The sequence below is a fragment of the Somniosus microcephalus genome, chromosome 23 (genome assembly GCF_052327205.1).
Source record: "Somniosus microcephalus isolate GS21.2 chromosome 23, FLI_Smic_1.0, whole genome shotgun sequence".
Classification (NCBI taxonomy): Eukaryota; Metazoa; Chordata; class Chondrichthyes; order Squaliformes; family Somniosidae; genus Somniosus; species Somniosus microcephalus.
Window position 1 is genome coordinate 70560790 of NC_141009.1, and position 72089 is coordinate 70632878.

A 72089-nucleotide genomic window follows, 5' to 3' on the forward strand; every position below is an offset into this window, starting at 1 on the left:
AGTCAGACGGGTTGCACCTGAACCAGAACGGGACAAATATCCTTGCGGGGAGGTTTGCTAGCACTGTTGGGGGGGGTTTAAACTAACTTGGCAGGGGGATGGGATACAGAGTGGAGCTATAATAGGCGGTGATGTACAGCCAAATACGGAGGAAAAAACAAGTCAGCTTGGAAGGCAGAGCAAATATGTAACGGCACAAGGGAGTAGGGCAAGGCTGGATGGCATTTATTTTAATGCAAGGAGTCTTGCGAATAAGGTGGATGAACTGAAGGTGTTGATGAACACATTGAAGTATGATATTGTTGCTATTACGGAGACATGGTTGAGAGAGGGGCAAGACTGGCAGCTCAATATTCTGGGGTATAGAATCTTCAGGCGAGACGGGGGGGTAAAAGAGGAGGGGGTGTCGCAATATTAGTTGAGTCAATTACTGCTGTAAGGAGGGATGATATATTAACAGGTTCCTCTAATGAGGCCATATGGGTAGAACTTAAAAACAAAGGGGGCAAGCACTTTGCTGGGAGTGTACTATAGGCCCCCAAACAGTCAGGGGGAGATAGAGGAACAGATATGTAGGCAAATCTCAGAGAAATGTGCAAATAATAGGGTAATAATAGTGGGGGATTTCAACTTCCCCAATATTAACTGGGATAGTCAGAGTGTGAAAGGCTTAGAGGGTGCAGAATTCTTAAAGTGCATCCAGGAGAGCTTTTTGAGCCAGCATGTAGAAAGTCCTACAAGAGAGGGGGCGGTACTGGACCTAATTCTAGGGAATGTGGCCGGGCAAGTGGTAGAAGTGTTAGTAGGTGAGCACTTTGGTGACAGTGACCATAATTCGGTGAGATTTAAGGTAGTCATGGAAAAGGACAGAGATGGACCGGAAATAAAGGTTCTAAATTGGGGGAAGGCCGATTTTAATATGATAAGGCAGGATCTGGCCAAAGTGGACTGGGATCAGCTACTTGCAGGAAAATCCACATCAGAGCAATGGGAGTCTTTCAGAAAGGAAATAGAGTGAGTACAATGGCAACATGTTCCTGTAAAGGTCAAGGGTGGGACCAACAAGCCCAGGGAACGTTGGATGTCAAGGGATATACGAGAATGGATTCGGAAAAAAAGGGGGCTTTTGGCAGATACAAAGGCCTAAAGACAGAGGAAGCCCTAGAGGAGTATAAAAAGTGCAGGGGGATACTTAAAAAAGAAATTAGGAGAGCGAGGAGGGGCCATGAAATAACACTGGCGAGCAAAATAAAGGAAAATCCTAAGGTGTTTTATAAGTATATTAAGGGCAAGAGGATAACTAGGGAAAGAGTAGGGCCCATTAGGGACCAAAGTGGCAATCTGTGTGTGGAGCCAGAAGATGTAGGTGGGGTTTTAAATGAATTTTTTGCATCTGTGTTCACAATGGAGAAGGACGATGTAGACCTAGAAATCGGGCAGGGGGACTGTGATATACTTGAACATATTAGCATCGAGAGGGAGGAGGTACTAGCGGTTTTAGCAGGCATAAAAGTGGATAAATCCCCAGGCCCGGACGAGATGTATCCCAGGCTGCTGTGTGAGGCAAAGGAGGAGATTGCAGGGGCTCTGACACAAATTTTCAGAACCTCTCTGACCACAGGGGATGTGCCAGAGGACTGGAGAACAGCTAACGTAGTACCATTATTCAAGAAGGGTAGTAGGGATAAACCAGGGAATTACAGGCCAGTGAGCCTAACATCAGTGGTAGGGAAATTATTGGAAAAAATTCAGAGGGACAGAATTAGTCTCCACTTGGAGAGGCAAGGATTAATCAGGGATAGTCAGCATGGCTTTGTCAAGGGAAGATCATGTCTGACCAATTTGATTGAATTTTTCAAGGGGATGACTAGGTGTGTGGATGAGGGTAGTGCAGTGGATGTGGTATACATGGATTTCAGTAAGGCTTTCGATAAAGTCCTGCATAGGAGACTGGTCAAGAAGGTAAGAGGCCATGGGATCCAGGGTGCCTTGGCACATTGGATCCAAAACTGGCTTAGTGGCAGAAGGCAGAGGGTGATGGTCAAAGGTTGTTTTTGTGACTGGAAGCCTGTGTCCAGTGGGGTACCGCAGGGATCGGTGCTGGGTCCCTTGCTGCTTGTGGTCTACATTAATGATTTGGATGTGAATGTAAAAGGTATGATCAGTAAGTTCGCAGATGACATGAAAATTGGTGGGGTGGTAAATAGCGAGGAGGGTAGCCTCAGTCTGCAGGACGATATAGATGGGTTGGTCAGATGGGCGGAACAGTGGCAAATGGAATTTAACCCTGAAAAGTGTGAGGTGATGCATTTTGGAGGGACTAACAAGGCAAGGGAATACACAATGAATGGTAAGACCCTAGGAAAGACAGAGGATCAGAGGGACCTTGGTGTGCATGTACATAGATCCCTGAAGGCAGCAGAACAGGTGGACAAGGTGGTTAAAAAGGCATATGGGATACTTGCCTTCATTAGCCGAGGCATAGAATATAAGAGCAGGGAGGTTATGATGAAGCTGTACAAAATGCTGGTTAGGCCACAGCTGGAATACTGTGTGCAGTTCTGGTCACCACACTATAGGAAGGATGTGATTGTATTGGAGAGGGTGCAGAGGAGATTCACCAGGATGTTACCTGGGCTGGAGCGCTTCAGCTATGAAGAAAGACTGGACAGGCTGGGGTTGTTTTCCTTAGAGCAGAGAAGGCTGAGGGGGGACCTGATTGAGGTGTACAAAATTATGAGGGGCATAGATAGGGTGGATAGAAAGGAACTTTTTCCCTTAGTAGAGGGGTCAATAACAAGGGGACATAGATTCAAGGTAAGGGGCAGGAGGTTTAGAGGGGATTTGAGGAAGAACTTTTTCACCCAGAGGGTGGTTGGAATCTGGAACTCACTGCCTGAAAGGGTGGTAGAGGCAGGAACCCTCACAACATTCAAGAAGCATTTGGATGAGCACTTGAAATGGCATAGCATACAAGGCTGCGGACCAAATGCTGGAAAATGGGATTAGATTAGACAGGGCTTGATGGCCAGCGTGGATGCAATGGGCCGAAGGGCCTGTTTCTGTGCTGTATAACTCTATGACTCCATGACTCTATGTAACGAGGGCCCAGGGTTGTAATGAGGGCCCAGAATTGTAACGAGGGCCCAGGATTGTAACACGGCCCAGGATTTTAATGAGAGCCCAGGACTGTAATGAGGGCCCAGGACTGTAATGAGGGCCCAGGACTGTATTGAGGGTCCAGGACTGTAATGAGTCCCAAGGATTCTAACGAGGGCACATGATTGTAACGAGGGCCCAGGATTGTCAGAAGGGCCCAGGATTGTAATGAGGGCCCAGGACTGTAATGAGGGCCCAGGGCTGTAATGATGGCCCAGGATTCTAACAAGGGCCCAGGACTGTAACGAGAGCCCAGGTTTGTAACGAGGGGCCAGGACTGCAATGAGGGCCCAGGATTGTAATGAGGGCCCAGGACTTTAATGAGGGCCCAAGATTGTAACGTGGGCCCAGGACTGTAATGAGGGCCCAGGATTGAAATGCGGGTCCAGATCTGTAATGAGGGCCCAGGATTCTAACAATAGCTCAGGATTGTAACGAGGGCCCAGGATAGTAACGTGGGCCCAGGATTGTAACAAGAGCCCAGGATTGTAAAGAGGGCCCCGGGCTGTAATGAGGGCCCAGGATTGTAACGAGGGCCCAGGATTGTAAAGAGTGCCCAGGACTGTAATGAGGGCTCAGGAATGTAACGAGGGCCCAGGATTGTAACGAGGATGCAGGATTGTAACGAGGATGCAGGATTGTAATGAGGGCCCAGGATTGTAATGAGGGCCCAGGATTGTAATGAGAGCCCTGGCCATAATTAGGGCCCAGGGCTGTAATGAGGGCCCAGGGCTGTAATGAGGACCCAGGATTGTAACGAATGCCCAGGATTGTAATGAGGGCCCAGGATTGTAACAAGGGCCCAGGATTGTAATGAGGGCCCAGGATTGTAATGAGGGCCCAGGATTGGAATGAGTGCCCCAGACTCTAATGAGGGCCCTGGATTGTAATGAGGGCCCAGGATTGTAATGAGGGCCCAGGATTGTAACAAGGGCCCAGGACTGTAACGAGGGCCCAGGACTGTAATGAGAGGCCAGGATTGTAATGAGGGCCCAGGACTTTAATGAGGGCCCAGGACTATAATGAGGGCCCAGGATTGTAACGAGGGCCCAGGATTGTAAAGATGGCCCATGGCTGTAATGAGGGCGAAGGACTGTAATGAGGGCCCAGGGTTGTATTGAGTGCCCAGAATTCTAACAAGGACCCAGGACTGTCACAAGGCCCCAGGATTGTATCGAGGGCCCAGAATAGTAATGAGGGCCCAGGATTGTAACGTGGGCCCAGGATTGTAACAAGGGCCCTGGATTGTAATGAGGGCCCAGGATTGTAACGAGGGCCCAGCATTGTAAAAAGGGCCCAGGATTGTAATGAGGGTTCAGGATTGTAATGAGGCCCCAGGATTATAACAAGGGCCCTGGATTATAATGAGGGCCCAGGATTTTGATGAGGGCCCAGGACTGTAATGAGGGCCCAGCATTGTAACGAGGGCCCAGGACTGTAACGAGGGCCCAGGATTGTAATGAGGGCCCAGGATTGGAATGAGTGCCCCAGACTCTAATGAGGGCCCTGGATTGTAATAAGGGCGCAGGACTGTAATGAGGGCCCAGGATTGTAATGAGGGCCCAGGATTGTAACAAGGGCCCATGACTGTAACGAGGGCCCAGGACTGTAACGAGAGGCCAGGATTGTAATGAGGGCCCAGGACTTTAATGAGGGCCCAGGACTATAATGAGGGCCCAGGATTGTAACGAGGGCCCAGGATTGTAAAGATGGCCCATGGCTGTAATGAGGGCGAAGGACTGTAATGAGGGCCCAGGGTTGTATTGAGTGCCCAGAATTCTAACAAGGACCCAGGACTGTCACAAGGCCCCAGGATTGTATCGAGGGCCCAGAATAGTAATGAGGGCCCAGGATTGTAACGTGGGCCCAGGATTGTAACAAGGGCCCTGGATTGTAATGAGGGCCCAGGATTGTAACGAGGGCCCAGCATTGTAAAAAGGGCCCAGGATTGTAATGAGGGTTCAGGATTGTAATGAGGCCCCAGGATTATAACAAGGGCCCTGGATTATAATGAGGGCCCAGGATTTTGATGAGGGCCCAGGACTGTAATGAGGGCCCAGCATTGTAACGAGGGCCCAGGACTGTAACGAGGGCCCAGGATTGTAACGAGGGCCCAGGGTTGTAATGGGGGCCCAGGATTGTAATGAGGGCCCCGGATTGTAATGAGGGCCCAGGATTGTAACGAGGGCCCACAATTGTAATGAGAGCCCAGGATAGTAACGAGGGCACATGATTGTAATGAGGGCCCACGATTGTAATGAGGGCCCAGGATTGTAATGAGGGCCCAGGATTGTAATGAGGGCCCAGGACTGTAATGAGGGCCCAGGACAGTAATGAGAGTCCAGGATTGTAACAAAGGCCCAGGATTGTAATGAGGGCCCATGGCTGTAATGAGGGCCCAGGATTGTAACAAGGGCCCAGGGTTGTAATGGGGGCCCAGGATTGTAATGAGGGCCCAGGATTGTAACGAATGCCCAGGATTGTAATGAGGGCCCAGGATTGTAATGAGGGCCCAGGATTGTAATGAGGGCCCAGGATTGTAATGAGGGCCCTGGCCATAATGAGGGCCCAGGGCTGTAATGAGGGCCCAGGGCTGTAATGAGGACCCAGGATTGTAACGAATGCCCAGGATTGTAATGAGGGCCCCGGATTGTAACGAGGGCCCAGGATTGTAATGAGGGCCCAGGATTGGAATGAGTGCCCCAGACTCTAATGAGGGCCCTGGATTGTAATAAGGGTGCAGGACTGTAATGAGGGCCCAGGATTGTAATGAGGGCCCAGGAATGTAACGAGGGCCCAGGACTATAACGAGGGCCCAGGACTGTAATGAGAGGCCAGGATTGTAATGAGGGCCCAGGATTTTAATGAGGGCCCAGGACTATGACGAGGGCCCAGGATTGTAATGAGGGCCCAGGATTGTAATGATGGCCCATGGCTGTAATGAGGGCGAAGGACTGTAATGAGGGCCCAGGGTTGTATTGAGTGCCCAGAATTCTAACAAGGACCCAGGACTGTCACAAGGCCCCAGGATTGTATCGAGGGCCCAGAATAGTAATGAGGGCCTAGGATTGTAACATGGGCCCAGGATTGTAACAAGGGCCCTGGATTGTAATGAGGGCCCAGGATTGTAAAAAGGGCCCAGGATTATAATGAGGGTTCAGGATTGTAATGAGGCCCCAGGATTATAACAAGGGCCCTGGATTATAATGAGGGCCCAGGATTTTGATGAGGGCCCAGGACTGTAATGAGGGCCCAGCATTGTAATGAGGGCCCAGGATTGTAATGAGGGCCCAGGACTGTAATGAGTGCCCAGGATTGTAATGAGGGCCCAGGATTGTAATGAGGGCCCAGGATTGTAATGAGGGCCCAGGGCTGTAACGAGGGCCCAGGGTTGTAATGAGGGCCCAGGATTATAATGAGGGCCCAGGATTGTAACACGGCTCAGGATTTTAATGAGAGCCCAGGATTGTAATCAGGGCCCAGGACTGTAATGAGGGCCCAGGACTTTACTGAGGGCCCAGGACTGTAATGAGGCCCAAGGATTGTAATGAGGGCCCATGATTGTAATGAGGGCCCAGGACTGTAATGAGGGCCCAGGATTGTAATGAGGGCCCAGGATTGTAACGAGGGCCTAGGATTGTCACAAGGGCCAAGGATTGCAATGAAGGCCCAGGACTCTATTGAGGGCCCAGGATTGTTATGAGGGCCCAGGACTCTAATGAGGGCCCAGGATTGTAATGATGGCCAGGACCGCAAGGAGGGCCAAGGATTGTAACGAGGACCCACGATTGTAATGAGGGTCCATGATTGTAATGAGGACACAGGATTGTAATGAGGGCCCAGGACTGTAATGATGGCCCAGGATTGTAATGAGGGCCCATTGCTGTAATGTGGGCCCAGGATTGTAACGAGGGCCCAGGGTTGTAATGGGGGCCCAGAACTGTAATGAGGGCCCAGGACTGTAATGAGGGCCCAGGATTGTAACAAGGGCCCAGGATTGTAATGAGGGCTCAGGGCTGTAATGAGGGCCCAGGATTGTAACGAGGGCCCAGGGTTGTAATGAGGGCCCAGGATTGAAATGAGGGCCCAGGGCTGTAATGAGGGCCCAGGACAGTAATGAGGGCCCAGGGCTGTAATGATGGCCCAGGAATGTAACGAGGGCCCAGGATTGTAACGAGGGCCCAGGATTGTAATGAGGGCCCAGGATTGTAACGAGGGCCCTGGATGGTAATCAGGGCCCAGGATTGTAATGAGTGCCCAGGACTGTATTCAGGGCCCAGGATTGTAACGAGGGCCCAGGACTGTAATGAGGGCCCAGTACTGTATTCAGGGCCCGGGATTGTAATGAAGGCCCAGGATTGTAATGAGGACCCAAGATTGTAACGAGGGCCCAGGATTGTAATGAGGGCCCAGGACTGTAATGAGGGCCTAGGATTGTAAGGAGGGTGCAGGGCTGTAATGAGTGTTCAGGAATGTAATGAGGGCCCAGGATTATAACAAGGGCCCTGGATTGTAATGAGGGCCCAGGATTTTAATGAGGACCCAGGACTGTAATGAGGGCCCAGGATTGTAATGAGGGCCCAGGACAGTAATGTGCCCAGGATTGTAATGAGGGCCCAGGATTGTAATGAGGGCCCATGATTGTAATGAGGGCCAAGGGCTGTAACGAGGGCCCAGGGTTGTAATGAGGGCACAGGTTTTGTAATGAGGGCCCAGGATTGTAACACAGACCAGGATTTTAATGAGAGCCCAGGATTGTAATCAGGGCCCAGGACTATATTGAGGGCCCAGGATTGTAATCAGGGCCCAGGACTGTAATGAGGGCCCAGGACTTTACTGAGGGCCCAGGACTGTAATGAGGCCCAAGGACTGTAATGAGGGCCCACGATTGTAATGAGGGCCCAGGACTGTAATGAGGGCCCAGGATTGTAATGAGGGCCCAGGATTGTAACGAGGGCTCAGGATTGTCACAAGGGCCAAGGATTGCAATGAGGGCCCAGGATTGTAATGAGGGCCCAGGACTGTAATGAGGGCCCAGGATTGTAATGATGGCCCAGGACCATAATGAGGGCCAAGGATTGTAACAAGGACCCACGATTGTAATGAGGGCCCATGATTGTAATGAGGACACAGGATTGTAATGAGGGCCCAGGACTGTAATGAGGGCCCAGGATTGTAATGAGGGCCCATAGCTGTAATGAGGGCCCAGGATTGTAACTAGGGCCCAGGGTTGTAATGGGGGCCCAGGAATGTAACGAGGGCCCAGGATTGTAACGAGAGCCCAGGATTGTAATGAGGGCCCAGGAGTGTAATGAGGGCCCAGGGCTGTAAAGAGGGCCCAGGATTGTAATGAGGGCCCAGGGCTGTAATGAGTGCACAGGACTGTAATGAGGGCCCAGGGCTGTAATGAGGGCCCAGGATTGTAACACTGCCCAGGTTTGTAACAAGGGCCCAGGATTGTAACAAGTGCCCAGGACTGTAATGAGGGCCCAGTACTGTATTCAGGGCCTGGGACTGTAATGAGGGCCCAGGATTGTAATGAGGACCCAGGATTGTAATGAGGGCCCGGGATTGTAATGAGGGCCCAGGACTGTAATGAGGGCCCAGGACTGTAATGAGGATCCAGGATTTTAATGAGGGCCCAGGATTGTAACGAGGGCCCAGGGTTGTAATGAGGGCCAAGGACTGTAATGAGGGCCCAGTATTGTAATGAGGGCCCAGGATTATAATGAGGGTCCAGGATTGTAATGAGGGTCCAGGACTTTAATGAAGGCCCAGGATTGTAACATGGCCCAGGATTGTAATGAGGGTTCAGGATTGTAATGAGGGCCCAGGGCTGTAACGAGGGCCCAAGGTTGTAACGAGGGCCCAGGATAGAAACGAAGGCCCAAGATTGTAACACGGCCCAAGATTTTAATGAGAGCCCAGGATTGTAATGAGGGTCCAGGACTGTATTGAGGGCCCAGGACTGTAATGAGGCCCATGATCTTAAGAGGGCCCAGGACTATAATGAGTGCCCAGGACTGTAATGAGGTCGCAGGATTGTCACAAGGGCCCAGGATTGTAACAAGGGCCCATGATTGTAATGAGGGCCCAAGATTGTAATGAGGGCCCAAGATGCAATGAGGGCCCAGGGCTGTAATGAGGGCCCAGGACAGTAATGAGGGTCCAGGATTGTAACAAGGGCCCAGGATTGTAATGAGGGCCCATGGCTGTAATGAGGGCCCAGGATTGTAACGAGGGCCCAGGTTTGTAATGGGGGCCCAGGATTGTAATGAGGGCCCAGGATTGTAATGAGGGCCCAGGATTGTAACGAGGGCCCACAATTGTAATGAGAGCCCAGGATTGTAATGAGGGCCCAGGATTGTAATGAGGGCCCACGATTGTAATGAGGGCCCAGGATTTTAATGATGGCCCATGGCTGTAATGAGGGCGAAGGACTGTAATGAGGGCCCAGGGTTGTATTGAGTGCCCAGAATTCTAACAAGGACCCAGGACTGTCACAAGGCCCCAGGATTGTATCGAGGGCCCAGAATAGTAATGAGGGCCCAGGATTGTAACGTGGGCCCAGGATTGTAACAAGGGCCCTGGATTGTAATGAGGGCCCAGGATTGTAACGAGGGCCCAGCATTGTAAAAAGGGCCCAGGATTGTAATGAGGGTTCAGGATTGTAATGAGGCCCCAGGATTATAACAAGGGCCCTGGATTATAATGAGGACCCAGGACTGTAATGAGGGCCCAGGACTGTAATGAGGGCCCAGGATTGTAACGAGGGCCCAGGATTGTAACAAGGGCCCAGGATTGTAATGAGGGCCCAGGATTGTAATGAGGGCCCAGGATTGTAATGAGGGCCCAGGATTGTAATGAGGGCCCAGGATTGTAATGAGGGCACAGGATTGTAATGAGGGTCCATTGCTGTAATGTGGGCCCAGGATTGTAACGAGGGCCCAGGGTTGTAATGGGGGCCCAGAACTGTAATGAGGGCCCTGGACTGTAATGAGGGCCCAGGATTGTAACAAGGACCCAGGATTGTAATGAGGGCTCAGGATTGTAATGAGGGCCCAGGATTGTAATGAGGGCCCAGGATTGTAATGAGGGCCCAGGGCTGTAATGAGGGCCCAGGGTTGTAACAAGGGCCCAGGGTTGTAATGAGGGCCCAGGATTGTAACACGGCCCAGTATTTTAATGAGAGCCCAGGATTGGAATCAGGGCCCAGGACTGTAATGAGGGCCCAGGACTTTACTGAGGGCCGAGGACTGTAATGAGGCCCAAGGATTGTAATGAGGGCCCAGGACTGTAATGAGGGCCCAGGACTGTAATGAGGGCCCAGGATTGTAATGAGGGCCCAGGATTGTAACGAGGGCCTAGGATTGTCACAAGGGCCAAGGATTGCAATGAAGGCCCAGGACTCTATTGAGGGCCCAGGATTGTTATGAGGGCCCAGGACTCTAATGAGGGCCCAGGATTGTAATGATGGCCCAGGACCGTAAGGAGGGCCAAGGATTGTAACGAGGACCCACAATTGTAATGAGGGCCCATGGTTGTAATGAGGACACAGGATTGTAATGAGGGCCCAGGACTGTAATGATGGCCCAGGATTGTAATGAGGGCCCATTGCTGTAATGTGGGCCCAGGATTGTAACGAGGGCCCAGGGTTGTAATGGGGGCCCAGAACTGTAATGAGGGCCCAGGACTGTAATGAGGGCCCAGGATTGTAACAAGGGCCCAGGATTGTAATGAGGGCTCAGGGCTGTAATGAGGGCCCAGGATTGTAACGAGGGCCCAGGGTTGTAATGAGGGCCCAGGATTGAAATGAGGGCCCAGGGCTGTAATGAGGGCCCAGGACAGTAATGAGGGCCCAGGGCTGTAATGATGGCCCAGGAATGTAATGAGGGCCCAGGATTGTAACGTGGGCCCAGGGTTGTAAAGGGGCCCAGGATTGAAATGAGGGCCCAGGGCTGTAATGAGGGCCCAGGACAGTAATGAGGGCCCAGGGCTGTAATGATGGCCCAGGAATGTAATGAGGGCCCAGGATTGTAACGAGGGCCCAGGGCTGTAAAGAGGGCCCAGCATTGTAACGAGGGCCCAGGGCTGTAATGAGTGCACAGGACTGTAACGAGGGCCCAGGACTGTAATGAGGGCCCAGGATTGTAACGAGGGCACTGGATGGTAATCAGGGCCCAGGATTGTAATGAGTGCCCAGGACTGTATTCAGGGCCCAGGATTGTAACGAAGGCCCAGGACTGTAATGAGGGCCCAGTACTGTATTCAGGGCCCGGGATTGTAATGAAGGCCCAGGATTGTAATGAGGACCCAGGATTGTAACATGGCCCAGGATTGTAATGAGGGTTCAGGATTGTAATGAGGGCCCAGGATTATAACAAGGGCCCTGGATTGTAATGAGGGCCCAGGATTGGAATGAGTACCCCAGATTCTAATGAGGGCCCTGGATTGTAATAAGGGCCCAGGACTGTAACGAGGGCCCAGTATTGTAATGAGGGCCCAGGATTGTAATGAGGGCCCAGGACTGTAATGAGAGGCCAGGATTGTAATGAGGGCCCAGGACTTTAATGAGGGCCCAGGATTGTAATGAGTGCCCAGGATTGTAATGATGGCCCATGGCTGTAATGAGGGCCCAGGACTGTAATGAGGGCCCAGGGCTATATTGAGTGCCCAGAATTCTAACAAGGACCCAGGACTGTCACAAAGCCCCAGGATTGTATCGAGGGCCCAGAATTGTAATGAGGGCCCAGGATTGTAACGTGGGCCCAGGATTGTAACAATGGCCCTGGATTGTAATGAGGGTTCAGGATTGTAATGAGGCCCCAGGATTATAACAAGGGCCCTGGATTGTAATGAGGGCCCAGGATTTTAATGAGGACCCAGGACTGTAATGAGGGCCCATGATTGTAATGAGGGCCCAGGACAGTAATGTGCCCAGGATTGTAATGAGGGCCCAGGATTGTAATGAGGGCCCATGATTGTAACACGGCCCAGGATTTTAATGAGAGCCCAGGATTTTAATCAGGGCCCAGGACTTTACTGAGGGCCCAGGACTGTAATGAGGCCCAAGGACTGTAATGAGGGCCCATGATTGAAACGAGGGCCCAGGACTGTAATGAGGGCCCAGGATTGTAACGAGGGCCCAAGATTGTCACAAGGGCCAAGGATTGCAATGAGGGCCGAGGATTGTAATGATGGCCCAGGACCGTATTGAGGGCCAAGGATTGTAACAAGGACCCACGATTGTAATGAGGGCCCATGATTGGAATGAGGACACAGGATTGTAATGAGGGCCCAGGACTGTAATGAGGGCCCAGGGCTGTAACGAGAGCCCAGGATTGAAATCAGGGCACAGGACTATATTGAGGGCCCAGGATTGTAATCAGGGCCCAGGACTGTAATGAGGGCCCAGGACTTTACTGAGGGCCCAGGACTGTAATGAGGCCCAAGGATTGTAATGAGGGCCCACAATTGTAACGAGGGCCCAGGACTGTAATGAGGGCCCGGGATTGTAATGAGGGCCCAGGATTGTAATGAGGGCCCAGGATTGTCACAAGGGCCAAGGATTGCAATGAGGGCCCAGGATTGTAATGAGGGCCCAGGACTGTAATGAGGGCCCAGGATTGTAATGATGGCCCAGGACCGTAATGAGGGCCAAGGATTGTAACAAGGACCCACGATTGTAATGAGGGCCCATGATTGTAATGAGGACACAGGATTGTAATGAGGGCCCAGGACTGTAATGAGGGCCCAGGATTGTAATGAGGGCCCATGGCTGTAATGAGGGCCCAGGATTGTAACTAGGGCCCAGGGTTGTAATGGGGGCCCAGGATTGTAACGAGGGCCCAGGATTGTAACGAGAGCCCAGGATTGTAATGAGGGCCCAGGAATGTAATGAGGGCCCAGGGCTGTAAAGAGGGCCCAGGATTGTAATGAGGGCCCAGGGCTGTAATGAGTGCACAGGACTGTAATGAGGGCCCAGGGCTGTAATGAGGGCCCAGGATTGTAACACTGCCCAGGTTTGTAACAAGGGCCCAGGATTGTAACAAGTGCCCAGGACTGTAATGAGGGCCCAGTACTGTATTCAGGGCCTGGGATTGTAATGAGGGCCCAGGATTGTAATGAGGACCCAGGTTTGTAATGAGGGCCCGGGATGGTAATGAGGGCCCAGGGCTGTAATGAGGATCCAGGATTGTAATGACGGCCCAGGATTGTAATGAGGGCCCAGGGTTGTAATGAGGGCCAAGGACTGTAATGAGGGCCCAGTATTGTAATGAGGGCCCAGGATTATAATGAGGGTCCAGGATTGTAATGAGGGTCCAGGACTTTAATCAAGGCCCAGGATTGTAACATGGCCCAGGATTGTAATGAGGGTTCAGGATTGTAATGAGGGCCCAGGATTATAACAAGGGCCCTGGATTGTAATGTGGGCCCAGGACTGTAATGAGGGCCCAGGACTGTAATGAGGGCCCAGGATTGTAATGAGGGCCCAGGATTGTAATGAGGGCCCAGGATTGTAATGAGGGCCCAGGGCTGTAACGAGGGCCCAAGGTTGTAACGAGGGCCCAGGATAGTAACGAAGGCCCAAGATTGTAACACGGCCCAGGATTTTAATGAGAGCCCAGGATTTTAATGAGGGTCCAGGACTGTATTGAGGGCCCAGAATTGTAATGAGGGCCCAGGACTGTAATGGGTGCCCTGGACTGTATTGAGGGCCCAGGACTGTCATGAGGCCCATGATTTTAAGAGGGCCCAGGACTATAATGAGTGCCCAGGACTGTAATGAGGGCGCAGGATTGTCACAAGGGCCCAGGATTGTAACCAGGGCCCATGATTGTAATGAGGGCCCAGGATTGCAATGAGGGCCCAGGATGCAATGAGGGCCCAGGACTGTAATGAGGGCCCAGGACAGTAATGAGGGTCCAGGATTGTAACAAGGGCCCAGGATTGTAATGAGGGCCCATGGCTGTAATGAGGGCCCAGGATTGTAACGAGGGCCCAGGGTTGTAATGGGGGCCCAGGATTGTAATGAAGGCCCAGGATTGTAATGAGGGCCCAGGATTGTAACGAGGGCCCACAATTGTAATGAGAGCCCAGGATTGTAATGAGGGCCCAGGATTGTAACGAGGGCCCACGATTGTAATGAGGGCCCAGGATTGTAATGAGGGCCCAGGATTGTAATGAGGGCCCAGGACTGTAATGAGGGCCCAGGACAGTAATGAGAGTCCAGGATTGTAACAAAGGCCCAGGATTGTAATGAGGGCCCATGGCTGTAATGAGGGCCCAGGATTGTAACAAGGGCCCAGGGTTGTAATGGGGGCCCAGGATTGTCATGAGGGCACAGGATTGTAATGAGGGCCCACAATTGTAATGAGGGCCCAGGATTGTAATGAGGGCCCAGGATTGTAACGAGGGCCCACAATTTTAATGAGGGCCCAGGATTGTAATGAGGGCCCAGGATTGTAATATCCCATAGCTGTATTGAGGGCCCAGGATTGTAATGAGGGCCCATGTCTGTAATGAGGGCCCAGGATTTTAACGAGGACCCAGGATTGTAACGAGGGCATAGGATTGTAACGAGGGCCCAGGATTTTAACGAGGGCCCTGGATTGTAACGAGGGCCCAGGATTGTAATGAGGGCCCAGGATTGTAACAAGGGCCCAGGATTGTAATGAGGGCCCAGGATTGTAACGACAGCTCAGGATTGTAATGAGTGCCCAGGATTGTAACGAGGGCCCAGGATTGTAATGAGGGCCCAGGATTGTAATGAGGGCTCTGCTGACCTTTAGCCGATTCACTCGTCACCTATTTTTGTCAGTAGCGCTCAGCCTCATTTAAATATTCAAATACAGTGCGAGGCATTAACCATGAGCACTGTCACTGTGTGGGAGACGCTCCACCCAACTAAACTGTGAACACTCGGGCTCGTCAGCTATAGGAGGCATCATAAAGGGAGCAGGATGGTGTTAAAAAACAATGATGGAGTTTCTAAGATTTTTATGACCCCTTGGCAGGATTTGGCTCCATTCATTAGTCGGTTTTATGAGGTAGACTTCTCATTGTTTTGTTTTGTTCCCCACCAGTACTTTGTCTCATTATTCCACTGATTCTGACAAAGAGGGAGGATTGAGTGTCCTTTGGGCCCTCCGATCCCACTGAAATGAGTTCGTGGAGCGTGTGAGGGGGCTCCCGGGACAGGCACAACCACCCTGAGGCATTTTGGCCACACTCTGTGATCCAAACCTGGACAAGTCAGGGTTAGTCCTACAGTAGAACAGTGACCACACATGTAGGAAACACAGCAGACAATTTGCGCACAGCAAGATCCCACAAACAGCAATGTGATAAAGACCAGATAATCTGTTTGAGTGATGTTGATTCAGGATCAATATTGGCCAGGACACCGGGGAGAACTCCCCTGCTCCTCTTCCGATAGTGCCACGGGATCTCTTACATCCACCTGAGAGAGCAGACGGGGTCTCGGTTTAACGTCTCTTCTGAAAGACGGCACCTCTGACAGTGCAGCACTCCCTCAGTACTGCGCTGGAATGTCAGCCTGAATTATGGGCTCAAGTCCCTGGAGTGGGGCTGTGAAAGGTTGTGGGGAGAGAGCAGTGACATGGAATGAAATTACATGGCTCAAGTTCAAGCGCCAGACCGCTTTGATGGGCCGAATGGCGTAACTCTGTGTGTAATTACTATGATTCTCTGCTGCTGACTATCCCGATCGCTAGCCAGGTGCTCGATGCAACACACTTAGAATCCTAGAATCCTAGAATGATACAGCTGTGGAGGCCACTCAGTCCATCGTGCCTGTGCTGCCTCTCTGAAGGAGCTGTCCGATTCGACCCACTCCCTGCTTTCCCCATAGCCCTGTAAAAAATTTCCCTTCGAGTATTGATCCAATACTTTTTTGAAAGTTATTATTGAACTGCTTCCACCGCCCTTTCAGACAGCACGTTCCAGCTGCAAGGTTTATAAAGGCAAATCCACCAAATCAGCGGAAATTCCCCAATCTCGTGTTATTTCCAGTTTCCTGATGGATCAGCTCTTCTGACCAGGGCCTGATCCCAGTGGACAAACACAGGCAGCTGACTCCAGCTGGGATTCAAGCTCACTGTCGGAATTACATATCCACGGCTGGCTTTAGTCCATTCCGTGGTTGAAGATCTGAAGCTTTTTCTTCCATTGTGCGAAATCCCACCTAAATTATGGATAAAGCAAAGTACGAAGTTCATCGAGGAGGCGAGGGTGGAATCAGCGTTAGCAGCTGCTGGGCGAGTCAGTTCAGACTGGGCCAAGGCCCCACTGGACAGATCTTCAACAGGCCGAAGCTTTCCCTGGTTACCTCCTCCCACCCACTCTATATCGCCCATTGCAAATTGATCCTTTTGCAAACGTACTGAGATAAAGCAATTAAAACAGTCGGGCCACTCCCCTCCCCCATTCACTCCCCCATTCACTACCCTCCCCCATTCACTCCCCTCCCCCACTCCCCTCCCCCACTCCCCTCCCCATTCACTCCCCCATTCACTCCCCTCCCCCACTCCCCTCCCCCATTCACTCCCCCTCCCTCACTCCCCTCCCCATTCACTCCCCTCCCCCATTCACTCCTCCATTCACTCCCCTCATTCACTCCCCCTCCCCCTCTCCCTCCTCTCCCTTTCCTCTCACTCGCCCTCCTCTCCCTCTCCTCTCCTCTCCCTCCCCTCTCCCCCCTCCCCTCTCCCTCCCCTCTCCCCCCTCCCCTCTCCCTCTCCCTCCCCTCTCCTCTGCTCTCCCTCCCCTCTCCTCTGCTCTCCCTCCCCTCTCCTCTCCCTCCCCTCTCCCTCTGCTCTCCCTCCCCTCTCCCCACTCCCTCTCACCCCTCCTTCTCCCCTCCCCGCTGAATGGCCTCCTCTAGTCCCTGTGTAACAGGCTCGAGGGGCTGAATGGCCTCCTCCTGTCCCTATGTCACAGGCTCGAGGGGCTGAATGGCCTCCTCCTGTCCCTATGTCACAGGCTCGAGGGGCTGAATGGCCTCCTCCTGTCCCTATGTAACAGGCTCGAGGGGCTGAATGGCCTCCTCCTGTCCCTATGTCACAGGCTCGAGGGGTTGAATGGGCTCCTGTTACGATGTTCCTATCCTTCAGTCAGTAACTGAGCCCGTTTGTTATCGCTGGGGTCTATTTGAGGCTGTACATGAATGTCTGGAGAGGCTGAGCCCTGATCCCAGTGGACAAGTGTTTAACACACCACACTGCCAGCTCTCATCACCAGCTGGCTAGACCTGCTCACGGAGAGAAGCCGGAGATCAGAGTGTGTGGGAAGCAGTCGTTTCACACCGGCTTTGGTTAAAGTCCGAACCAGCCTGGACCGCTCAGACACTTCACCGAGGAGACGCATTTCACAGCCAATTACCTGATGAGGAATTCCTAACAGAAAAAGAACTCTGAACAGGAGGAGCTGATTTATGTTGGGAGGAAATAACTGGGAACTCACAGAACAGGCTGCTGGGCCACTGCTGGAGTGAAAGTGTGAAAACACTGAGTGCTGAATGAACGCGTCGTGTCACATACAGCTTAAAATGTGTCCGACACATCGTCACTAACACCTTTTAAAGGGGCGGTGTGAGGACTGTTTAAAGGGACAGTGTCACAGAGCGGGGAATGTTTAAAGGGACAGTGTCACAGTGTGGGGAATGTTTAAAGGGACAGTGTCACAGTGTGGGGAATGTTTAAAGGGATAGTGTCACAGAGTGGGGAATCTTTAAAGGGATAGTGTCACAGTGCGGGGAATGTTTAAAGGTACAGTGTCACAGTGCGGGGAATGTTTAAAGGGACAGTGTCACAGTGTGGGGAATGTTTAAAGGGATAGTGTCACAGTGCGGGGAATGTTTAAAGGGACAGTGTCACAGTGTGGGGAATGTTTAAAGGGATAGTGTCACAGTGCGGGGAATGTTTAAAGGGACAGTGTCACAGTGCGGGGAATGTTTAAAGGGACAGTGTCACAGTGCGGGGAATGTTTAAAGGGACAGTGTCACAGTGTGGGGAATGTTTAAAGGGATAGTGTCACAGTGTGGGGAATGTTTAAAGGGATAGTGTCACAGAGCGGGGAATGTTTAAAGGGACAGTGTCACAGTGCGGGGAATGTTTAAAGGGACAGTGTCACAGAGCGGGGAATGTTTAAAGGGATAGTGTCACAGTGCGGGGAATGTTTAAAGGGATAGTGTCACAGTGTGGGGAATGTTTAAAGGGACAGTGTCACAGTGCGGGGAATGTTTAAAGGGATAGTGTCACAGTGTGGGGAATGTTTAAAGGGATAGTGTCACAGTGCGGGGAATGTTTAAAGGGACAGTTTCACAGTGCGGGGAATGTTTAAAGGGACAGTGTCACAGTGCGGGGAATGTTTAAAGGGACAGTGTCACAGAGCGGGGAATGTTTAAAGGGATAGTGTCACAGTGCGGGGAATGTTTAAAGAGATAGTGTCACAGTGCGGGGAATGTTTAAAGGGATAGTGTCACAGAGCGGGGAATGTTTAAAGGGATAGTGTCACATTGTGGGGCATGTTTAAAGGGATAGTGTCACAGTGCGGGGAATGTTTAAAGAGATAGTGTCACAGAGCAGGGAATGTTTAAAGGGATAGTGTCACAGTGCGGGGAATGTTTAAAGGGACAGTGTCACAGTGCGGGGAATGTTTAAAGGGATAGTGTCACAGAGCGGGGAATGTTTAAAGGGACAGTGTCACAGTGCGGGGAATGTTTAAAGGGATAGTGTCACAGAGCGGGGAATGTTTAAAGGGATAGTGTCACAGAGCGGGGAATGTTTAAAGGGATAGTGTCACAGTGCGGGGAATGTTTAAAGAGATAGTGTCACAGTGCGGGGAATGTTTAAAGGGATAGTGTCACAGAGCGGGGAATGTTTAAAGGGATAGTGTCACAGTGCGGGGAATGTTTAAAGAGATAGTGTCACAGTGCGGGGAATGTTTAAAGGGATAGTGTCACAGAGCGGGGAATGTTTAAAGGGATAGTGTCACAGTGTGGGGCATGTTTAAAGGGATAGTGTCACAGTGCGGGGAATGTTTAAAGAGATAGTGTCACAGTGCGGGGAATGTTTAAAGGGATAGTGTCACAGAGCGGGGAATGTTTAAAGGGATAGTGTCACAGTGTGGGGCATGTTTAAAGGGATAGTGTCACAGTGTGGGGCATGTTTAAAGGGATAGTGTCACAGTGTGGGGCATGTTTAAAGGGACAGTGTCACAGTGTGGGGCATGTTTAAAGGGATAGTGTCACAGAGCGGGGAATGTTTAAAGGGATAGTGTCACAGAGCGGGGAATGTTTAAAGGGATAGTGTCACAGTGTGGGGAATGTTTAAAGGGATAGTGTCACAGAGCGGGGAATGTTTAAAGGGATAGTGTCACAGAGCGGGGAATGTTTAAAGGGATAGTGTCACAGAGCGGGGAATGTTTAAAGGGATAGTGTCACAGTGCGGGGAATGTTTAAAGGGATAGTGTCACAGAGCGGGGAATGTTTAAAGGGATAGTGTCACAGAGCGGGGAATGTTTAAAGGGATAGTGTTACAGAGCGGGGAATGTTTAAAGGGATAGTGTCACAGTGTGGGGCATGTTTAAAGGGATAGTGTCACAGAGCGGGGAATGTTTAAAGGGATAGTGTCACAGTGCGGGGAATGTTTAAAGAGATAGTGTCACAGTGTGGGGCATGTTTAAAGGGACAGTGTCACAGTGCGGAGAATGTTTAAAGGGATAGTGTCACAGAGTGGGGAATGTTTAAAGGGACAGTGTCACAGTGTGGGGCATGTTTAAAGGGATAGTGTCACAGAGCGGGGAATGTTTAAAGGGACAGTGTCACAGAGTGGGGAATGTTTAAAGGGACAGTGTCACAGTGTGGGGCATGTTTAAAGGGATAGTGTCACAGAGCGGGGAATGTTTAAAGCGATAGTGTCACAGAGCGGGGAATGTTTAAAGGGATAGTGTCACAGTGTGGGGAATGTTTAAAGGGACAGTGTCACAGTGTGGGGAATGTTTAAAGGGACAGTGTCACAGTGTGGGGAATGTTTAAAGGGACAGTGTCACAGTGTGGGGAATGTTTAAAGCGATAGTGTCACAGAGCGGGGAATGTTTAAAGGGATAGTGTCACAGTGTGGGGAATGTTTAAAGGGACAGTGTCACAGTGTGGGGAATGTTTAAAGGGACAGTGTCACAGAGCGGGGAATGTTTAAAGGGATAGTGTCACAGAGCGGGGAATGTTTAAAGGGACAGTGTCACAGTGTGGGGAATGTTTAAAGGGACAGTGTCACAGTGTGGGGAATGTTTAAAGGGACAGTGTCACAGAGCGGGGAATGTTTAAAGCGATAGTGTCACAGAGCGGGGAATGTTTAAAGCGATAGTGTCACAGTGTGGGGAATGTTTAAAGGGATAGTGTCACAGTGTGGGGAATGTTTAAAGGGACAGTGTCACAGTGCGGGGAATGTTTAAAGGGATAGTGTCACAGAGCGGGGAATGTTTAAAGGGATAGTGTCACAGAGCGGGGAATGTTTAAAGGGATAGTGTCACAGAGCGGGGAATGTTTAAAGGGATAGTGTCACAGTGCGGGGCATGTTTAAAGAGACAGTGTCACAGAGCGGGGAATGTTTAAAGGGATAGTGTCACAGAGCGGGGAATGTTTAAAGGGATAGTGTCACAGTGCGGGGCATGTTTAAAGAGACAGCGTCACAGAGCGGGGAATGTTTAAAGGGACAGTGTCACAGTGCGGGGAATGTTTAAAGGGATAGTGTCACAGAGCGGGGAATGTTTAAAGGGATAGTGTCACAGAGCGGGGAATGTTTAAAGGGATAGTGTCACAGTGCGGGGCATGTTTAAAGAGACAGTGTCACAGAGCGGGGAATGTTTAAAGGGACAGTGTCACAGTGCGGGGCATGTTTAAAGGGATAGTGTCACAGAGCGGGGAATGTTTAAAGGGATAGTGTCACAGAGCAGGGAATGTTTAAAGGGATAGTGTCACAGAGCGGGGAATGTTTAAAGGGATAGTGTCACAGAGCGGGGAATGTTTAAAGGGATAGTGTCACAGTGCGGGGCATGTTTAAAGGGATAGTGTCACAGTGTGGGGCATGTTTAAAGGGACAGTGTCACAGAGCGGGGAATGTTTAAAGGGATAGTGTCACAGAGCGGGGAATGTTTAAAGGGATAGTGTCACAGTGCGGGGAATGTTTAAAGGGATAGTGTCACAGTGCGGGGAATGTTTAAAGCGATAGTGTCACAGAGCGGGGAATGTTTAAAGCGATAGTGTCACAGAGCGGGGAATGTTTAAAGGGATAGTGTCACAGTGCGGGGAATGGTTAAAGGGATAGTGTCACAGTGTGAGGACTGTTTAAAGGGATAGTGTCACAGAGCGGGGAATGTTTAAAGCGATAGTGTCACAGAGCGGGGAATGTTTAAAGGGATAGTGTCACAGTGCGGGGAATGTTTAAAGGGACAGTGTCACAGTGTGGGGCATGTTTAAAGGGATAGTGTCACAGAGCGGGGAATGTTTAAAGCGATAGTGTCACAGAGCGGGGAATGTTTAAAGCGATAGTGTCACAGAGCGGGGAATGTTTAAAGGGATAGTGTCACAGTGCGGGGAATGGTTAAAGGGATAGTGTCACAGTGTGGGGCATGTTTAAAGAGATAGTGTCACAGTGTGGGGCATGTTTAAAGGGATAGTGTCACAGTGCGGAGAATGTTTAAAGGGATAGTGTCACAGTGCGGGGAATGTTTAAAGGGATAGTGTCACAGTGCGGGGCATGTTTAAAGAGATAGTGTCACAGAGCGGGGAATGTTTAAAGAGATAGTGTCACAGTGTGGGGCATGTTTAAAGAGATAGTGTCACAGTGTGGGGCATGTTTAAAGAGATAGTGTCACAGAGCGGGGAATGTTTAAAGCGATAGTGTCACAGAGCGGGGAATGTTTAAAGCGATAGTGTCACAGAGCGGGGAATGTTTAAAGGGATAGTGTCACAGTGCGGGGAATGGTTAAAGGGATAGTGTCACAGTGCGGGGAATGTTTAAAGGGACAGTGTCACAGTGTGGGGCATGTTTAAAGAGATAGTGTCACAGTGTGGGGCATGTTTAAAGAGATAGTGTCACAGTGCGGAGAATGTTTAAAGCGATAGTGTCACAGAGTGGGGAATGTTTAAAGGGATAGTGTCACAGTGCGGGGAATGTTTAAAGGGACAGTGTCACAGTGTGGGGCATGTTTAAAGAGATAGTGTCACAGTGTGGGGCATGTTTAAAGAGATAGTGTCACAGTGTGGGGCATGTTTAAAGGGACAGTGTCACAGTGCGGAGAATGTTTAAAGGGATAGTGTTACAGTGCGGGGAATGTTTAAAGAGATAGTGTCACAGTGCGGGGAATGTTTAAAGGGATAGTGTCACAGTGCGGAGAATGTTTAAAGGGATAGTGTCACAGTGCGGTGAATGGTTAAAGGAATAGTGTCACAGTGCGGGGAATGTTTAAAGGGATAGTGTCACAGTGCGGAGAATGGTTAAAGGGATAGTGTCACAGTGCGGTGAATGGTTAAAGGGATAGTGTCACAGTGCGGGGAATGGTTAAAGGGATAGTGTCACAGTGCGGGGAATGTTTAAAGGGATAGTGTCACAGTGCGGTGAATGGTTAAAGGGATAGTGTCACAGTGCGGTGAATGGTTAAAGGGATAGTGTCACAGTGCGGGGAATGGTTAAAGGGATAGTGTCACAGTGCGGGGAATGTTTAAAGGGATAGTGTCATAGTGCGGTGAATGGTTAAAGGGATAGTGTCGCAGAGCGGGGAATGTTTAAAGGGATAGTGTCACAGTGCGGGGAATGGTTAAAGGGATAGTGTCACAGTGCGGGGAATGTTTAAAGGGATAGTGTTACAGTGCGGGGAATGGTTAAAGGGATAGTGTCACAGTGCGGGGAATGTTTAAAGGGATAGTGTCACAGTGCGGGGCATGTTTAAAGAGATAGTGTCACAGTGCGGGGCATGTTTAAAGGGACAGTGTCACAGTGCGGGGAATGTTTAAAGGGATAGTGTCACAGTGCGGGGAATGTTTAAAGGGATAGTGTTACAGTGCGGGGACTGTTTAAAGGGACAGTGTCACTTTGCGGGGAATGATTAAAGCAAAAGTGTCACAGTGCGGAGACTGTTTAAAGGGATAGTGACACAGTAAGAGAAATGTTTAAAGAGATAGTGTCACAGTGCAGGGAATGTTTAAAGGGATAGTGTCACAGTGCGGGGCATGTTTAAAGGGATAGTGTCACAGTGCGATGAACTTTTAATGGGATAATGGCACAGTGCGAAGAATGTTTAAAGAGATAGTGTCACAGTGCAGGGAATGTTTAAAGGGATAGTGTCACAGTGCGGGGCATGTTTAAAGGGATAGTGTCACAGTGCAGGGAATGTTTAAAGGGATAGTGTCACAGTGCGGGGAATGTTTAAAGGGATAGTGTCACAGTGTGGGGCATGTTTAAAGGGACAGTGTCACAGTGTGGGGAATGTTTAAAGGGATAGTGTCACAGTGCGATGAACTTTTAATGGGATAATGGCACAGTGCGAAGAATGTTCTCCACAGAGCAGCGGCGGCAGGCAGGCGGACCTATGGGGAACGAGGTGAGTGAGGCAGCGGTTAAAAAGCGGCTCCGAGACCAGGTAGGCCTCAGAGCAGCGGCGGCAGGCAGGCGGACCTGCGAGGGACGAGGCGGCTGAGCGGCGGCAGTTTAAAAAGCGGCTCCGAGACCAGGTAGGTTTACGAATCTCCAGTCTCCGAGCTCAGAGGGAGGGAGAGAAGTAAAAAGTAATCGAAGTGTGACGTCACCAGAAAGCAGGTAGTATTTCATAGAGTCATAGAGTCATAGAGTTATACAGCACAGAAAGAGGCCCTTCGGCCCATCGTGTCTGCGCCGGCCATCAAGCCCTGTCTAATCTAATCCCATTTTCCAGCATTTGGTCCATAGCCTTGTATGCAATGGCATTTCAAGTGCTCATCCAAATGCTTCTTGAATGTTGTGAGGGTTCCTGCCTCTACCACCCTTTCAGGCAGTGAGTTCCAGACTCCAACCGCCCTCTGGGTGAAAAAGTTCCTCCTCAAATCCCCTCTAAACCTCCTGCCCCTTACCCTGAATCTATGCCCCCTTGTTATTGACCCCCCTACTAAGGGGAAAAGTTCCTCTTTATCTACCCTATCCATGCCCCTCATCATTTTGTACACCTCAATCAGGTCCCCCCTCAGCCTTCTTTGCTCCAAGGAAAACAACCCCAGCCTGTTTAGTCTTTCTTCATAGCTGAGGCGCTCCATCCCAGGTAACATCCTGGTGAATCTTCTCTGCACCCTCTCCAAAGCAATCACACCCTTCCTATAGTGAGGCAACCAGAACTGCACACAGTACTCCAGCTGTGGCCTTACCAGCGTTTTGTACAGCTCCATCATAACCTCCCTGCTCTTATATTCTATGCCTCGGCTAATGAAGGCAAGTATCCCATATGCCTTTTTAACCACCTTATCTACCTGTTCTGCTGCCTTCAGGGATCTATGTACATGTACACCAAGGTCCCTCTGACCCTCTGTGCTTCCTAGGGCCCTACCACTCATTGTGTATTCCCTTGCCTTATTTGTCCGTCCAAAATGCATCACCTCGCACTTTTCAGGGTTAAATTCCATTTGCCACTTTTCCGCCCATCTGACCAACCCGTTTATATCGTCCTGTAGCCGGAGGCTTTCCTCCTCGCAATTTACCACCCCACCAATTTTCGTGTCATCTGCGAACTTACTGATCATACCTTTTACATTCTCATCCAAATCATTTATGTAGATCACAAACAGCAAGGGACCCAGCACCGATCCCTGAGGTACCCCACTGGACACAGGCTTCCAGTCACAAAAGCAACCTTCGACCATCACCCTCTGCCTCCTGCCACTCAGCCAGTTTAGGATCCAACGCGCCAAGGCACCCTGGATCCCATGGGCTCTTACCTTCTTGACCAGTCACCTATGCGGGACTTTGTCAAAAGCCTTACTGAAGTCCATGTATACCACATCCGCAGCATTTCCCTCATCCACACACCTAGTCACCCCCTCGAAAAATTCAATCAGATTGGTCAGACATGATTTACCCTTGACAAAGCCATGCTGACTATCCCCGATTAATCCTTGCCTCTCCAAGGGGAGACTAATTTTGTCCCTCAGAATTTTTTCCAATAATTTCCCTACCACAGATGTTAGGCTCACTGGCTTGTAATTCCCTGGTTTATCCCTGCTACCCTTCTTGAATAATGGTGCTACATTAGCTGTTCTCCAGTCCTCTGGTACATCCCCTGTGGCCAGAGAGGTTCTGAAAATTTGTGTCAGAGCCCCTGCAATCTCCTCCTTTGCCTCACACAGCAGCCTGGGATACATCTCGTCCAGGCCTGGGGATTTATACATTTTTTGGCCTGCTAAAACCGCTAGTACCTCCTCCCTCTCGATGCTAATATGTTCAAGTATATCACAGTCCCCTTGCCCGATTTCGATGTCTACATCGTCTTTCTCCACAGTGAACACAGATGCAAAAAATTCATTTAAAACCCCGCCTACATCATCTGGCTCTACACACAGATTGCCACTTTGGTCCCTAATGGGCCCTACCCTTTCCCTGGTTATCCTCTTGCCCTTAATATACTTATAAAACACCTTAGGATTTTCTTTTATTTTGCTCGCCAGTGTTATTTCATGGCCCCTCCTCGCTCTCCTAATTTCTTTTTTAAGTATGCCCCTGCACTTTTTATACTCCTCTAGGGCTTCCTCCGTCTTTAGTCTTTTGTAACTGCCAAAAGCCCCCCTTTTTTTCCTAATGCATTTTTGTACATCCCTTGTCATCCAAGGTTCCCTTTGCTTGTTGGTCCCACCCTTGACCTTTACAGGAACATGTTGGCGTTGTACTCTCTCTATTTCCCTTCTGAAAGTCTCCCACTGCTTTGATGTGGATTTTCCTATAAGTAGCTGCTCCCAGTCCACTTTGGCCAGATCCTGCCTTATCATATTAAAATCGGCCTTCCCCCAATTTAGAGCCCTTATTTCCGGGCCGTCTTTGTCTTTTTCCATGACCACCTTAAATCTCACCGAATCATGGTCACTGTCGCCAAAATGCTCTCCTACTGACACTTCCACCACTTGCCCGGCTACATTCCCTAGAATTAGGTCCAGTACCGCCCCCTCTCTTGTAGGACTTTCTACATGTTGGCTCAAAAAGCTCTCCTGGATGCACTTTAAGAATTCTGCACCCTCTAAGCCTTTCACACTCTGACTATCCCAATTAATATTGGGAAAGTTGAAATCCCCCACTATTATTACCCTATTATTTTCGCACTTCTCTGAGATTTGCCTACATATCTGTTCCTCTATCTCCCCCTGACTGTTTGGGGGCCTATAGTACACTCCCAGCAAAGTGCTTGCCCCCTTTTTGTTTTTAAGTTCTACCCATATGGCCTCATTAGAGGAACCCGCTAATATATCATCCCTCCTTACAGCAGTAATTGACTCCTTAACTAATATTGCGACACCTCCTCCTCTTTTACCCCCCCCCCCCTGTCTCGCCTGAAGATTCTATACCCCGGAATATTGAGCTGCCAGTCCTGACCCTCCCTCAACCATGATTCTGTGATAGCAACAATATCGTACTCCCATGTGTTCAACAACAACTTCAGTTCATCCACCTTATTTGCAAGACTCCTTGCATTAAAATAAATGCCTTCCAGCCTTGCCATATTCCCTTTTGCCTTCACATATTTGCTCTGCCTTCCCAGCTGACTTGTTTTTTCCTCCGTATTTGGCTGTAAATCACCGCCTACTATAGCTCCACTCTGTATCCCATCCCCCTGCCAAGTTAGTTTAAACCCCCCCCCAACAGTGCTAGCAAACCTCCCCGCAAGGATATTGGTCCCCCTCTGGTTCAGGTGTAAACCGTCCGACTTGTACAAGTCCCACCTTTCCCAGAAGCAGACCCAGTGATCCAGGAAACTAAAGCCCTCCCTCCTGCACCATCCCTTTAGCCACGCATTCATCTGTTCTATTTTCCTATTCCTATACTCACTAGCACGTGGCACCGGGAGTAATCCAGAGATTACAACCTTTGAGGTCCTGCTCTTTAATCTTCTACCTAGCTCCCTAAATTCTTGCTGCAGGACCTCATCCCTCTTTTTACCTATGTCGTTGGTACCAATGTGGACCACGACCCCTGGTTGTTTGCCCTCCCCCTCCAGAATGCCCTGCAGCCGCTCAGTGACATCCTTGACCCTGGCACCAGGGAGGCAACAAACCATCCTGGATTCACGTCTACGGCCACAGAAACGCCTATCTGTTCCCCTGACTATAGAATCCCCTACCACTATTGCTCTCCCACTCTTTTTCCTCCCTTCCTGGGCAGCAGGAGCACCCCCAGTGCCAGGAAGTTGGCTGCTGCTGCCTTCCCCTGATAAGTCATCCCCCCCAACAGCATCCAAAGCGGTATACCTGGTTGAAAGGGGGATGGCCACAGGGGTCCCCTGCACTACCTGCCTGCTTCTATTGTTCCGCCTGGTGGTCACCCATTTCCCTTCTGCCTGTGCAGCCCTACCCTGTGGTGTGACCAACTCACTGTACGAGTAATTCGCGACCCTCTCAGCATCGCGAATGCTCCACAACCCACCCACCCGCAGCTCCAGTGCCCCAAGACGGCCTGTTAGTAGCTGCAGCTGGATGCATTTCTGGCACACGTGTTGGTCAGGGACACTGGCAGCATCCCTGAATTCCCACATAGAGCAAGAGGAGCATATCACGGGGCTGGGCTCTCCTGGCATGACCTACCCCTTTAATCAATTTAAATTAAATTAATTCAACACCACCAGTAAAGTAAGCCTTACCTGGTCTCTGGAGCCCTTTGTAGGCCCGCTCTACCGCTGAAGCACCCGCCGAAGCTCTGAGGCCTTGCCTCACCTGACTCCCTGACTCACCCAACTCTCAGCACTCTGCTGAAACCGCACTCCGTGCAAAATCGCACTTCAAAGCCTGTTTTTATAGGCCCTGAAACAAAGACTTGCTGAGCCCAGCTACAGGGGAACCAGGTTAACCAGATTACTCCAGTTTCCCTTGTTAACTGCCTTCAGCTGCTCTGAGTTGTAGGACTTGTTTATTCGTTTTTAACCCTGCTTAAAGCTGGGAAATTTAGATTTTAAACAGTAAACAGTACACAGTAAATGTGAAACAAACAAAAGTTTGATTTCAGCAACCAGTTAAGACTCCCTGACTCACCCAACTCTCAGCACTCTGCTGAAACTGCACCCAGTGCAAAATCGCACTTCAAAGCCTCTCTTTTCGTTGGTACCTATATGCACCACGACAACTGGCTGTTCACCCTCCCCTTCCAAAATGTTCTGCAGCCGCTCTGAGACATCCTTGACCCTTGCACCAGGGAGGCAACACACCACCCTGGAGTCTCGTTTGCGGCCGCAGAAACGCCTATCTATTCCCCTTAAAATCCCCTATTACTATAGCTCTACCCCTCTTTTTCCTCCCGTCCTGTACAGCAGAGCCACCCCTGGTGCCAGGAAGTTGGCTGCTGTTGCCTTCCACTGATAAGCCATCCCCCCCAACAGTACTCAAAGTGCTCTTTTTAAACTTTAACTCTGTGGTTTATAGTCACTAAGGTCTCTCTGGTGTAGCGGGGACTGTTGGTAAACCATTTAACTGTAGTGTAATTGGTGGGATTGATTTGATTTAATTTAATTTCAATTAATTAAAGGGTAAGTCATGGCAGGACAGCCCTGTGCCATGGTATGCTCCTCCTGCGCTATGTGGGAACTCAGGGACACTTCCTGTGTCCCTGACAACTACATGTGCAGGAAGTGTGTCCAGCTGCAGCTACTGACAGACCGCATTGCGGCGCTGGAGCTGCGATTGGATGCATACTGGAGCATTCACGATGCTGAGGACGTCGTGAATAGCATGTTTAGGGAGTTGGACACACCGCAGGTAGACGTTGGACAGGCAGAAAGGGAAGGGGTGTCCAACAGGCAGAGTACTAAGCGCAGGCAGGTAGTGCAGGGGTCCCCTGTGGACATCCCCTTCTCAAACAGATACACCACTTAGAGTACTGTTGGGGGGGATGGCTTATCAGTGGAAGGCAACAGCAGCCAACTTCCTGGCACCAGGGGTGGCTCTGCTGTACAGGACGGGAGGAAAAAGAGGGGTAGAGCTATAGTAATAGGGGATTTTAAGGGGAATAGATAGGCGTTTCTGCGACCGCAAACGAGACTCCAGGGTGGTGTGTTGCCTCCCTGGTGCAAGGGTCAAGGATGTCTCAGAGCGGCTGCAGAACATTTTGTAAGGGGAGGGTGAACAGCCAGTTGTCATGGTGCATATAGGTACCAACGATATAGGTAAAAACCAGGATGAGGTCCTAAAAGCTGAATATAGGGAGTTAGGAGGTTGTAGGAGTCTACGTACTCCTAGCAAAAAATACTGAACTCGGAGAGGTTCAACAGAAAAGGTTTAATTGTTGAGACTGCATGTTGAACACAAAAATGGCGTCAGAGACTACACCAAGTCCGACTGCCTTTCATCAGTCCACAGCTTTGACTCCTCCTCCCCCGCTCTGGGCTTAACTATGTTGCAGATCGAGTTTCTTAAAGGTGTGATCCTTCTTAAAGGCATGAAGCCTGATTTATAGTCTACGGACCGAAAAGCGGATTGTGTCCTTTCTGTGATCGGTACGCCACACAGCTTCCCCCAGAATCCACTAGTAGGGAGTGTACGAACCGGCGTGGTGGCTTGATGGCACGGCCGGAACGGCTCTTGGCGGTTGGTGTCGGGAGCGGGGCGGTCGGATGCGTCGGGCTCTTAGGCGGTCAGCCCCGCGGTGGGGGTTGGCCCACTTGAATGGGTTCAGCGGGCTCTAGGTGCGCCAGCTTGAGCCGGTCGACCGACACCTTGTCAGTTCTGCCGCCCACTTCGAGGAGGAAGAACTTGTTCCCCGTCTGGAGTACCTTGTAGGGTCCGTCGTATGGTGGCCGTAGAGGTCCTCGGTGGGCGTCATGGCGCACGAAAACAAATTTGGCCATGTGCAGGCTAGGTGGTACGCGGGTTGCTGGTTCGCCGTGCCGGCCGGTGGGTACCGGAGCGAACTGTTGTGCTCGGTTGGCGAAAGTGCGGCGTTGCTGGTCAGCCGACCAGGGGGTCGTGGCGGTGGGCAGGAACTCTCCGGGTACGCGCAGCGGCTGGCCGTACACGAGTTCCGCCGCTGAGGCTTGCAGGTCTTCCTTGACCGCGGAGCGTAGGCCAAGTAGCAGCCCACAGATCAGAGGTGAACTGCAGGCCTCTATCCGACGTCATGTCGGAGGGGATGCCGAACCGAGCGACCCAGGTACCGATGAACGCCCTCGCGATGTCGGCGGTGGTGGTGGACGTCAGTGGAATGGCCTCGGGCCAGCGGGTGGTACGGTCCACGATTGTCAGCAGGTGCGTGTGACCTTGTGATGGCGGCAGGGGGCTGACGAGGTCGATGTGGACGTGGTCAAACCTTCTTTCTGGCACGGTGAACTCCTCGAGTGGGGCTTTGACGTGCTGGTGGATTTTGGCACGCTGGCAAGCTATGCAGGATCTGGACCAGATGCGCACATCTTTGCGCAGGCCGTGCCAGACAAATCGGTTGGCCACCAGTCTAATGGATGCGCGGGTGCCGGGGTGTGAGAGGCCATGGACGATGTCGAACACCCGTTTTCGCCAGGACGCCGGGACTACGGGGCGGGGTTGCGCCAAGGAGGTGTCGCATTTGACTGTGACGGCGGACGGGCCGCAGGCGACGTCGGTCAGTCGCAGCCCTGGGAGGGTTGTGGGCGCGGAGAGCAGATCGGGGTCGGTGCGTTGCTCCGCTGCCAGTTGAGCATAGTCCACTGCCAGGTGGGCGCCGTGGACGGCGGGGCGGGATAGTCAGTTGGCCACCACGTTGTCTCGACCGGAGACGTGCCAGATGTCCGTGGTGAATTCGGACACCGCGGTGAGCTGGCGTTGTTGCCTGGCTGACCACGGGTCCGCAGATTTCGCCATCGCGAATGTCAGGGGTTTGTGGTCGACAAACGCGGTGAAGGGGCGGCCCTCCAGAAGAAATCTAAAATGGCGGACTGCCAGGTACAGTGCGAGGAGCTTGCGGTCAAAGGCGCTGTATTTGCCCTCCGGGGGGTGCAGTTGGCGGGTGTAAAAAGGCCAGCGGTTGCCAGGCCCCGTCGACCCACTGTTCGTACACGGCGCCGACCGCGTGGTCGGAGGCGTCCATGGTGAGGGCCACCCTGGCGTTGGGCTGTGGGTGAGCGAGCATGGTGGTGTCGGCGAGCGCCTTTTTGGTCGAGTCGAAAGCGGTCAACATGTCCGCCGACCACTCGATCACCATTCTGTCTTTCTTACCCTGGAGGGCTTCGTATAGGGGCCACATGAGGGAGGCCGCTCCGGGAATGAAGCGGTTGTAAAAGTTGATCATCCCCAAGAACTCCTGGAGGCCTTTGATGGTGGTAGGCCGGGGGAACTGCTGGACGGCTTGCACCTTGGCGGGCAGGGGAATGGCTCCGTCCTGCGTGATGTGGTGGCCGAGGAATTCGATCCTGCTGAGGCCGAATTGGCACTTGGCTGGGCTGATGATGAGCCCGTGCTCACTGAGCCACTGGAACAGAGTGCGGAGGTGCTCGATGTGTTCCTGCTTGGAGGAACTAGCTACCAGGATGTCATCCAGGTAGACAAAGAGGAACTTCAGGTCTCGGAGGACCGAGTCCATGAGCCGCTGGAAGGTCTGGGCCGCGTTTTTGAGGCCAAAGGGCATTCGGAGGAACTCGAATAGCCCAAAAGGGGTGATTATGGCCGTCTTGGGAACGTCCGTGGGGTGGACTGGCACCTGATGGTAACCGCGCACCAGGTCGACTTTGGAGAAGACTGAGCGGCCGGCCAGTCTAGCTGAGAAGTCTTGAATGTGTGGTATGGGGTACCGATCCGGCGTGGTGGCGTCGTTTAGGCGCCGGTAGTCCCCGCAGGGGTGCCATCCCCCGTCAGGTTTGGTGACGATGTGGAGTGGGGAGGCCCAGGGGCTGTTGGAGCGGCGGATGATGCCGAGCTGTTCCATTGTGGCGAACTCGGCCCGCGCGATCTCCAGCTTGGCCGGTCCAGCCTGCGGGCGTGGGCACACACCGGTGGGCCTGTGGTGGGGATGAAGTGTTCTACCCCATGCTTAGCGACTTTCGCGGACAAGGTCGGGTTGGTGAGGGCTGGGAACTCAGCCAGGAGTGCTGAGTAGTCGTCCGTTGAGCGGGCGCGGCACTGCCACGCCATTTCGGCGGGTTGGGAGGGAGGCCATGGCGCCCGGGATAGGTGACATGGTGTTCATGTCCACGAGGCGGCGCCGAGGCATGTCGACCAACAGGCCATGGGCGCACAGGAAATCTGCACCGAGGAGCGGGGAGAGCACCTTGGCGGTGATAAACTCCCAGTGGTAGCGGCGGCCTGCGAGGTCGATGGTGACGGTGCGGGTGCCGTACGTCCGGATATCGGTGCCGTTGGCAGCAGCCAGCGCAGGGCCGCGGCTGCCTTGCTGGATCTCGAGGGCGGACGTGGGGATGATGCTGCGCTGCGCGCCCGTGTCACATAGGAAACGGCGTCCGGAGGCGCTGTCCGTAACGTACAGCAGCGCGCCTGCTTGCCCCACAACCATCATGTAGGCCGGTGTGGGGGCGGTTGGAAACGTGCAGGGATGGCTGCAGCGGCGTGCCCGTGCGCCGAACCGGGTATGGAAGTAGCAGTAGCCCTGGGTCGGAGGGCTTGGGGGACGTGGGGGCCTGGGGGGCCTCGTGGCCGAGCTGTGTGGCCACGTGATAGAGGGTGGAGCGCGCGCCGACGCTGCGGAGGCCAGGTCGGGGGTGACGGCGTGGTTGGAGCCGGCGGACAGGAGCTTATCGGTTTCGGCGGCCAGGGCCTCGAGGTCCGTGAGGCTGGACGCCACGATCACCGGGCGGATGCTGGGGGGTAGTTGGCGGATAAAGAGCGTGCGGAAGAGGGAGCCGGGTGGTTTCTCGTTGGTCAGAGCAAGCATGTGTGAGAGCAAGTCTGACGGCGTGGAATCACCGAGGCCCGGGAGGTCGAGGAGGTGGCCGTTGCGCACGAATTGGGAGGCTGTGAATTTTTTAAGGAGCACGGCCTTGAGATGTGCGTACTTGCCTTCCTCCAAAGGGTTTTGTAGTGTTGTCCAGACTTTCGTGATTGTGGAGCTGCCCAGGGAGGCGAGGAGGTAGTCATACATTGTTGCGTCGGCGGTGATGCCGCGGAGTCGGAATTGCGGTTCGGCTTGAAGGAACCAGGCGGTGGCTAGGTTCTCCCAGAACTCCGGCAGCTTCACAGAAACTGCATTTGTGTCAGCCATGGTTACGCTTAGGAGTCGCCCTGAGCGTCGGGGTCACCAATGTAGGAGTCTACGTACTCCTAGCAAAAAATACTGAACTCGGAGAGGCTCAACAGAAAAGGTTTAATTGTTGAGACTGCATGTTGAACACAAAAATGGCGTCAGAGACTACACCAAGTCTGACTGCCTTTCATCAGTCCACAGCTTCGACTCCTCCTCCCCCGCTCTGGGCTTAACTATGTTGCAGATCGAGTTTCTTAAAGGTGTGATCCTTCTTAAAGGCATGACGCCTGATTTATAGTCTACGGACCGAAAAGCGGATTGTGTCCTTTCTGTGATCGGTACGCCACAAGGTAAATGAAAAAATAGGACCTCAAAGGTAGTAATAACAGGATTGCTACCAGTGCCACGTGCTAGTCAGTGTAGAAATGGAAGGATATTTCAGATAAATACGTGGCTAGAGGAATGGTGCCAGGTGGAGGGATTCAAGTTCCTGGGACATTGGAACCGGTTCTCGGGGAGGTGGGACCAGTTCAAACTGGACGGTTTGTGTTGTGTCTGTGTATAATAAGACACAGACTGCAGGAGAAACAGTACAACAGGTGTTTACTGAATGAGGGTTACTCTAGAACTAACTGTACAGATCACTACTCAGGGTTTATATACAGGTGTGGTCACTGCCGGTACTACAGTATACAGGAGCTGTAAAAAGTAGTTCTCTCCCTTAAAGGTACATACATTACAGTTCCTCCCCTTTTAGATTAACAGTACCATAACACTCATTTAACAATTAAATATCAAACTAATTACAATTAACACTTTTAACATGCAACATTAGCTGAAAATAGTCTATTTATAACTTCAGTCTTTGGGGAGGCTTCCTGATTCTTTCTGGATAACGCCTTTCCCGAGTGTCTCGCTCTTGGTGCGGAGGCGATTCTCGCACCCTGTCGTCAGTTGATTCATCAGCTTCCAATGCTATTGTTTCTGAGGTAGATGCGACCTGTACATTGGGTTCCTCACCAGGTACGTATGGCTGAGACATGGGGTTGGCTCGTTCCTGTGACTCTAGGATCTGGTCAGCATGGCGTCTCACAATGTTCTCCCCAACATCCACTGTGTACATTAGTGGCCCCTGCCGTGTGCCATTTCTCTGTTCGGTAGTCGCGGGCCAAGACTGGTTGCCCTACATTGAAGCTCCTTGTCGGCTTCTCATTGATGTGCTGGAATTGCTTACTCTCAACATCTCTTCGTACATTTGGTCTGAGCAAATCCAGACGAGATCTCAACCTTCGGTTAAAGAACATCATGGCCGGGGCCTGGTTGGTGACTGCATGTGTCGCATTTCTGTAGGCTAACAGGAAATTGTCCACCTTATGCTGCAGTGGAATGTCATCATCGCACATGGCCTTTACTGCTTTTTTAAAGGTTTGTACGAACCTCTCAGCCAATCCATTTGTGGCTGGATGATACGGGGCGGATGTGTAATGCCTTACCCCATTCCTTTTCATAAATCTTCGAAACTCTTCGGACACAAACTGTGGTCCGTTATCAGAGCAAATCTGCTCTGGCAAGCCGTTCCTGGCAAAAATGGTCCGTAGGACTGCAATAGTTTTCTCCATGGTGGTGGAGGACATTTTGATCACATCAGGCCATTTCGAGTGCGCATCCACGGCTATTAAAAACATTGAGTCCAGGAATGGACCAGCAAAATCAATATGCACCCATTGCCATGGAGATGAGGGCCACTCCCATGGGTGTAGAGGGGCATGTGGTGGTGCATTTTGGACCTTCTGGCATCCTGAGCAGCTCTTTGTCAGGTCTTCGATTTGCTGATCGATCCCCGGCCACCACACATAAGCCCTAGCAAGGCTTTTCATTTTCACCCCTCCCAGATGACCTTCGTGAAGGTCATTGAGCACTCTCTCCCTTAACTTGAGTGGAATTACCACTCGGGATCCACACATCAAGGTCCCCTGGCATACTGACAGCTGTTCTCTTCTGGATGAGAATGCTGGCAACAGTGAGTCGCCATGTGTTGGCCATCCCTTCACCGTCAAATCATATACCCGAGACAGTGTCGGGTCATTTCGGGTCTCCTTCTCTATACCAGCATTAGTTACTGGCAAGCATTCAATTATAGTCGAATGAAATATTTCGACAGGATCCACTGCTGGTGCTTCCTCCGCAGTAGGCAGTGGCAGGCGTGATAGCCCATCAGCGTTTCCATGCTGTTTCGTGCCCTTATACTCGATTTCATATTGGTGCGCCCCTAGAAAAAGGGACCATCTTTGTAGCCGTCGCGCAGTCATCACCGGAACGCCCTTCTTTGGATTAAAGATGGAGACAAGTGGTTGGTGGTCAGTCAGCAAGCCCGTGCAGATAGTAATTGAACGTTTTCACTCCCCACACTAGGCTGAGGGCCTCCCTGTCAATCTGGGCGTAGTTACGCTCGGCTGAGGTTAGTGACCGAGACGCAAAGGCTACTGGCCTCTCCGAGCCGTCCGGGAATTTGTGCGACAGCACCGCTCCAATGCCATAGGGTGATGCATCACACGCCAACCGAATTGGTAGTGCTAGGTTGAAATGAGCCAACACCCCTTTTGATGTGATCAATGCTTTGCTCTTCTGGAAAGCTCATTTACATTCGTCACTCCACTTCCATGGTACCCCCGTTTGCAGTAGGGTGTTCAGTGGGTGTAGAACGGTAGACAAATTCGGCAAGAACTTATGGTAGTAGTTCACCAGCCTGAGGAACGACCTCAGTTGTGACACATTTTCCGGTGCTGGAGCCTTGACTACTGCCTCAATCTTTTCAGGGGACTTATGTAACCCCTCTTTATCAATAACGTGGCCACAATACGAGATCTGCTTCTGGAAAAACTCGCATTTGTGGCGATTAGCTCGGAGCCCATATTCCTTCAATCTAGTGAGCACCTGCTCCAGGTTGGCGAGGTGATCACTGTCATTTTCGCCCGTGACCAGGATGTCGTCCAAATAACACTGGGTCCCTGGAATCCCTTGCAGGACTTGTTCCATTGCCCTTTGCCAAATAGCCGGAGCTGATGCTACCCCGAACACCAGCCGGTTGTATTGGTAGAGACCTTTATGAGTGTTGATCGTGAGGTACTGTTTCGAGGCTTCTTCTACCTCCATTTGCAGGTACGCCTGGGCCAGATCAATCTCAGTGAAGCGCTTCCCTCCAGATAGCGAGGCGAAAGTACCTTCAATCCGCGGAAGCGGATATTGTACAGTGTGAAGGACTGGGTTCACTGTCACATTAAAGTCCCCACAGATGCGAACCTTCTTTGGTTCTCCAGGCATATTACTCAACGACCTCTTCATTACAGGGACAATGGGTGTAGCCCACTCGCTCCAGCCCACTTTGGACAGTACTCCTGAACGTTCCAAACCTTCCAGCTCTGCTTCGACAGCTGGGCGGATCGCATAAGGTACCGGTCTGGCCTTAAAAAACTTTGGGCTTGCATTTTCCTCTATTTTGATCATCGCTGTTATGCCTTTTAGTGTTCCGAGTCCCTGCTGGAACACTTCTTGTGCGTCAGTTAGCATTTTTGACAGTCGTCCAGGTGTGATGTCGTCATCCTTTTTGGCATCTACAGTCAGTGCTTGTATGGAATGCCAATCTAGCTGTATCTTCCGGACCCATTCATGTCCTAGTAGTGGTGGTCCTCCATCTGGCAATACATATAGGTCCATTTTTGGTGTTTCCTTGCTGTTATATATAACGTTCACCCTTACTTTTCCTTTGGGGTAGACTTTTTGCCCCGTGTACGTCTTCAAGACAATCTTTGTATCTCTCAAGGGTATATGTGAGAAGAGTCGCTTGTAGTCCCTTCGGTTTATGACTGTTAGGGCTGATCCTGTGTCCAATTCCATTTTCACTTGGACTCCTGCTATCTTGAGCATGACCCAGATAGTTTGGTGATCCTCCGTTTTGATCACATTATGTAGTTTCAGACAAACCAGCTCCTTGCTTCCGGAGTCTGTATCACTTTTCTGTTCGTCTGACCGACTCTCCGTCACCTTATGTACCTTCTTGTACTTCTCCTGTGGAGATTTCTTGCTGCTGGTTTTCTTTCCCGACCTGCAGACTCTTGCTATGTGTCCTACTTTTCCACACTGTCTGCACACTTTGTCCTTGAAGCAGCAATCACTTTGGTCGTGTGTTGTTCTGCCGCAGCGATAGCACTTCACTGTTCCGTATGACATTTCGTTTGTGCCATATTCTTGCGGTCTCCATTGTATCTCTGCAGCACCCCGTGCTGCTGCTTCATGTGATACTGCAATGCTGAAAGCCTTGTCCAGCGTAAGATCCTTTTCTGATAGAAGCCGTTTCTGGGTTCCTTCATTTTGAAGCCCACACACAAACTTGTCCCTTAAAGTATCTGCTAGTCCCGTTCCAAACTGGCAGTGTTTCGATAGCTTGCGCAGTTCCGTTAAATACTCAGCATTACTTTCATCTTTATGCTGGTTCCTTTTGTGAAACTTAAATCTTTCTGCTACCAGCAGCGGTGTGGGGTTTAAGTGGTCCTGTTGGATTGACACTATGTTTTCAAAATCCTTTTCTACTGGCTTCTCTGTGGCTACTAGGTTTCGTAGTAAGCCATACGTTTTTGCACCCATTGAATTCAACAATACCAGCGCTTTCTTGTCATCTGGCACTTCATTCGCCTTGCAGTATACTTCTATGCGTTCGACATATGTCGTCCAATCTTCAACTTAATTGTTGAACGCTGTGATACTGCCACTCTTCGGCATTTTTGGGTGTGGTTAGACTGGCTTAAAATGGCGTCTCCCGTGCTTTCCTTTCCTCCCCGCTGCGACTTAAAATGGCGTCTCCCGTGCTGCTGCCAACGCCATTCTCGGCGGTCCTCGTGGCAAATGGCGGCGCCCTGTGGGTTTCGTGCGCTGCTCCTGTGCTGCTGCCAATGCCGCTCTCTGCGGTCCTCGTGGCAATGGCAGCGCCTCGCGTTTTCCTGCGCGCCTCTCTCCCCCGTTGACGCTGCTTGGCCCTTGAACACCGGCTGCACTCTGCACTCTCTCGTCTCTCTCCCCGTTGACGCCGCTCAGTCCTGAACACCGGCTGCGCCCTGTGCGCTCTGCCCTCTCTCTCTCCCCCGTCGACGCTGCTCGGCCTTTTTCTGTGCCGCTCGGTCGGCTCTAGCCGCTGCTGTCCGGGAAGGGTCTGCGCAGTACCTGTTGCCAGCCCGTTTCGCTGGACCACCGTGACTGGAAAGCCAAGCCTGGCTCTCGACAGCCTCCCCTGCGATGCTCAAATCTCCGCTGGATGAGTGGGCGGTTGCCCGTGGTCGATGCCCGTGCTTCTGGACTCGACCTTCTTCCACTGTTCTCCAGGAGCGAATCCCTGGGAGGTGATGCAGAGTTGCAGGTAGGTTCGAACCTGCTCATCGCCAATGTTGTGTCTGTGTATAATAAGACACAGACTGCAGGAGAAACGGTACAACAGGTGTTTACTGAATGAGGGTTACTCTAGAACTAACTGTACAGATCACTACTCAGGGTTTATATACAGGTGTGGTCACTGCCGGTACTACAGTATACAGGAGCTGTAAAAAATAGTTCTCTCCCTTAAAGGTACATACATTACAGTTTGCACCTGGGCAGGGCTGGGACCGATGTCCTAGGGGGAGTGTTTGCTAGTGCTCTGGAGGAGGGTTTAAACTAAGATGGCAGGTGTAATGTATGTACCTTTAAGGGGGGAACTACTTTCTACAGCTCATGTATACTGTAGTACTGGCAGTGACCACACCTGTATATAACGCTGAGTAGTAATCTGTTGTTTCAGTTGCAGTTTAAACCACGTTGAGTAAACACCTGTTGTGCCGTTCTCTGCAGTCCTTTTCTTATTATTACACGGACGTACCAGTGGCAATGAGCAAGTTCGAACCTACCTGCAACTCTGCATCACCTCCCAGGGATTCGCTCCTGGAGAACAGTGGAAGAAGGTCGAGTCCAGAAGCACGGGCGTCGACCACGGGCAACCGCCCAGTCATCCAGCGGAGATTTGAGCATCGCAGGGGAGGCTGTCGAGAGCCAGGCTTGGCTTTCCAGTCACGGTGGTCCAGCGAAACGGGCTGGCAACAGGTACTGCGCAGGCCCTTCCCGGACAGCAACGGGCTAGAGCCCGACCGAGCGGCACAGAAAAAGGCCGAGCAGCGTCGACGGGGGAGAGAGAGATGGCAGAGCGCACAGGGCACAGCCGGTGTTCAGGACCGAGCGGCATCAACGGGGGAGAGAGGCGAGAGAGAGCAGAGCACAGCCGGTGTTCAAGGACCGAGCAGCGTCAACGGGGGAGAGAGGCGCGCAGGAAAACGCGAGGCACTGCCATTGCCACGAGGACCGCAGAGAGCGGCGCTGGCAGCAGCGCAGGAGCAGCACACGAAACCCACAGGGCGTCGACATTTGCCACGAGGACCGCCGAGAGCGGCGCTGGCAGCAGCGCGGGAGACGCCATTTTAAGCCGCAGCGGGGAAGAAAGGAAAGCACGGGAGACGCCATTTTAAGTCAGTCTAACCACACCCAAAAATGCCGAAGAGTGGCAGTATCACAGCGTTCGACAATGATGTCGAAGATTGGACGACATATGTCGAACGCATAGAAGTATACTGCAAGGCGAATGAAGTGCCAGATGACAAGAAAGCGCTGGTATTGTTGAATTCAATGGGTGCAAAAACGTATGGCTTACTACGAAACCTAGTAACCCCAGAGAAGCCAGTAGAAAAGGATTTTGAAAACATAGTGTCAATCCTACAGGACCACTTAAACCCCACACCGCTGCTGATAGCAGAAAGATTCAAGTTTCACAAACGGAACCAGCATAAGGATGAAAGCAATGCTGATTATTTAACAGAACTGCGCAAACTGTCGAAACACTGCCAGTTTGGAGCGGGACTGGCAGATACCTTAAGGGACAAGTTTGTGTGTGGGCTTCAAAGTGAAGGAACCCAGAAACGGCTTTTATCTGAAAAGGACCTTAAGCTGGAAAAGGCTTTCAGCATTGCGGTATCATATGAAGCAGCAGCACGGGGCGCTGCAGAGATACAACAGAGACCGCAAGAATATGGCACAAACGAAATGTCATGTGGAACAGAGAAGTGCTATCGCTGCGGCAGAACAACACACGACCAGAATGATTGCTGGTTCAAAGACAAAGTGTGCAGACAGTGTGGAAAAGTAGGACACATAGCACGAGTCTGCAGGTCGGGAAAGAAAACCAGCAATAAGAAACCTACCAAAGGGAAGTACAAGAAGGAAAATTGACGGGACTGAAGGCCGATAAATCCCCAGGGCGTGATGGTCTGCATCCCAGGGTACTTAAGGAAGTGGCCCTAGAGATAGTAGATGCATTACTGGTCATCTTCCAGAACTCGATAGACTCTGGAACGGTACCCATGGATTGGAGGGTAGCTAATGTTACCCCACTATTCAAAAAAGGTGGTAGAGAAAAAGCGGGGAATTATAGACCGGTAAGCCTGACATCGGTAGTGCGGAAAATGCTAGAGTCTATTATAAAAGATGTAATAGCAGAGCACTTGGAAAACAGTGACAGGATCGGACAAAGTCAACATGGAATTACAAAAGGTAAATCATGCTTGACTTATCTACTGGAATTTTTTGAGGATGTAACTGGTAAAATAGATAAGGGAGAACCAGTGGATGTGGTGTATTTGGACTTTCAGAAGGCTTTCGATAAGGTCCCACACAAGAGATTAGCGTGCAAAATTAAGGCACATGGGATTGGGGGCAAGGTATTGACTTGGATAGCGAACTGGTTGGCAGACAGAAAGCAAAGAGTTGGAATAAACGGGTCGTTTTCCGAGTGGCAGGCAGTGACTAGTGGGGTACCGCAAGGATCGGTCCTAGGACCCCAGCTGTTCACAATATATATTAATGATCTGGACGAGGGAATTGGATGTAATATCTCCAAATTTGCAGACGACACAAAGCTGGGCGGGAGGGTAAGCTGTGAGGAGGATGTCGGGAAACTCCAGTACGATTTGGACAGGTTGGGTGATTGGGCAGAAACATGGCAAATGCACTATAATGTGGATAAATGTGAGGTTATCCACTTTGGTGGCAAAAACAGGAAGGCAGATTATTATTTGAATGGCAATAGATTGGGAGAAGGGGAAGTGCAAAGAGACCTGGGTGTCCTTGTGCACCAGTCGCTGAAGGTAAGTATGCAGGTGCAGCAGGCGGTTAAGAAGGCAAATGGCATGTTGGCCTTCGTACCAAGAGGGTTCGAGTACAGGAACAAGGGTGTCTTGCTACAGTTGTACAGGGCCTTGGTAAGACCGCACCTTGAGTATTGTGTGCAGTTTTGGTCACCTTACCTGAGGAAGGACGTTCTTGCCATGGAGGGAGTGCAGCGAAGATTCACCAGGCTGATACCTGGGATGGCAGGAATGACGTATTAGGAGAGATTGTGTCGATTGGGCTTATACTCACTGGAGTTTAGAAAATTGAGAGGGGATCTCATCGAAACCTATAAAATTCTGTCAGGTCATAGAGTCATAGAGTCATAGAGTTTTACAGCACAGAAAGAGGCCCTTCGGCCCATCGTGTCTGCGCCGCCCATCCATCCCTGTCCAGTCTAATCCCATTTTCCAGCATTTGGTCCATAGCCTTGTATGCAATGGCATTTCAAGTGCTCATCCAAATGCTTCTTGAATGTTGTGAGGGTTCCTGCCTCCACCACCCTTTCAGGCATTGAATTCCACATTCCAACCACCCTCTGGGTGAAAAAGTTCCTCCTCAAATCCCCTCTAAATCTCCTGCCCCTTACCCTGAATCTATGCCCCCTTGTTATTGACCCCCCCACTAAGGGAAAAGTTCCTCTTTTTCTACCCTATCTATGCCCCTCATTATTTTGTGCACCTCAATCAGGTCCCCCCTCAGCCTTCTCTGCTCCAAGGAAAACAACTCCAGCCTGTCCAGCCTCTCTTCATAGCTGAGGCGCTCCATCCCAGGTAACATCCTGGTGAATCTTCTCTGCACCCTCTCCAAAGCAATCACATCCTTCCTATAGTGAGGCGACCAGAACTGCACACAGTACTCCAGCTGTGGCCTCACCAGCGTTTTGTACAGCTCCATCATAACCTCCCTGCTCTTATATTCTATGCCTCGGCTAATGAAGGCAAGTATCCCATATGCCTTTTTAACCACCTTATCTACCTGCTCCGCTGCCTTCAGGGATCTATGTACATGTACACCAAGGTCCCTCTGACCCTCTGTACTTCCTAGGGTCCTACCACTCATTGTGTATTCCCTTGCCTTATTTGTCCTTCCAAAATGCATCACCTCGCACTTTTCAGGGTTAAATTCCATTGGACAGACTAGATGCAGGAAGGATGTTTCTGATGGCCGGGGAGTCCAGAACCAGGGGTCATAGTCTAAGGATAAGGGGTAAGCCATTTAGGACTGAAATGTGGAGGAATTTCTTCAACCAGAGAGTGGTGAACCTGTGGAATTCTCTGCCATAGAGGGCGGTGGAGGCCAGTTCATTAAATATATTCAAGAAAGAGTTGGATATATTTCTTGAGGCTAAAGGGATCAAGGGATATGGGGAAAAGGCAGGGACAGGGTACTGAATTTGGATGATCAGCCATGATCACATTGAATGGCGGAGCAGGCTCGAAGGGCCGAATGGCCTACTCCTGCTCCTATCTTCTATGTTTCTATGTTTCTATAAGATAATGGAGAATAGTTCAGATGAACAAAAGAGTGATAACGACTCCGAAAGCAGGGAACTGAGTTGTCTGAAACTACATAATGTGATCACAACGGAGGATCACCGAACCATTTGGGTCACTCTCAAGATAGCAGGAGTCCAGGTAAAGATGGAATTGGACACAGGATCAGCCCTAACAGTCATAAACCGACGGGACTACGAGCGGCTATTCTCACACATACCCTTGAGAGACACAAAAATTATTTTGAAGACGTACACGGGGCAAAAAGTCTACCCCAAAGGAAAAATAAGGGTGACCGTTATATATAACGGTAAAGAAACACCAAAACTAGACCTGTATGTATTGCAAGATGGAGGACCACCATTACTGGGACGTGAATGGATCCGGAAAATACAACTGGATTGGCATTCCATACAGGCACTGACTGTGGCTGACAAAAAGGATGATGACGTCACACCTGGGCGACTGTCAAAGATCCTAACTGACGCGAAAGAAGTGTTCCAGCAAGGACTCGGAACACTAAAAGGCATGACAGCGACGATTAAAATTGAAGAAAACGCAAGCCCAAAATTTTTTAAGGCCAGACCGGTACCTTATGCGATCCGCCCAGCCGTCGAAGCAGAGCTGGAGAGTCTGGAACGTTCAGGTGTACTGTCCAAGGTAGACTGGAGCGAGTGGGCTACACCCATCGTCCCTGTGATGAAAAAGTCGTTGAGCAGCACGCCTGGGGAAACAAGGAAGGTTCGCATCTGTGGGGACTTTAAGGTAACAGTGAACCCGGTCCTTCACACCGTACAATATCCACTTCCGCGGATTGAAGATATTTTCGCCTCGCTATCTGGAGGGAAACGCTTCACTAAGATTGATCTGGTCCAGGCGTATCTGTAACTGGAGGTAGAAGAAGCATCAAAAAAATACCTCACAATCAACACCCATAAAGGTCTCTACCAATACAACCGGCTGGTATTCGGGGTAGCAGCAGCTCCGGCTATTTGGCAGAGGGCAATGGAACAAGTCCTGCAAGGGATCCCAGGGACATCCTGGTCACGGGCGAAAATGACAGTGATCACCTTGCCAACCTGGAGCAGGTGCCCACTAGATTGCAGGACTATGGGCTCCGAGCTAACCGCCCCAAATGTGAGTTTTTTAGAAAACAGATCTCGTATTGTGGACACGTTATCGATAAAGAGGGGTTACATAAGTCCCCAGAGAAGATTGAGGCAGTAGTCAAGGCTCCAGCACCGGAAAATGTGTCACAACTGAGGTCGTTCCTCGGGCTGGTAAACTACTACCATAAGTTCTTGCCAAATTTGTCTACAATACTACACCCACTGAACAACCTACTGCAAACTGGGGTGCCATGGAAGTGGAGTGACGAATGTAGACGAGCTTTCCAGAAGAGCAAAACACTAATCACATCGAAAGAGGTATTGGCCCATTACAACCCAGCATTACCAATTCGGTTGGCTTGTGATGCGTCACCCTACGGCATTGGAGCGGTGCTGTCACACAAATGCTCAGACAGCTCAGAGAGGCCAATAGCCTTTGCGTCATGATCACTAACCTCAGCCGAGCGTAACTATGCCCAGATTGACAGGGAGGCCCTCAGCCTAGTGTGGGGAGTGAAAAAGTTCAATCACTATCTGCACGGGCAGAAATTCACCTTGCTGACTGACCACCAGCCTCTTGTCTCCATTTTTAATCCGAAGAAGGGCGTTCTGGTGATGACTGCGCAACGACTACAAAGATGGTCACTTTTTCTAGGGGCACACCACTATGAGATTGAATATAAGGGCACGAAACAGCATGGAAATGCTGATGGGCTATCATGCCTGCCACTGCCTACTGCAGAGGAAGCACCAGCAGTGGATCCTGTTGAAATATTCCATTCGACTATAGTTGGATACCTACCGGTAACTAACGCTTGTTTCGAAAAGGAAACCCGAAATGACCCGACACTGTCTCGGGTATATGATTTGACGGTGAAGGGATGGCCAGCATATGGCGACTCACTGTTGCCAGCATTCTCGACAAGGAGAGAACAGCTGTCAGTGTGCCGGGGGACCTTGATGTGTGGATCCCGAGTGGTAATTCCACCCAAGTTAAGGGAGAGAGTGCTCAATGAGCTTCATGAGGGTCATCTGGGAGGGGTAAAAATGAAAAGCCTAGCCAGGGCTTATGTGTGGTGGCCGGGAATCGATAAACAAATCGAGGACCTGACCAAGAGCTGCTCAAGATGCCAGAAAGTCCAAAATGCACCACCACAGGCCCCTCTACACCCATGGGAGTGGCCCTCATCTCCATGGCAACGGGTGCATATTGATTTTGCTGGTCCATTCATGGACTCAATGTTTTTAATAGCCGTGGATGCGCACTCGAAATGGCCTGAGGTCATCAAAATGTCCTCCACCACCACGGAGAAAACTATTGCAGTCCTACGGACCATTTTTGCCAGGAATGGCTTGCCAGAACAGATTTGCTCCGACAACGGACCACAGTTTGTGTCCGAAGAGTTCCGGAGGTTCTTGAAAAAGAATGGGGTAAGGCATTACACATCCGCCCCGTATCATCCAGCCACAAATGGATTGGCTGAGAGGTTCGTACAAACCTTTAAGAAGGCAATAAAGGCTATGTACAATGACAACATTCCGCTGCAGCACTAGGTGGACAATTTCCTGTTCGCCTGCCGGAATGCGACACATGCAGTCACCAACCAGGCCCCAGCCATGATGTTCTTTAACCGAAGGTTAAGATCTCGCCTGGATTTGCTCAGACCAAATGTACGAAGAGATGTTGAGAGTAAGCAATTCCAGCACATCCATGAGAAGCCAACAAGGAGCTTCAATGTAAGGCAACCAGTCTTGGCCCGCGACTACCGAACAGAAAAATGGCAGCCAGGAACGATATGCACACGGCAGGGCCCACTAATGTACACAATGGACGTTGGGGAGAGCATCGTGAGACGCCATGCTGACCAGATCCCAGAGTCACAGGAACAAGTCAACCCCATGCCTCGCCCATACGTACCTGGTGATGAACCCGACGTACAGGTGGCATCTACCCCAGAAACAGTAGCATCGGAAGCTGATGAACCAACCGACGACAGGGGGCCAGAATCGCCTCCGCACCAAGAGCAAGACACTCAGGAAAGGCGCTATCCAGAAAGGATCAGGAAGCCTCCCCAAAGACTGAATTTATAAATAGACTATTTTCAGCTAATGTTGCATGTTAAAAGTGTTAATTGTAATTAGTTTGATATTTAATTGTTAAATGAGTGTTATGGTACTGTTAATCTAAAAGGGGAGGAATTGTAATGTATGTATCTTTAAGGGGGGAACTACTTTCTACAGCTCATGTATACTGTAGTATCGGCAGTGACCACACCTGTATATAAAGCTGAGTAGTAATCTGTTGTTTCAGTTGCAGTTTGAACCACGTTGAGTAAACACCTGTTGTACCGTTCTCTGCAGTCCTTTTCTTATTATTACACGGACGTAACAGCAGGGGGTTGGGAACCTGAGCAAGGGGGCAGTGGAAAGGAAAACAAGGATAAAAGCAAAAGATAGGAAGGAGAAAAACAAAAGTGGCAGTCAGAGAAATCAACGGTTTAAATCAAACATGGCCACAGTAAATAATAATTCTAATAGGTCTAAGAGCATTAAAAAAACAAGCCTGAAGGCTTTGTGTCTTAATGCGAGGAGCATTCGTAATAAGGTGGATGAATTGGCTGTGCAAATAGAGGTAAACGAATACGATTTGGTTGGGATTACGGAAACGTGGCTCAAGCATGGCCAAGACTGGGAACTCAACATCCAGGGGTATTCGATATTCAGGAAAGAGAGGCAAAAAGGAAAGGGAGGTGGGGTAGCATTACTGGTTAAAGAAGGGATTAACACAATTGTAAGGAAGGATATTAGCTCTGATGATGTGGAATCTGTATGGGTAGAATTGAGAAATACCAAGGGGCAGAAAATGTTAGTGGGAGTGGTATATAGACCTCCAAACAGTAAGGTGGAGGTTGGGGATGGCATTAAAAGGGAAATTAGAGAAGCGTGCAATAAGGGCACAGCAGTCATCATGGGTGACTTTAATCTACATATAGATTGGGCTAACCAAATTAGTAACAATACTGTGGAGGAGGAATTCCTGGAGTGTTTACGGGATGGTTTCCTGGACCAATATGACGAGGAACCAACCAGAGATCAGGCCATCTTAGACTGGGTATTATGTAACGAGAAAGGATTAATTAGCAATCTTGTTGTACGAGGCCCCTTGGGTCGGAGCGATCATAATATGATCGAAATCTTCATTAAGATGGAGAATGAAGTAGTTGACTCAGAGACTAGGGTCCTAAATTTAAATAAAGGAAACTACGATGGTCTGAGGCGAGAGTTGGGTAGGATTGATTGGGGAATGTCACTCAAAGGGTTGACGGTGGATAGGCAATGGCAAACATTCAAAGACCGCATGGATGAACTACAGAATTTTTTCATCCCAGTTTGGCACAAAAATAAAACAAAAAAGGTGACTCAACCATGGCTAACAAGGGAAATTAGGGATAGCATAAGATCCAAGGAGAGGACATATAAATTGGTCAGAAAAAGCAATAATCCTGAGGATTGGGAGCAATTTAGGATTCAACAAAGGAGGACAAAGGGATTAATTAAGAAGGGGAAAATAGAATATGAGAGTAAGCTTGCAGGGAACATAAAAACTGACTGTAAAAGCTTTTATAGATACGCGAAGAGAAAAAGATTGGTGAAGTCAAGCGTAGGTCCCTTGCAGTCAGAATCAGGGGAATTTATAATGGGGAACAAAGAAATGGCCAATCAACTAAATACATATTTTGGTTCTGTCTTCACAAAGGAGGACACAAATAACCTCCCAGAGATGCCGGGGAACCTAGGGTCTGATGAAAGGGAGGAACTGAAAGAAATCAGTATTTGTAGGGAAATGGTGTTAGGGAAATTGACGGGATTGAAGGCCGATAAATCCCCAGGGCCTGATAATCTACATCCTAGGGTACTTAAGGAAGTGGCCCTAGAAATAGTAGGTGCATTGCTGATCATCTTCCAACATTCGATGGAATCTGGAACAGTACCTAATGTTACCCCACTATTCAAAAAAGGTGGTAGAGAGAAAACGGGGAATTACATAGATACATAGATACATAGAGATAGGAACAGGAGTAGGCCATTCGGCCCTTCGAGCCTGCTCCGCCATTCAATGAGATCATGGCTGATCTTCGTCTGAGATCATAGCTGATCTTACCAGTTCAGTACCCCGTCCCCGCCTTTTCTCCGTAACCCTTAATCCCCTTAGCCTTCAGAAATATATCCAATTCTCTCTTGAAAATATTTATTGAATTAGCCTTCACAGCCCTCTGTGGCAGGGAATTCCACAGGCTCACCACTCTTTGAGTGAAGAAATTCTTCCTCATCTCTGTTTTAAATGATTTGCCCGCTATTTTTAGACTGTGGCCCCTGGTTCTGTGCTCCCCGGCCATTGGAAACATTCTCTCTGAATTCAGCCTGTCCAGGCCTGCCATAATTTTATATGTTTCGATGAGATCCCCTCTCAATCTTCTAAACTCCAGTGAGTACAAGCCCAAACTATTTAATCTCTCTTCGTAGGTCATTCCCGCCATTCCAGGTATCAGCCTGGTGAATCGCCGTTGCACTCTTTCCATGGCAAGAACATCCTTCCGCAGATGGGGCGACCAAAACTGTACACAATACTCCAGATGCGGTCTCACCAGCACCTTGTACAGCTGTAGTAAGGTATCCCTATTCCTATACTCGAACCCCCTTGATATGAAGGCCAACATACCATTTGCCTTCTTAATCGCCTGTTGCACCTGCATGCTCTCCTTCAGTGACTGGTGCACAAGAACACCCAGGTCCCTCTGCACTTCCCCATCTCCCAATCTATTGCCATTTAGATAATAATCTACCCTCCTGTTTTTACCCCCAAAGTGGATAACCTCGCATTTATCCACATTATAGTGCATCTGCCACGTATCCGCCCATTCCCCCAACCTGTCCAAATCACACTGTAGCCTCCTGACATCCTCATCAGAGCCCACCCCTCCTCCTAGTTTAGTGTCGTCAGCGAATTTGGAAATATTGCATCCAATTCCCTGATCCAGATCATTTATATATATTGTGAACAGCTGGGGTCCCAGGACAGATCCTTGCGGCACCCCGCTGGTCACTGCCTGCCACTCCGAAAACGAGCCGTTTATTCCAACTCTCTGTTTTCTATCCGCCAGCCAGTTCTCTATCCACGTTAATACTTTGCCCCCAATCCCATGAGCCTTAATTTTGCATGATAATCTTTTGTGTGGAACCTTATCGAAGGCTTTCTGGAAGTCAAGGTACACCACATCCACTGGCTCTCCCCCATCTATTCTACCAGTTACCTCCTCAAAAAATTCCAGCAGATTAGTCAAACACGATTTACCCTTTGTAAATCCATGTTGACTCTGTCCGATCCTTTCCCCATTTGTCAAGTGCTCCGCTATTTTATCCTTACAGACTGGTAAGCCTGATATCGGTAGTGGGGAAAATGCTAGAGTCTATTATAAAAGATGTAATAGCAGAGCACTTGGAAAACAGTGACAGGATCAGACAAAGTCAACATGGATTCACAAAAGGTAAATTGTGCTTGACTAATCTACTGGAATTTTTTGAGGATGTAACTGGTAAAATAGATAAGGGAGAACCAGTGGATGTGGTATATCTGGACTTTCAGAAGGCCTTCGATAAGGTCCTGCATAAGAGATTAGCGTGTAAAGTTAAGGCACATGGGATTGAGGGCAAGGTATTGACTTGCATAGAGAACTGGTTGGCAGACAGAAAGCAAAGAGTTGGAATAAACGGGTCCTTTTCCGAGTGGCAGGCAGTAACTAGTGGGGTACCACAAGGATCGGTCCTTGGACACCAACTATTCACAATATATATTAATGATGATCTAGACAAGGGAACTAGATGTAATATCTCCAAATTTGCAGACAACACAAAGCTGGGTGGGCGTGTGTGCTGTGAGGAGGATGTCGAGAAACTCCAGGATGATTTGGATAGGTTGGGTGATTGGGCAGAAACATGGTAGATGCCATATAACGTGGATAAATGTGAGGTTGTCCACTTTGATGGGAAAAACAGGAAGGCAGATTATTATCTAAATGGCAATAGATTGGGAGAAGGGGAAGTGCAATGAGACCTGGGTGTCCTTGTGCACCAGTCGCTGAAGGTAAGCATGCAGGTGCAGCAGGCGGTTAAGAAGGCAAATGGTATGTTGGCCTTCGTAGCGAGAGGGTTTGAGTACAGGAACAAGGATGTCTTGCTGCAGTTGTACAGGGCCTTGGTGAGACCACATCTCGAGTATTGTGTATAGTTTTGGTCGCCTTATCTGAGGAAGGATGTTCTTGCCATGGAAGGAGTGCAGCGAAGTTTCACCAGGCTGATAGAAACATAGAAACTAGGAGCAGGAGTAGGCCATTCGGCCCTTCGAGCCTGCTCCGCCATTCAACGAGATCATGGCTGATCATCCAAACCCTAGCACCCGGTCCCTACACCGACAGCCATCCCACCCAAGCCCTATCCCCGTAACCCCGTAACCCCACATATTTAATCCCCCTAACACTAAGGGTCAATTTTTATCATGGCCAATCAACCTAACCCGCACATCTTTGGACTGTGGGAGGAAACCGGAGCACCCGGAGGAAACCCACGCAAACACGGGGAGAATGTGCAAACTCCACACAGACAGTCACCCGAGGCCGGATTTGAACCCGGGCCCCTGGCGTTGTGAGGCAACAGTGCTAACCACTATGCCACCATGCTGCCCTGGGATGGCAGGAATGACGTATGAGGAGAGATTGGGTCGATTGGGCTTGTACTCGCTGGAGTTTAGAAGAATGAGAGGTGATCTCATTGAAACTTATAAAATTCTGACAGGACTGGACAGACTAGATGCAGGAAGGATGTTCCCTATGGTCGGGGAGTCCAGAACCAGGGGACACAGTCTAAGGATAAAGGGTAGGCCATTTAGGACAGAAATGAGGAGGAATTTCTTCACCCAGGGAGTGGTGAACCTGTGGAATTCTCTGCCACAGAGGGCACTGGAGGCTAGTTCATTAAATATATTCAAGAAGGAGTTGGATATATTTCTTAAGGCTAAAGGGATCAAGGGGTATGGGGAGAAAGCAGGGACAGGGTACTGAATTTGGATGATCAGCCATGATCGCATTGAATGGCGGAGCAGGCTCGAGGGGCCGAATGGCCTACTCCTGCTCCTATCTTCTATGTTTCTATGTTTCTATGTTTAAAGGGATAGTGACTCAGTGCGAGGTATGTTTAAGGGGATCGTGTCACAGTGCAGGGACTGTTTAAAGGGATAGTGTCACAGTGCAAGGAATGTTTAAATGGATCATGGCAGAGAGCGGAGAATGTTTAAAGGTAAAGTGTCACAGAGGGTGAAATGTTTAAAGGTAAAGTGTCACAGAGGGTGAAATGTTTAAAGGGATAGTGTCACAGAGGGTGAAATGTTTAAAGGGATAGTGTCACAGAAGGTGAAATGTTTAAAGGGATAGTGTCACAGAGCGTGAAGTGTTTAAAGGGATAGTGTCACAGAGCGTGAAATGTTTAAAGGGATAGTGTCACAGTGTGGGGACTGTTTAAAGGGATAGTGTCACAGAGGGTGAAATGTTTAAAGGGATAGTGTCACAGAGGGTGAAATGTTTAAAGGGATAGTGTCACAGAGGGTGAAATGTTTAAAGGGATAGTGTCACAGTGTGGGGACTGTTTAAAGGGATAGTGTCACAGTGTGGGGACTGTTTAAAGGGATAGTGTGGGAACGGAGGTTCCTACTGAATCACTGAGATCGACTCAGGCAATTAAAGCAACGAACTTTAATGAAACAAGTAACAAACTGCTGGAAACATCTGTGGTAAACCACTGTTTGTATTCCACTGTGTACATGCCTGGACATGCCTCGGCTGACTCCTCCCACAAGTCCTAGTATAAAGGTGACTGCTCCCCAGCCCTTTGTATTCTGGACCGGTCGACCACTCGAGGCAGACCTTCATTCTTTTGTTAATAAAAGCCTTTAGTTACTCTCTTAACTCTCAGTCTTTTATGAGTAATTGATAGCGCATCAATTTTATTAACAAAATTTTTATAATGGAGAAGATCCTCACATCAGCATGCCTGGACTTAGATCATCGGGAGGCGGACTCATCCACCAAGTTTACTCACTGGCTTAAGTGTTTCGAAAAATTCCTGACCGCCTCCGCAGCAATCAAATCGGACGAGGACAAACTGGATGTCCTGACCTCCAAAGTGAACCACCGAGTGTACTCGGTCATCCAAGACGCGACCTCGTACGCGGACGCTATCAAGCTCCTCAAGGACCAGTACACGCGCCCAGTGAACGAAGTGTACGCCAGGCACCTTCTGGGGAGTCGTAAACAACAACCTGGGGAATCGACCGTGGAATACCTTCAGGCACTGTCTGTGCTTGGCTGGGCCTGTGGTTGTAAGGATGTAAAGGCCGCCGTGTACACAGAGGAACTTATCCGGGACGCTTTTGTAGCGGGCCACAGATCCAATTACACCCGACAGCGACTGTTGGAGCAGAGTGACCTCGACCTCAACAAGGCCTCTGAACTCGCACTATCATTGGATGCAGCCTACCGGGGCATGGATGCCTACTCCTCTGCACCATGGACGCCGCGGGGAATGACAGCCTGGGACACGGTAGGACCGCCTCATAGCGCCGTGCCACCCCAGCCACACCCCAGCAACGGCCCAACTACCGCAGCAGTGTCCCAAGGCCAGACAGCAGTGCCCCAAGGCCAGAAATGCTATTTCTGTGGCCAGGCAAAACACCCCAGAGCGCGCTGCCCTGCGAAAAACGCGATCTGCTCGGGCTGCGGGAAGAAGGGACACTACGCTAACGTCTGCAGGGCCAAAGCCACCCCGAACCCCAGCAGCGCCGCGTGTGGGCCATGCGGGCCGCCATCTTGGGCCTCCCCGGCCATGTGCGAACCACCGGTACAGCAGCCATTTTGGACGCCTCCAGCCACATGGGGATCATGGACGCCGCCATCTTGGACGACAGCCGGAACGCAGCAGGCCCCCAACACCGCCTCATCTGATACCCGCAGTGACACACCGACCCCTACGCTGGCATCCGTTACACTGGACCAAGCGAGACCGCACCAGCTGGCCAGCTCCACAATGGACATTAAGGTAAATGGCCACGATACAATCTGCCTTTTTGACTCTGGGAGCACGGAGAGCTTCATCCACCCCGACACGGTGCGGCGTTGCTCTCTCCCAGTCCTGCCTGCGCGCCAGCGGATTTCTATGGCCTCCGAGTCCCAGTCGGCGGACATCGGCGGCTACTGCGTAGTGATACTCGTAGTAGACGGGACCGTGTACGATCATTTTAAACTTCTGGTCCTGCCCGACCTCTGCGCTGCCGTCCTGCTGGGGTTAGATTTTCAGTGCCACCTTAAAAGTGTTACGATGGCGTACGGTGGACCCCTACCCCCACTCACAGTCCGCAGCCAGCAGCTCCCAAATTGCCCGCCGCGCACCAGGTGCAGCCTCTCCACACTCAGAGTCACCCCCCCCCCACTGTTTGCTAACCTCACCACCGACTGTAAGCCCATCGCCACAAAGAGCAGGCGATACAGTGCCGGGGACAGGGTTTTCATTAAAACCGAAGTGGAGCGGCTCCTGAAGGAAGGGATTATTGAGGGCAGCACCAGCCCCTGGCGAGCCCAGGTTGTGGTCGTTAAGACCGGCGAGAAGCAGCGCCTGGTCATCGACTACAGCCAGACAATAAATCGCTACACCCTGCTGGACGCCTACCCACTCCCCCGCATAGCTGATATGGTCAACCAGATCGCGCAGTACCGCGTCTTCTCGACCATTGACCTGAAATCAGCGTACCACCAGCTCCCTATCCGCCCTGAGGACCGCCAGTATACTGCCTTTGAGGCAAACGGCCGCCTCTATCACTTCCTTAGGGTTCCCTTTGGCGTCACCAACGGGGTCTCCGTCTTCCAAAGGGAGATGGACCGGATGGTAGATCAAAATGCGTTGCAGGCCACTTTCCCATATCTGGACAATGTGACCATCTGCGGCCGTGACTTGCAGGACTATGACGCAAACCTCGAAAAATTCCTCCGCACCGCCCAACTCCTGAACCTGACATATAACAAGGAGAAGTGCATATTCCGCACAAACCGCCTCGCCATCCTTGGCTGTGTTATGGAACACGGAGTCATCGGCCCCGACCCCGACCGGATGCGTCCCCTTATGGAACTCCCACTGCCCCACTGCCTCAAGGCCCTGAAGAGGTGCCTAGGGTTTTTCTCCTATTATGCCCAGTGGGTCCCCTACTATGCGGACAAGGCCCATCCGCTGATCAAGTCCACCTCTTTTCCCTTGACGGCAGAGGCCCGCTTAGCCTTCCACCGTATCAAGGAAGACATTGCCAAAGCCACAATGCACGCAGTGGACGAATCCATCCCCTTCCAGGTGGAAAGCGACGCGTCCGACTTTGCCCTGGCCGCTACCCTCAATCAGGCGGGGAGACCCGTGGCCTTCTTTTCACGAACCCTCCAAGGCCCGGAGACCAGACACTCCGCTGTTGAGAAGGAGGCCCAGGCGATTGTGGAGGCTGTGCGTCATTGGAGGCACTACCTGGCCGGAAAACGATTTACCCTGCACACTGACCAACGTTCAGTTGCTTTCATGTTTAACAACAAGCAGAGGGGCAAAATCAAAAATGACAAGATCTTGAGGTGGAGAATCGAACTTTCCACCTACAATTACGAGATCTTGTACCGGCCCGGGAAGCTCAATGAACCCCCGGATGCGCTATCGCGTGGCACCTGCGCCAGCGCGCAGATCGATAGACTGCGGGCCCTCCACAATGACCTCTGCCACCCGGGGGTCACCAGGTTCTTCCACTTCATCAAGGCCTGCAACCTGCCTTACTCTATTGAGGAGGTCAGGACCATGACCAGGAACTGCCAAGTCTGCGCTGAGTGCAAACCGCACTTTTATAGACCAGACAGGGCCCACCTGATAAAAGCCACTCGCCCCTTCGAGCGCCTGAGCGTTGATTTTAAAGGGCCTCTCCCCTCCTCCGACAGCAATGTGTACTTCCTCAATATTATTGATGAGTACTCCCGTTTCCCGTTCGCCATCCCCTGCCCGGACATGACCAGTGCCACGGTCATTAAATGTCTGAACGGCCTCTTCACCCTGTTCGGTTTCCCCAGCTATATCCATAGCGACCGGGGCTCATCGTTTATGAGCGACGAACTCCGTCAGTACCTGCTAACTAGGGGTATTGCCACAAGCAGGACCACCAGTTACAACCCCCGGGGGAATGGACAGGTGGAAAGAGAAAATGCGACAGTGTGGAAGGCCGCCCTGCTAGCCTTAAAGTCTAGGGGCCTTCCAACCTCCCGCTGGCAGGATGTGCTCCCCGATGCGCTCCACTCTATTCGGTCACTGCTCTGCACTGCCACTAACGCCACCCCTCATGAGAAAATGTTTGTCTTCCCAAGGAAGTCCACATCGGGGACATCGCTACTGCCATGGCTGACGTCCCCAGGGCCGGTCCTACTGAGAAGGCACGTGAGGACCCATAAAACGGACCCCCTGGTCGAGAGGGTCGACCTCCTCCACGCCAACCCCCAGTATGCTTACATTGCATACCCGGACGGGCGGGAGGACACAGTCTCCATAAGAGACCTTGCACCCTTGGGGGCCGCAGTAACCCACTACTCACTACCACCCCCCCCCACGATCTGATATCCAGCCCCAGCAGACGGCAGGCCTGGGCCCAGCGACCCGCTTGACATCTACGAGGATGACACGCCTGTGCCACAGCCTACGCGGGACTCGACGCCGGAAGCTCCACTACCCCTGCCGTCACCACGCCGATCACAGCGGCAGACAAGACCTCCGGAGAGACTCCAATACACTAACTTTTAATACACTTCACCCCGCCGGACTCAATTTTAAACAAGGGGTGAATGTGGTAAACCACTGTTTGTATTCCACTGTGTACATGCCTGGACATGCCTCGGCTGACTCCTCCCACAAGTCCTAGTATAAAGGTGACTGCTCCCCAGCCCCTTTGTATTCTGGACCGGTCGACCACTCGAGGCAGACCTTCATTCTTTTGTTAATAAAAGCCTTTAGTTACTCTCTTAACTCTCAGTCTTTTATGAGTAATTGATAGCGCATCAACATCTACAACAGGTCTTCTCTCTATGACTACTCCACGAGGATCGCTGGGCTGGTCCGATCGCTGACGTCATCACGTCATCACGTTCTTCCCGCCGTTGGAGGATCACGTGACTGACGGCATGACGTCATCACGTTGGAACTGTGCTGTGAAGGCAACTAGACATAGTACAGTCAAACCGAGTAATTAAAGGTACAGGCACAGGCAATAATTACATTACTGTTAAAGGCATTATGACTAACTGCTCTGAGTCCTTTGGTGGCTACGCCACATGCGCCCCCCCAGAATTGTCTTTAACAGAAAACGTAAGACGAGGTGGCGGTCTGACCATTCTGTCCGACCGAGTGTGGTAGGCTGGCAGCGAAGTGGATGACTGGTGGTCGAGCTGGTAGGCGGCTGTGGCTGAACTGGTGGGGTGGGCGTAGTCGAACTGGTGGACGGCTGTGGCTGAACTGGCACGGCGGGAGCGGGCGGACGTCCCCGTTTTGGCGGCTGAGCGAGGACGACTGGGGTACTCAAGTCCAAATGGGCCGGCTTCAAGCGGTCCACAGAGACGTGATCAGGCTTCCCTCCAACATCGACCTCGAAGGACTTGTCTCCTGGTGTGATGACACGGAAGGGACCCGTATAAGGAGGCTTGAGCGGATCCCGGTGAGCGTTATGCCGAATGAAGACATACTCGGCGCTCTTCAGCTCCACCAGCACGTGGGAGCTCTGTAGGTTGTGGTTGGATGTGGGCACCGGGGCGAAACACTGAGCCGCTTCCTGGTGGCTGGCGAGCTGCTGGGCTGCAAACCATTGCTCCGTGGGAGACGGAAAGAAATCCCCAGGGACTCGAAGTGGCTGGCCGTAAACAAGCTCCGCCGAAGAAGCTTGCAGGTCATCCTTGGGCACCGTGCGAAGACCCAACAGTACCCAAGGGAGCCTGTCGACCCATCCAGCCCCTTGCAGACTGGCACGTAAGGCGGCTTTGAGGGACCTGTGGAATCTCTCGCACAGGCCGTTTGCCTGTGGATGGTAGGCGGTGGTGCGATGGAGCTTGGTGCCGAGCCCTTGCGCCACGGCATTCCAAAGCTCTGAGGTGAATTGTGGACCTCTATCGGAGGAAATGTCGGCTGGCACCCCGAACCGAGCCACCCAGCAGGAGAGGAAAGCCCTGGCGACGTCCGCCGACGTGGTGGAAACCAAGGGAATCGCCTCTGGCCACCTGGTGGTGCGATCTACCATGGTGAGGAGATGGGTGAACCCGCAGGAAGGTGGTAGTGGTCCCACCAGGTCCACATGTACGTGGTCGGACCGACGCTTCGGGATGATGATCGGAGCCACTGGTGCCCTGACATGCCGCTGGACGTTGGCCTTCTGACAGACCAGACAGGTGTTGGCCCAATCCCGGACATCTGAATGCAGCCCCTTCCACACGAATGTCGTTGCCATGAGACGTTGTGAGGCCCGCATGCCGAGGTGCGACAACCCGTGAATTGCATCAAAAACCTTCCGGTGCCACGCGACTGGCACAATAGGTCGAGGAACGCCCATGGAGATGTCACATAGGAGCGTGGTACCCGCGGCCTGAAAGTTGACGTCAGCCAGTTGGAAGCTCGACGGGACGGTACGGTATGCTTGCACCTCTGGGTCCGTAATCTGATCTTCCGCCATGCGAGCGTAGTCCATGCCGAGGTGGACCGCATGCACCATTGCGCGGGAGAGGCAATCCGCCAGCAAATCATCTTTACCAGAGACATGGTGAATATCTGTGGTAAACTTCGAAATGGACGTCAGGTGACATTGCTGGCGAGCTGACCACGGTTCTGTGGTCTTTGACATGGCGAATGTCAATGGCTTGTGGTCAACAAAAGCCGTGAAGGGGCGCCCTTCTAACAGGAACCTGAAATGGCGGATGGCGAGAAACAGGGCCAGCAACTCTCTGTCGAAGGTGCTCTATTGTCGTTCATGCTTTTTCAGCTGACGGCTGAAAAACGCCAGCGGCTGCCACGTCCCATCGACCCATTGCTCTTACACCGCACCGATGGCGTAGTCGGACGCATCCGTAGTAAGGGCGATGGTAGCACCCGGAAGCGGGTGTGCCAACATGGTTGCATCAGCCAAGGCGCTCTTGGTGTTCCCGAATGCCTGGTCCATCTCTGCCGTCCACTCGATGGAGTCTTTGCCCGATTTGCCCTTGAGGGCCTCGTACAACGGCTGCATTAACAGAGCTGCCTTGGGGATGAACCGGTGGTAAAAATTTACCATCCCCAGGAACTCCTGGAGGGCTCTGACGGTCTGTGGACACGGGAAAGAAGCGACGGCCTCCACCTTCGTCGCTAGAGGGACAGCGCCAGCCGGAGTGATGCGGTGTCCTAAAAAGTCGATGCTTTGCAGGCCAAATTGGCACTTGGCCGGGTTGATGATGAGCCCATGCTGGCTAAGGCACGTGAAAAGGGTACGCAGATGACCGAGGAGTTCCTCTTTGCTGGCACTGGCGACGAGGATGTCGTCTAGGTAGACAAAAAGGAACGGCAGGTCTCGGAGCACAGAGTCCATTAGTCGTTGGAACGCCTGTGCGGCGTTCTTTAGGCCGAACGGCATGCGCAGGAACTCGAAGAGCCCGAACGGTGTAATAACGGCGGTTTTTGGGACGTCCTGTGGATGAACGGGCACCTGGTGATACCCGCGGACGAGGTCCACTTTTGAGAAGATGGACTTTCCTGCCAGGTGGGCCGAGAAGTCTTGTATATGCGGTATCGGGTACCAGTTGGGTGTAGTGACGTCGTTCAGGCATCGGTAGTCGCTGCATGGCCGCCAGCCGCCACCAGGTTTAGGGATTATGTGCAGAGGTGAAGACCAGGGACTATTTGATCGCCGAATGATGCCCCAGCTGCTCCATGGTATCAAATTCCGCCTTCGCAGCTGCGAGCTTGCCGGGTTCCAGCCTGCGAGCCCGTGCATAAACCGGAGAACCCTTTGTGGTAATATAATGCTCTACCCCATGCTTCGCGACCGAGGAAGAGAAAGTGTGACTGGTTAGCCCCGGGAACTCCCCGAGGAGCCGAGTGAATTCGTCCGGTGATGGAAACGTACAGGCGACGAGGCACAAAACGGCGGTGCTGCGGTGGCAGGGAATTGAATGGAAGGTGGCCGCGTTGATCAGCCGGTGCTGCCGGACGTCGACAAGGAAAACATTCGCACACAAAAAATCCGCCCCTAGGATGGCCTGTGAGATCTTAGCCATGACGAACTCCCAATGGAAGCGTTGGCCGCTGAAACAGAGTTGGACTCGCCGCTTACCGAAAGTGCGGATAGCTGCACCATTAGCTGCCTCGAGGGAAGGGCCATGGCCTCCCATTTGGAGATCCAACTTCGAAGTGGGCAAAATACTACATTGCAAACCGGTGTCACACATGAAACGCCGCCCGGATAGGGAGTCTGTGATGGAGAGGAGCTTCCCTGAAGACCCGATGGACATGGCGGCTGCGGTGCGCCCTTTAGACCCGGTCCTCCTTCGCGCAGAACGTCGTGCGGGCCTTGTTTTTTTTGGCGAAAAACTGCAGGGGGAAATGCAGCGTCTGGCTTTCGCGCCAAAACGGGCATGGTAAAATCACCAGGCCGCCGCTGGAGGAGCTGGCGTCACGTCCGTGGGGGTTGGGCGCCTCGTGGCCGCACAGCACTGCTGGGTCACGGTGAAAATTTTATCGGCTTCAGCGGCAACTGCAGCGCAGTCTGTAATCTCCGAACTGGCGAGAGCAGTCTGCACTGGTTCTGGGAGCTGGCAGAGGAATAACTCCCTAAACAGGAAGCATTCGGGTTCTGCGCCTAAGAGCGCGAGCATGTGGCTCATAAGCTTCGACAGTTTGAAGTCCCCGAGGCCGGGCATAGCGAGGAGCCGGCGAGCACGCTCTGATTTAGAGAGTCTGTAAACCTGCAGCAACCTTGCTTTTAAAGTTTCGTACTTGCCATCAGCAGGAGGGTCGCCGAGGAGGCTGACGATCCTGGAGGCTGTGGTGCTGTCGAGGGCGGAGACCACGTAATAATAATGGGTCGGATCCGCCACGATATTCCGAATGGCAAACTGTGCTTTGGCCTGGATGAACCAGGCGGCTGGCTGTCGCTCCCAAAATTGTGGCAGTTTGAGGGTCACGGCGTTCGTTTCCATAACGAAAATCTTCCACGAAATCCGATCGTAGAAGTTGGGGTCACCGATGTGGGAACGGAGGTTCCTACTAAATCACTGAGATCGACTCAGGCAATTAAAGCAACAAACTTTAATGAAACAAATAACAAACTGCTGGAAACATCTACAACAGGTCTTCTCTCTATGACTACTCCACGAGGATCGCTGGGCTGGTCCGATCGCTGACGTCATGATGTCATCACGTTCTTCCCACCGTTGGAGGATCACGTGGCTGACGGCATGATGTCATCACGTTGGAACTGTGCTGTGAAGGCAACTAGACATAGTACAGTCAAACCGAGTAATTAAAGGTACAGGCACAGGCAATAATTACATTACTGTTAAAGGCATTATGACTAACTGCTCTGAGTCCTTTGGTGGCTCCGCCACAATATTGTCAAAGGGCAGGGAATGAATAAAGGGATAGTGTCACAGTGCGGGGAATATTTAAAGGGATAGTGTCACAGTGCGGGGACTGATTAAAGGGATAGTTTGACAGTGCGGAGAATGTTTAAAGGGATAGTGTCACAGTGCGGGGAATGTTTAAAGGGATAGTGTCACAGTGCGGGGAATGTTTAAAGGGATAGTGTCACAGTGCGGGGAATATTTAAAGGGATAGTGTCACAGTGCGGAGAAAGTTTAAAGGGACAGTGTCACAGTGCGGGGACTGATTAAAGGGATAGTTTGACAGTGCGGAGAATGTTTAAAGGGATAGTGTCACAGTGCGGAGAAAGTTTAAAGGGACAGTGTCACAGTGCAGGTAATGTTTAAAGGGATAGTGTCACAGTGCGGGGAATGTTAAAAGGGATAGTGTCACAGTGCGGGTATGTTTAAAGGGATGGTGTCACAGTGCGGAGAAAGTTTAAAGGGACAGTGTCACAGTGCGGGGAATATTTAAAGGGATAGTGTCACAGTGCGGAGAAAGTTTAAAGGGACAGTGTCACAGTGCGGGGACTGATTAAAGGGATAGTTTGACAGTGCAGAGAATGTTTAAAGGGATAGTGTCACAGCGCAGGTAATGTTTAAAGAGATAGTGTCACAGTGCGGGTATGTTTAAAGGGATAGTGTCACAGTGCGGGGAATGTTTAAAGGGATAGTGTCACAGTGCGGGGAATGTTTAAAGGGATAGTGTCACAGTGCGGGGAATGTTTAAAGGGATAGTGTCACAGTGCGGGGAATGTTAAAAGGGATAGTGTCACAGTGCGGGGAATGTTAAAAGGGATAGTGTCACAGTGCGGGTATGTTTAAAGGGATGGTGTCACAGTGCGGAGAAAGTTTAAAGGGACAGTGTCACAGTGCGGGGAATATTTAAAGGGATAGTGTCACAGTGCGGAGAAAGTTTAAAGGGACAGTGTCACAGTGCGGGGACTGATTAAAGGGATAGTTTGACAGTGCAGAGAATGTTTAAAGGGATAGTGTCACAGCGCAGGTAATGTTTAAAGAGATAGTGTCACAGTGTGGGTATGTTTAAAGGGATAGTGTCACAGTGCGGGGAATGTTTAAAGGGATAGTGTCACAGTGCGGGGAATGTTTAAAGGGATAGTGTCACAGTGCGGGGAATGTTTAAAGGGATAGTGTCACAGTGCGGGGAATGTTTAAAGGGATAGTGTCACAGTGCGGGGAATGTTTAAAGGGATAGTGTCACAGTGCGGGAAATGTTTAAAGGGATAGTGTCACAGTGCGGGGAATGTTTAAAGGGATAGTGTTACAATGTGGGGAATATTTAATCGGATAATGTCAAACTGCGGGCAATGTTTAAAGTGTTTTTGTCACAGGGCGGTGAATGTTTAAAGGGATAGTGTCAAAGTGCAGGGAATGTTTAAAGGGATAGTGTTACAGTGCGTGGACTGTTTAAAAACATAGGGGGAGAAACTGGGTATAGCCCCGTTTGGGGTGTTAGAATTGGCGCTGCGCAAATTTTATCGCCAGGCGCAACTTATCGCCACCTCGAGCGATATTGGGTTGCTGCGCCCCTAAAGGTGTTTGCGGCGTTGATTCAGGTGCTGCACGGGAGTCTTAAGGCGCTACTCAATATGTCGGCGGCCGGGCGCAGCGCAGGTGCTGTCAATAATCGATTACCCGAGACATGCTGGCGCCGGCCAGCTCTTAAAGGGGCGGGTCAATTAGGAGCAGCAGCCACACTCTGCGCCTTGTAGGCCTCAAAATCGGCGCTGTGCTTTCCGTGGCGTTCCAAACTTTGAACAGATGGAGAGGGTGAGGCAGAGAGCAGAGTGCTTTACTGATGGGGCATTGGATGCTTTGGTTGGCGAAGTGGAGCGCCGGCGAGCTGTGCTGTACCCCGACAATGGCAGGAGGCCTCATCAGAGCGAGTACCGCAGGGCTTAGAGGGAAGTTTGTCAAAGAGTCACCTCAACCAGCGTGGTGCCCAGGACTCCTGTGCAATGCAGGAAGAAGTTCAACGACCTCACTTGGGTCGTTAGGGTGAGTGCCTTTTTCGCAATCTTCTTCATCCCCCCATCTGCACCTGACATTATGTCCAGAGGGTGCGCGAAGCCCCAATGGCTATCTGTCAGCCAGCACCCATGGCCCTTTCTGGAAACACACACGCACATTCAACTCAGGGCATAATGGAAGGGCTATTCCACCATGGGAGCATGTGATGCCAGCTCAATGCATAATGTAAGGGCTATTCTAGTACGGGGGGCATGTGATGTCAGCTCAATGCATAATGTAAGGGCTATTCTAGCACGGGGGGCATGTGATGTCAGCTCAGGCCAGCATGTTTCATCACTTCCCATCCTTTCTCCTGCAGGCCAAGCTGGCCCTCCTCAGCTGCAGACACTGACAGACCTGGAGGAACGAGTCCACCAGATTGTTGGAAGCCGGATGAGTAGTCCTGTCACCTCTGGAGCTGCCGACCCCATTGTGCACAGCGATGGTAAGGTCATCACCTTTTTGAACTCTCTCCTTCCACTTCTTCCCCCCACCAGCATGTTTTTTCACTCTGGGCCCGAGTCAGAGCATTGCAGCACTCATGCATCCCTTGCTGCCACCCTGTCCTTTCGCTAAAGCCACTCTTCAACCTCCCTGCTTTCAGATGCTGCATCACCAGCTCGGGAGCCGGGCCCTCAAGCTGCCAGGGACACTGACTCCGGAGGCGACGAGCAGGAGGAAGCTGGACCATCCCTACCACCCTCAGGCGAGCCAGCCCCTCTGCAGACTGGGGAGACTACTTCCCTGGAGGGGAGTGGGGGGGAAAGCTCTGAGGAGGAAGCAGTTCCAGGAACCAGCGGGCTGCAGCAACGCAAGGGGGGTAGGGAAGCTCGGGGGCCGTCTCCCCGGAGGGCGAGTCAGGCCGCGAGTGCTGCTGCACAGAGTGCAGAAGAGGTGCGTTCCCTCGCAGAAATGAGCGCCCAGGCTCGGCTCAGGCACACTGAGCTCATGGCTGCAGTGGCAAGGATGCCTGAATCCACCGAGACACTGGCAAGGAGTGTCCAAGACTTCGGGGCAGCACTGGAAAGGACTGTCCAGGGCTTGACCGAAGCAGTGGAAAGGACTGTCCTGGCCTTCAGCGAAGCACTGGCACTTGCCATGCAAGTGCTGAGTGCTGCCACGCAGTCACTCGCTGGTCTCATGCAGACGCATATTGAGGCCACGCGACCAATGACTGCTGCCACCCTCGCTGGATCAGGCGGGATTACCCGGGGCCCTCGCAGCACCACAGCAGACCAGCAATCTGTGGACCATCCGATTGCTGTGCATGCTGCAGTGCTGCCCCGTCAGAGTGCCAGTGTGTCGGCCGACCAGGGAGCTGCTGTCCGCTCTCAGGATGTCAGCATTCCTGATGCCACCGCTGGCACGTCTCCACTGCAGCTGCCACCACCTGCGGGACAGACTGCTTCCACCCATGCACAGATAGAGCAGTCAGCAGCCGGGCCCTCCAGGTCGTCCAGGACATCCCTCAGGGGCATCTGCGCTTTCGGACAGTCAGCAGGCCTCCCCCAGCCTTGCTGCAGCCACTGGGGTCCCATTACGGAGGAGCTGCAGGGAGGGAAGGGGCCGTTCTCGCAAGAGAATCAGATCACCATCAAGGGGGAAAGAGTAGAAGGTGCTGCTGAGACTTCTTATTTGTAGAAATCAAGGCCGAGGATGCTGGTCTGAATGTTAGTAATGTTTTGGATAGTCTCCCGGGTGTGCGAGTCACTTATGTGTTAGTGTGTTAGTTTTGCTTTCTGTTGCCATTGCTTTGTCATGTTGGAAGGAAGCACATTTAGCAAAATAAACAACTTTTTAAATTTACATTGGCCATGTCTGCTATTTACATTCACTGCCCTTCATAGGCTTTGGGTTATCCGGATGGTTCCATTCCTCCTCATCGAATGGCACCAAGTATTACGTCAGAGGGGCCTAGAAGCGGCTTGTTATCAGCCTCTGACGGACGGCCCTTCCAGTTTGTACCTCCCTCCCGTCTTGGTCCTCCTCCTCCTCCTTCTCCTCCTCCTCCGGTGCTTCAATGGCTGGTGGCATTGGCTGGGTGCGTAGGATGGCGAGGTTATGCAGCATGCAACAGACTACGACGAAGTGGGAGACTCGCTCTGGTGAGTACTGCAAGGCGCCTCCGGAATGGTCCAGACAGCGGAACCGCTGCTTCAGCACACCGATTGTGTGCTCCACAATGTTCCTCGTCGCCTGATGGCTCGCATTGAAGCGCTCTTCAGCAGGAGTGCTGGGCGAACGGAGCGGCGTCATCAGCCATGGGCACAGAGGATAGCCCTTGTCACCGAGAAGCCAGCCTCCTGGGTGAGCCGGGGCCTCGAATAGGTCTGCAACTGAAGTCTGGCGCAGGATGAAGGCATCGTGGCTGCTGCCTGGGAACTGCGCATTCACTCCGAGGATCAGCTGTCGGTGGTCACAGACCAGATAAACATTCAAGGAATGGAACCCCTTGCGGTTGCGGAACTCCTCCGGATTCAAAACAGGCACCCGCAAAGCCACGTGCGTGCAGTCAGTGGCGCCCTGCACCATGGGGAAGTCCGCTATTGCTGCGAAGCCCTCTGCGCACTCCTGCTGCTTCTCCAGTGTCACAGGGAAGGAGATGTACTGCCGCCTCCTTTTAAATAGGGCATCTGTTACTTGATGGGTGCAGCAATGCACCGCAAACTGCGATATGTTGGCGATGTCCCCAGTTGTGGCCTGGAAGGAGCCGCTCGCGTAGAAATTCAGGGCAACAGTCATCTTGACAGCCACCGACAGAGAGGTCCTGCACCTTATCTGAGGCTGCAGATCTGGCTGAAGCAGGTGGCACAGCTCAGTCACCACCTCCTTTCTGAAGTGCAGCCTTCTAAGACACTGCTCCTCTGACATGTTCAAGTAAGAGAACTGCTGTCGGAAAACCCTGGCAGCGTAAGGCCTGGTGTGGCGACGTCTTTTGGCCCTCCTCCGTCTGGCCAGGCCTGCCCCTCTCTCCCTGCGTCTCTGTGCCCTTTCCAGATGGTTCAGCAGCAGGACGTTCCCCTCCAATGCAGCCCCCATAATAATAGCACACAAGAAATTGTAAACGTTGTAAATGTTCACCAGCAGCAAGGTGATGGTCAGATGGGCTGAAGTTCCTCTGGCCAGCGCTGGCTCACTGGTGCAATGGCTCTCAGAGTGCAGCTCAGCAACTCTGTGAAAGTCTCGAGGAAGTTGTGCTCCCAAAATGGCTGCCACTTTTATACCAGTGCAGTCCCCTTTAAAGAGCACCCCCCTAGCATGAGAGCGACTGGGGAACGTTCCAGGTAAGCAGTCCTTATTAGCGCCAGGCGGAACGGAGGGGCGCAACACTGAATTTCCGGTCCGGGGCGGCCAAAAGGCGTTGCACACTGAAATGATGTCATGATCTGCCTGCGCCCGCGAGCGGGCGCTAAGGTTTAGCGCCGGTGCAAAATGCCCACTCAATATGGGAGGAGGCGCTGGGTTCACTGCGCCCAGCCGAAAATTGGCTAACGTCCCACTTCTCGGCCTCTTTAGGTGCTAATTGGAGGCGCTGCCAACCGAATTTCTCCCCCATAGTGTCGAAGGGCGGGGAATGTTTAAAGGGATAGTGTCACAGTGTGGGGACTGTTTAAAGTGATATTGTGGCAAAACCACTAAGAGACTCTCACAGTGACTTGCATAATTACCTTTAATCATGTTTATTACCTTTCAATGTTGGCTCTGGTTAAACAGAGCTAGATCAACAAAATCGCGATCTGACGTGATGACGTCATCACGTGGGTCATGTGACTTCCCCAACGGCGGGAAACGTGTTGACGTCATGACGTCAGAGGTAGAGGGCGTTTCCAGCCAGTCCTCGTGTGGAGTGATAGTGAATAGGCCTGTTTAGAGCTCCTCCTGCATTTTCTTGTTTTGTAAAGTTTTAATACATTAAACTCAGTTTGTTAACTTCCAGTCAGTTTATAGATTCTTTGCTAGGAGTGCAGAGACTCCTACATTGGTGATCCCGAATCCTCGCGATCGTTTTTCGCGGTGAACACAGAGAACGGGCCAGTAATGGAGGCCAACGTGGCCTTGAAACTCCCCCAATTCTGGGAACAGGCAGCCTCTTGGTTTGTGTTAGATCCGTGGTTCAGTGGATAAATAATTACACGGATGCTGTACATAAACAAATAACAGGTCTTTACTGGAGGAGGGTAATTTCTAGACTGGGGTACAGAGGCATGCGCACAGCTTATATACCGGTGTGGTCACTGCCGGTACTACAGTATACAGGAGCTGTAAAAAGTAGTTCTGACTTAAAGCACATACACTACAATTCCTCCCTTTTTAGATTAATAATACCCCCTTAATATTCAAATAACAATTACATTTTTACATGTACATTCAATAACAAAAGTCCATTTATAGATTCAGTCTTTGGGGCAGCTTCCTGACCCTTTCGGGATAGCGCCTTTCCGGAGGTTCTTGTTCTTGGTGCAGAGGCGATTCTGACCCCCTTTCATCGGGTAGTTCATCGGGTTCCACTGCTACTGGGTCTGAAGTAGATGCTACCGGTATGTCGGGTTCATCCCCAGGTACTCGAGACATGGGGTTGACGCATTCCTGTGATGCTAAGATCTGATCGACGTGGCGTCTCACAATGTTCTCCCCGACATCCACTGTGTACATTAATGGCCCCTGCCTTGTACATATCGTTCCGGGTTGCCACTTCGCTGTTCGATAGTCCCGGGCCAAGACTGGTTGCCCTACATTGAAGCTCCTTGTCGGCTTCTCGTTGATGTGCTGGAATTGTTTGTCCTCAACATTTCTTCGCACATTTGGTCTGAGCAAGTCCAGACGAGATCTCAACCTTCGGTTAAAGAACATCATGGCCGGGGTCTGGTTGGTAACTGCATGTGTCGCGTTTCGGTAGGCTAATAAGAAATTGTCCATCTTATGCTGTAGTGGAATTTCCTCGTCGCACATGGCCTTTATCGCCTTCTTAAAGGTTTGGACGAACCTCTCAGCCAATCCATTGGTGGCTGGATGATACGGGGCGGATGTGTAATGCCTTACCCCATTTCTTTTCATGAATTTTTGGAACTCGTCGGACACAAACTGTGGTCCATTATCAGAGCAGATCTGCTCTGGCAACCCATTTCTGGCAAATATGGTCTGTAGGACTGCAATCGTTTTCTCTGTAGTGGTTGAAGACATTTTTATCACCTCAGGCCACTTTGAATGAGCATCCACTGCTATTCACAGAATCACAGAATCACAGAAACCCCACAGTGCAGATAGAGGCCATTTCGGCCCATCGAGCCTGCACCGACACATATCCCACCCGATCCCCGTAACCCCTACACCAACACATATCCCACCCTATCCCCGTAACCCCACGTATTTAATCCCCCCTAACACTAAGGGTCAATTTATCATAGCCAATCATCCTAACCCGCACATCTTTGGACATTGAGTCCATGAATGGACCAGCGAAATCAATGTGCACCCGTTGCCATGGAGAGGACCTTCTGGCATCCTAAGCAGCTCTTAGTTAGGTCTTCGATTTGTTGATCGATTCCCGGCCACCACACATAAGCCCTAGCTAGGCTTTTCATTTTCACTCCCCCCAGATGACCTTCATGTAGCTCATTTAGCACTCTCTCCCTTAACCTGGGTGGAATCACCACTCTGGATCCACACATCACTGTCCCCTGGCATACTGACAGCTGTTCTCTTCTGGATGAGAATGCTGGCAACAGTGAGTCGCCATGTGTTGGCCATCCCCTCACCGTCAATTCATATACCCGTGACAGCGTCGGATCATTGCGGGTCTCCTCTATATCCGCGTTTGTTACTGGCAATCGTTCAATTATCGACGAATAAAATATCTCGATCGGGTCCACTGCTGGTGCTTCCTCCACAGTAGGCAGTGGCAGGCGCTATAGCCCATCAGCGTTCCCATGCTGTCTCGTGCCTTTATATTCTATTTCATATTGATTCGCCACTAGAAACAGGGACCATCTTTGTAACCGCTGTGCAGTCATTACTGGCACACCCTTCTTAGGATTAAAGATGGAGACAAGTGGTTGGTGGTCAGTCAGCAAGGTGAACTTCTGTCCATGCAGGTAGTGGTTGAATTTTTTTACTCCCCATACTAGGCTGAGGGCCTCCCTGTCAATCTGGGCGTAGTTGCGCTCGGCTGAGGTTAGTGACCGAGACGCAAAGGCTACTGGCCTCTCCAACCCGTCTGGGAATTTGTGCGACAGCACCGCTCCAGTGCCGTAGGGTGATGCATCACACGCCAACCGAATTGGTAGTGCTGGGTTGAAATGAGCCAACGCCTCTTTTGATGTGATCAATTCTTTACACTTCTGGAATGCTCGTCTACGTTCGTCATCCCACTTCCATGGTACCCCTGTTTGCAGTAGGGTGTTCAGCGGGTGTAATACCGTAGACAAATTTGGTAAGAACTTGTGGTAATAGTTTACCAGCCCGAGGAACGACCTCAGTTGTGACACATTTTCCGGTGCTGGAGCCTTGACTACTGCCTCAATCTTGTCAGGGGACTTATGTAACCCCTCTTCATCGATGACGTGGCCGCAATACGAGATCTGTTTCTGGAAAAACTCGCACTTGTGGTGATTAGCTCGTAGCCCATATTCCTTTAATCTGGCGAGCACCTTCTCCAAGTTAGCAAGGTGATCACCGTCATTTTCGCCCGTGACCAAGATGTCGTCCAAATAACACTGGGTCCCTGGAATCCCTTGCAGGACCTGATCCATTGCCCTTTGCCAGATAGCCGGAGCCGAGGCTACTCCAAACACCAGCCGGTTGTATTGATAGAGACCTTTATGGGTGTTGATCGTAAGGTAATGTTTCGAAGCTTCTTCTACCTCCATTTGCAAGTACGCCTGGGCTAGATCAATTTTGGTGAAGCGTTTACCACCAGATAGCGAGGCGAAAATATCCTCAATTCGTGGAAGTGGATATTGTACCGTGTGAAGGACTGGGTTCACTGTCACCTTAAAATCCCCACAGATGCGGACCTTCTTTGGTTCCCCAAGCGTATTACTCAACGACCTCTTCATTACAGGAACGATGGGTGTAGCCCACTCGCTCCAGTCCACTTTGGACAGTACTCCTGAATGTTCCAACCCTTCCAGCTCTGCTTCAACCGCTGGTCTGATCGCATAAGGCACTGGTCTGGCCTTCAGAAACTTTGGGCTTGCATTATCCTCTATTTTAATTGTTGCTGTTATTCCTTTTAGTGTTCCGAGTCCCTCCTGGAACACTTCTTTTGCGTCAGTTAGCATTTTTGACAGTCGTCCAGGTGTGACGTCATCATCCTTTTTGGCCTCCACCTTCAGTGCCTGCATGGAATGCCAATCTAAATGTATCTTCCAGATCCATTCACGTCCTAGCAGTGTTGGTCCTCCATTTGGCAATACATATATATCCATTTTAGGTATTTCCTGACCTTTATATGTCACTTTCACCCTTATTTTTCCTTTGGGGTAGACTTTTTGCCCCGTATACGTCACCAAGACAATCTCTGTAGCTTTCAAGGGTATGTGTGAAAATAGCCGCTTGTAGTCTCTTTGATTTATGACTGTTAGAGCTGACCCTGTGTCCAATTCCATTTCCACTTGGACTCCGTCTATCTTGAGTGTAACCCAGATAGTCTGGTGATCCTCCATTTTGGTTACATTATGTAGTTTCAGACAACCCAGCTCCTTGCTTCCGGAGTCTGTGTCACTTTTCTGTTCATCTGAACCACTGTCCATCACCTTGTGTACCTTTTTGTACTTCTCCTGTGGAGATTTCTTACTGTTGGTTTTCTTCCCAGACCTGCAGACTCTTGCTATGTGTCCTGCTTTCCCACACTGTCTGCACACTTGGTCCTTGAACCAACAATCTTTCTGGTCATGTGTTGTTCTGCCGCAGCGATAGGTCATTTCGTTGGTGCCATATTCTTGCGGTCTCCGTTGTATCTCTGCAGCGCCCCTTGCGGCTGCTTCGTGTGATACTGCTGTGGTGTATGTAACCTGTTCCACCTTAAGAGAACTTAAGCCTGTTCCACCTTAAGAGATGTACTACTTTCTCTGGCTGCTGTATACGTAATACCGGTGGTGACCACCGGTATATAAGTACTGTGTAGTGATATTGTATTTAGTATAGTCCTGACCTCCAACTAGTAAAGACCTGTTGAAACTTTATTCTTGTAGTCTGTGTCAGTAATTAATCTTAATACAACTGGAACACACAGACTTAACAGTGGTGACGAGTCCGATTCTTACCCTGCGGCAGCTTATATCCACGGCGGCTTCGTCCACAGAACGGGCGTCGAAGAGAGGCATCCACCCTCATCACCCTGCTGGAAGACACGTCGCGCGGCAGGCATCGAGAACCCGGAGTGCAGAAGACATCCTGAACTCAAATCCTCTGTGATAATAATAATAACTTCCGGGAAGTTATGTCATCACTTCCTGTGAACTGTGAACTATGAACTATGAACTGTGTACATACCTCACTTCCTGTCATATGACACTTCCTGTTGGACTGGTATAAATACTGGTCTGTTCAGTATTGTAAGAGGCTTCTACCAGAGGCATGGTAAAGACCTCTCTTGTATATAGTGTGTTTATAAGTTACTTAAAGCTTACTTTAAAGTTACTTGATGTTAAGACTCCTTTTTCTTACATCAATTTAAGTAACTTAAATATTTACACTCACAAATACTAGACCTTCGGACAAACTCGGAGTTAAGGATCCAGGGAACCACCCATCATGGAGAGAATCCTTAGACCTATTCGTCTGGACTTGGACCCGAATACACCAGCAGCTGGCAGGGTATGGAAGCATTGGTACTGTACTTTTGAGAATTTTCTGGATGAATGTAAAGCGGATGCTCCTACTAGATTGAGGATACTTATC

The 72089-nt window shown here is 51.1% G+C and overlaps 1 pseudogene; it reads right to left on the reverse strand.

Moving 5' to 3' along the window:
• Positions 1 to 16308: 16308 nt before the first annotated feature.
• On the reverse strand, positions 16309 to 60029 carry LOC147101947 (uncharacterized; annotated as a pseudogene).
• Positions 60030 to 72089: the final 12060 nt, after the last annotated feature.